This window comes from Leucopleurus acutus (genome assembly GCF_964270905.1).
Source record: "Leucopleurus acutus genome assembly, chromosome: 18".
NCBI classification, from domain to species: Eukaryota; Metazoa; Chordata; class Mammalia; order Artiodactyla; family Delphinidae; genus Leucopleurus; species Leucopleurus acutus.
The window spans coordinates 15,520,205-15,591,767 of record NC_139160.1 but is presented as its reverse complement, the minus strand read 5'-3'; the positions used below and the strand labels follow the sequence as shown (position 1 = coordinate 15,591,767).

Here is a 71,563-nt window from a genome sequence, read left to right as displayed (position 1 = left end):
GGGGGCTCAGACCAGCAGCATCACCACCGGCTGGGAACTTGTTAAAAATGCAAATTCACAGGCTCACCAGGAACTACACAACCAGAAACTCAGGGGTTAAGGCTCAGCAATCTGGTTTAACAAGCTCTCCAGGTGATTCTGATGCCCACTAAACAAGGTCAAGATTGCAGTGGGAAAAAAAATACTCTGAGAATTTTATTAAAATGTATTTTTTTTTTTAGTTGATCAAAACATTATTAGGCAGCCTCCATGGTATGGCTTCTTTCACCTGACAACTATGTTACATCGTGACAAATACAGTTTGACCTTGAACAAGGTTAGAGGCATTGACTGCACGGGGTTGAAATTCCAAGTACAACTCATAGCTGGCCCTCCATGTATGGAGGAAGCCCTCCATTTCCTCGGTTCTGCACCCACAGATTCAACCAACTTCAGATCGCACGGCACTGTAGTATTTACTATTGAAAAAATCTACGTGGACCCACAGCAGTCAAACCTGTGTTGTTCAAGGGTCAACTGTACAGATAAATTCAGCACTTTCCTCATCTTACAGGGAAATAAAACCTATACGCTAATCCACAGAATAGGTTCCCTGATACCAAAGGTTAGCATTTTAGGTCTCAGCTCTTCGTATGTTGATGTTCCTTTTTTCATTAATATGGCACCCGAGTTGCATTTGGGCAGCTTCCCTACACCCTTAAGTATGCAAAATTGGAAATTATTACAAATTATTCACATTGAGATAAACAGCAATCACCACCCAAACCTTGATTATTTTTGTTAATTACAATATCCTAAGAACCACCTAAGATATATCAAGACCTTGTAAAGCTAATGAATAAACCCATTAAATCTTTTGCACAAAGGAGCAATTCCATGTTAAATTTCAAGAACTTGTTTTCCTATACAAATTACATGTACACTTTCAACATGAGCTAATTGCTTTAGCAGTGACCTTGGGAAGCCTTATTTCTTTCATGGCAAACGTCTGATTACTGCTCTCCTGCTGAACCAAAAGGGCTCTGCCAAAGGAGCCCTCCCCAATCACTCTCAGAACTGTGTAACTGTCCATGCTGGGCACCGCACAGGGGCTCCACTCCCGCAGTCACCACCGGCTCTCCCAACCTAGATTCAAAAACAGAAACAACTGAGAATTACTGCAACGCAGAAACAGAGACACAGACGTAGAGAACAAACATATGGACACCAAGGGGGGAAGGGGGAGGTGGGATGAATTAGGAGATGGGGATTGACATATACTACACTACTATGTATAAAATAACTAACTAATGAGAACATGCTGTATAGCACAGGGAACTCTACTTAGTGCTCTGTGTGACTTAAATGGGAAGAAAATCCAAAAAAAGAGGGGATATATGTATACATATAGCTGATTCACTTTGCTGTACAGCAGAAACGAACACAACACTGCAAAGCAACTATACCCCAATTAAAAAAAAAAAAGATTCGCCCACAAAAAAAAAAATCTGAGAATTAAATTTACTTTCAAAAGGCAGAATTAATTCAAAGTAGCTCTGATCACCATGATAGGATGACTTATTCCTTTATTCATTCAACAGGTGGACACAGAGCATGCGTGCCAGGTTTTATAATCCTGAACAAATCTCTCAACATTCAGCCCCAGCCATCATGCACACTCCAAAGCAGATGGGACCGCAGGCCTCAACAAATGCAGGGTGGCGAGTCTTACAGGGAGAGTCATGCTGCCCTCGGCAGAGGTATCCTGGGGAGTTAGGAAGAGTTAGGAAGATGATATTTAGGCTGAAGCCTGAAGGATAAATGGAAGATATCTAGGCAAAGAGGAGGGACATGATGGAGGCAGAGGGAATCGCATAGTTAAGAGCAAAAGAGATTGTTTCAGGTCAAGGACTTGAAAGAGGACTGTAAGGCTAGTAAGGCAGACTGGGCCTTGTCTCAAGGTCACTGTAAGCAAAGTTCAGGTTGCTGGATTTTATCCTGGGGTAATTCACAGGCTGCCTCTGAAGGGTTTTAACCAAGAGAGCAAATTTACAGCTTAGAAAAATTGCTCATGCTGGCTGCAGAGCAATGGACCAGACAGGGGAAAGGGGAGAAGGGCCGGAGCAGGACTCCTACCACAGAAAAGGCAGGAAAATGATGACACGATGGAATAGGGGGGTGGCAAGGGGGATGAAGACAACGGGAAGGAACATGTAGAAAGAACCGGCAAGATTTTTGGTTACAGATTTATGGGGGACAAGTAGGGAGAAGGGAACAAGGTAGACTCAGGTTTCTGGTGTATATTGGGCAAATACTGATACCTTTCCCTGAGAAAAAGGAAAGGCATGGTGGTTGTGTGCCTGGTGTTTTTGGTTTGATTTTTCTGGCGGTGACAGTGGGGTGGGTGGGGAAAGGCGTGGGGAAGGGAGACATGTGCTCCTTTGGGGACATGCTGAGTTGGAGGTGCCTGGGAGGAAGAAGACATGTTAAGCAGAGTCCTTGAACTTCAGTCTCCCTTTTATATTTCCTGGATGAAGCAGCTCGCTGGATCTCTTAATACATCAGAAAGAATGAATATAAAGTTCCTAACACTTTACCTGGTACATAGGGGGCCCTGAATAAATGGCAGCTATTATTATTATTAAACCTTAGAAAGGTGATGCTTTTTTTTTCATTACAGAAAAAACACTGGAATGAGTTTATTTGATTTTCACAAAACTTACTTGTAGTGTTTTATTTTATCACTACAACTTACTTGTAGTGATTTATGAGGTCCAGAGAGCATGGCGGGTAAAGCCAAAATTACAAACCAAAACCTACAGTTCTAGCGACCATTTGTACTCCTGTTTACCTAGACTCACCAGGAAACTCTAGAATTTCTCCATGTAACCAAATCAGATGCATGGTCTTCAGAAACAATTCTTTTCAAGGACAGTAAGGTCTTCCTGGATATGACGTGAAAGAAAAAAGTTCTTTGACGCTATTCTAACTGACCCCTGGCATTACACGATTTGACAAGAAGACCTAGTTTTCCCATATTTTTATTCTTTTTTACTTCGGGTATTTATTCTGTGAGCGGACAGTAACTGATAAGCAAGAACAACCACTGACTTTTCTTAGCTGAAAATCACATTTGGTCCTTTCCGTCCACGTTTTCCCCTGTTACTCATTACACACCTAAGCTCGTTAAAAGACCTGTATATGCTCTGACTATGACCAAAGCGTCGCTTCGCAGGCCTATACCGATCAAAGGCTAATAAAGAGATGTGCAAATGTAAATGTAGTATGCAGCTTAGAAGGTGAGGGCGGTGACCGCACCTCGGACGAGACCAGATCCTCACTCCCAGAAAAGCCGCTCCGCCTCGCATCCCTGTCCGCGTTACCCACGCGACCCCCAGGCCCCGGTCCGCGAGCGCCGGAGCGCTGGTCCCGCTCCCCCCCAACCCGCGTGGGCGCCGCCGGCCCAGTGCCCAGCGCCCACCCGTCCCCGCCCTCGTTCCCGCGGAAGGTGCCTGCCCGGCCGGCCGCCTCACCTGCTTCCCAGAGGTCCCGAGCCGGGCGCGTTTCCGGGGGGCGGGTCGGCGGGTCGTCTCTCGGATTGCCGGCGAAGGAAGCTTCCGGGTCGAGCGGGAGGCGCTAGGGGTAGCCGGGCCTACGAAGGGCGCGTTTTCAAAGTGTTGTTGCACGTCGCTCCAGAACAATGCCAATAATATTGAGGGAAAGTATCCTTCGCGGAACGTAAGTTCTGTCACCAGTTTAAGCCAACAGCCCATGTAGATAAGTTTCATGGGCACAGCACTCAGCTTACCAATTGTGTGAACTTTGACAAGCGTGGAGGGCAGATTAATGGTCCCCCAAAGATGGCCACACCTATCCATTATTATAGATAACATATACAAGTTACGAGGGCCTAAGCACTCTTTTAAGTGAGCTTAGCATATAAAGTGCATAGAATAGGACTAAAGTGTTAGCTATTAACTCATTTAATCTTCAAAACAACCCTAAAGGTAGGTACAATTATTATCCCTGAGGCACAGAGAGGTTAAGTTCTTTGCCTTAGGTCCCACAGCTAATAAGTGGTAGAAGTAGAATTAGAACCCAGGCAGTTTGGCCCCAGAGTCTGACCCTTAACCACTACGCTGCAATAATGTCAGAGACACTGCAGTGGTAAACAGTCTGAAAAGCTGACCCAACTACAAGGTCTGAAGAGAGCCTATCGGATTTAGCAACAGAAGGTCATGGGTAACCTTGAAGAAAGTATATCAGTGACGTGATGTGGGAGAAACCAGATTGCAGTAGCTGAGGTGAGATGGTCAGAAGAATCAAGGAGTTCAGGATATTTTCAAGACACTTAGCCTTGAAGAGAAGGAGAAAGGGTGATAACCATGGGTAGAGGGAAGCACAAGATTATTTATGAGAGTATTTTATTAATGGGGAAATTGTAGCTATATGTTGAGGGATAATAAACCAGTGGAAGGAAAGAGAGGCTGAAAGTGCTAGCGGGAGGGGGGCCAGGAAGGTCTAGTTGATCCAAGTAATGTGTTTTTATTTTTTATTTTATTTTATTTTTTGGCTGTAGCTTGCAGGATCTTAGTTTCCCGGACCAGGATTTGAACCTGGGCCCTCTGCAGTGAAAGTGCAGAGTCCTAACCACTGGACCGCCAGGGAATTCTCCAGGAAGGTCTAGCTGAGATGAAAGGATGGTGGCTTTTAGAGCCCAGGAAGGGAATTAGCCTTGAACTAGATGAGGAACAGACAGATTTGCTTCTGAGACCAGAAGAGGAAATAAAGATGTGGATGGATGTAGGTAATATTAGAGAAGGAGAAGGAATCTTGAAAGCCTCAATTTTCTCTATGAAATAGAAAATTAAGTCATGTATAGCATATGGAAATCTTGAAGAGAAAGTTTTTTTTTTAAATCGAGATTTTTATATTATTTATTAGTTCTATACAGTGAAATTCTGAGTAGTGAAGTTTTGATTGTTGTTTTCAGAATACCAGAAGCATCTTATGTGGGCAAAGGTGATCAAGCAGCTCAGAGGTGATTCTAATGCATAATTGTGTAGTCATCTCTGGGAGTAAGAAATTTGGATTAATCCAAAATTGGGATTATGTAGATAACAGAAGTACACTAGGACAAGGGAGTTAAGGGTGCTGATATAAGGATGATTGACGTGACACACCTCGGTGTCTAGACCGAATATCCCTGTGAAGGAAGTGAAGTCTAGAAGGGCACCATCCATAATGTAGGTACTAGACACGTGTGGCTACTGAGCACATGAAAACTGGCTGCTGGTGCAAACAGAAATGTGCTGTAAATGTAAAATACACACAGAATTTAAAATAAAATCAGGTGGTGATGGCTGGCCGAAGAGACCTCCCCACTTGCTGGGAACAGGGCAAGGATTCTTGCCAGCCCATTTTACTCAGCATTCTACTGGCGATTTTAACAGCTCAATAAGACAACAGAAAGAAATAAAAGGCATAAATATTAGAATGAAAGAAATAATATTGTCATTGTTCACAAATAAGATTATATCTGTGAAAAATCTACAAACTTTAGAGTTAATGAATGAATTTGGCAAGATTACTAGATGAAAGATTAATGCTCAAAATTTAATTGCATTCATTTATCTATTTGAAAAAAGTAAAATACCAAAAAAAAGAGTAAAATATCCCATTAATCATTTTGTATATTGATTACCACTGACTTGATTTTTTATTTTTTTGGCCACGCTGCTCAGCTTGCAGGGTCTTAGTTCCCCAACCAAGGATCAAACCCGCACCCTTGGTAGTGAAAAGTGCGGAGTCCTAACCACTGGATCGCCAGGGAATTCTGAACTCATGTTTTTGAATAAAACATTATGAACTTGAATTGTACCACTTTCTTTTAACTTTTTAAAAATACTAGAATATTTTAAGTTACGTATGTAACTTGCAATATATTTCTATTTCTAGTGCTGGCCTAGAGGGTCTCGATGATGAGCTGGAGGTCTGAATGAAGTCAAAGAACCACCATGGAGGGAGCAAGGGAGACAGCTGGTGGGAGAGGAGTTGTGAAGAAAACAGGACCGTAGTCTCAAGATTTCAGAGGTGGCCGCAGTTCTTTGCAAGCCAAAGTCCGTGTTGCCGCCTAGGAATCAGTTGCTGAAGTGCGGGGCACAGTTCATTGGAATGAGAGGTGAGGTCATCAGATGGCATTAACAGGGAGACAGGAGCAGGTAATCTAGTTCAGGGTTTCTCCCCTCAGCCCTATTGACCGTTTGGGCTGGATAATTCTTTGTTATGGGGGTGAGGGTGTGGCTGCTTGCCTTGTGCTTTGTAGGTTGTTTAGCAGTTATCTCTGGCCTCTGCCCACCAGATGCCAGCAGTACCCCCTGACCTCGGTTGTAACAAACTGTCTCCAGATATTGAAAATGTCCCAGGATGGGAGGTGAGAGTGGAGTGGCGAGAAATGGCACAGAATAGCCCCTGATTGAGAAACACCAATCTAGTTGGATGCTCTGAACCTCAAAAGAAGGTGGAAAAGTAATGGTCTTTTTTTTTTTCTTCCAGTTTTATTGAGATATAATTGACATACAGCACAGTTTAAGGTGTACAGCATCATGATTTGACTTACATACCTTATGAAGTAATGACCACAATAAGTTTAGTGAATGTCCATCATCTCATACAGATGCAAAATAAAAGAAAAAAATGTTTTTTCCTTGTGATGAGCTTTCATATAAACATACAGCACTGTTTATACATTCTATTTATCATGTTGTATATTACATCCCTAGTACTTATTTATCTTATAACTGGAAGTTTGTACTTTTTGACCACCTCCATCCAATTCCCCCTCCCGCCCCGCCCCTCTGGTAACCGCAAATCCGATCTTTTTCTATAGGTTGGTTGGTTTGTTCGTTGAAGTACAATTGACCTACAACACTATGTTAATTCCTGATGCACAACATACTAATTTGATATTTCTATACATTTCAAAATGGTCACCACCGTAAGTCTAGGAAAAGTAATGGGCTTTAGTAATAACATAGTAGGCTTTTCAGACAGCACCTCTAGCTTTGCAGAGTATGGTGTACAATGAACAAGTAAGAGCTGATTAGAGTCTAGTTTCCGTCCTGATAAGCCATGTAGATACAACAGATATTTTCAAAATATTAAACAGATATGATGCCCAATGACCTTTGAATCTCAAAGTTAATTTTCCTGAGTTCCTAATGAGATAATAGCTTCAAACTCCAGGCCCTACTGATACAGAAAAAAAGATTGTCTTAATTTTATAAATAAGAGACAGAGTCTCTTCATCCTTTTTTTTTTTAATATATTTATTTATTTTATTTTTGGCTGCGTTGGGTCTTCATTGCTGCACATGGGCTTTCTCTAGTTGCGGCGAGTGGGGGCTACTCTGCTGCAGTGCGCGGGCTTCTCATTGTGGTGGCTTCTCTTGTTGTGGAGCACAGGCTCTAGGTGCATGGGCTTTAGTAGTTGTGGCATGCAGGCTCAGTAGTTGTGGCGCACGGGCTTAGTTGCTCCGCAGCATGTGGGATTTTCCCAGGCCAGGGCTTGAACCCTTGTCCCCTGCTTTAGCAAGTGGATTCTTAACCACTGCACCACCAGGGAAGCCCTACTTAGTGTTTTTGAGGTTCATCTATGTTGCTATGTTTATCAGTAGTTTGTTCCATTTTCTTAACGCCTGTTTTCTTTTGCTTAATTTCCATTGAGTGGATATAGCATACGACGTTTTCTCATTCACCAGTTGATGGGCTTTTGTGTTGTTTCCAGTTTTGGGCTCATATAAGACTATTACGAACATCTTTGTGTACAATCTTTGCCTGGGCATGTTTTCATTTCTCCTTGATACTTAGGGATGGAATTGCTGGGTCTCACCCTTACATTTTATATTTTTAACAATTAAATGCCTACTAGATGGTGAGAGTAAACATGAATTTCTGTATCCTGCACCCAAACATGACGAGTTTGTTAGCAAGGTAATTAGCTTCAGTTCTATTTTTTTTTTTCTCCTTGACACCTCTCCTGTAGATTGGAGTATTTTCATTTTATATAATGTTTTGTAACCTACAATTATGTGTATTTCACTGTTTTTATTGACTTGGTGTGCTTAATGATTCTTTAAATCTTAAATTTACTTTTTATTTCACTGGAATAAAACCCCTAGGGATACTTTCAGACAAGATCATGAGCGGTAAACTGAATCTTTGCATGTTTGAAAATGCCCTCAAACTTGAATTATAGCTTGGGCATAGAATTCTAGCTTCAGAGTACATTTTCTCAGAATTTTGAAGATCTCAGGTGTGGTAACGGGTCTGGCTTCTGAACGTCTCACACTTATTCCCACGGAGGTGGGACTCGTCCTGCTGCTAAATTCTATGAGCTCTGCCAACCCTTCGGTGTTAAAAGATTTCTTTATAAAAGAAGCCCTCCCTGTCCTAAGGAGAAAATGTATTTCACATTTCCTTCTAATATACTTACTTAAATTTAACCATTTATTCTCGGAATTAATTTTTGCAAGTGGTATAGAGATTGAAATTTCTTGCTCTCAAAATGGATAGGTAACTGACTCACAGCTTCTTTTCTCTATTTTGAAATGTAAATTTTACTATTTACTAACCTCCCATGTAGTCTTAATTAATGTATTGATCCATGTCAATGAAGAGTTCCTATGACTTAAAAATGACTTGCAGAACCATACATAAAGTATGGTATTTATATCCAACAAAGCAAAAACAAAATCCACACATACACGTGTTTATATGTATTTATATCTGTGTATAAGATATCTGCAAGAAAATAGAAAGGAGCACAGAGAAGAAGGGGCAGAAGCATCTCCAAGAGTCACTTCTGTTTTCTTTGGGGCCCAACAGTCAGTTTTCTCATTTGTGTTATCAAGGGTGGTTGTATTTAAAAACAATTTTATCCCCAAACCACCTTTTTTGTTATTGTTTATCTTAATCTGTGTTGCAAAAGTACATGGGGTGATGAAAATACTCTAAAGTTAGACTGTGGTGATGGTTAAACAACTCTGAATATACTAAAACCCACTGAATTGTACACTATAAAGGGTGAATTTTACGGTATGTGAATTAGCTCAGTAACACTTTTTTTAAAAAGGAGAAAACGTATATTTAAACAATCTTTAAAATTCAAGTCCTGGGTGGAGTCAGAACCTGGAAGAGCCTGGCCTGGAGTGCCTTGCCCTGCTCTGGAGACTCTCCCTGCCCGGCCGCTCCGAACGCCTCTCCCGCCTTGGCTGCCCCACCTTGTCTGGGGGCCAAAAGCTCCAGCTTGACCTGTTTCACTGCTTGTCTAAAATGCACATACTGGTGGGGACCGGAAAACCACATTCTGGTGAAGATGCTGCCTGCCTGTGGGACGCTAAATAATTTCAGTTCCTGCCGAATTCAAAACTCACTGAGGCCACAACTTCGGATAGTTTGTGGGGGCGGCTGGGACGAGTCCTGTGTGAGGGATGTAGAGGCTGCCTGGGGTTGCTGGAGCAGTTAAGAGAGTCTTAAAATAAAACCAACATTTTAAAATTTTAAAAAAAGAAAAGAAAAGAAAAGAGAAAACCCCAGGCAGGAGCCCCTGCTTTTCTCTGCGTAGTTACTTCACTGTTCTCTCTGGTGATCTTTGCTCCCCAACCTTTGAACGGTCACCCAGTGCCTATTTACATTTTCCAGGTCCAACTACATAGGAAAGACTGACTCTCAGTCCTGATTCCAAACACCTGTGGAAAGGATTCTGACAGTCCAGCTTCAGTCAGGTGCCCATTCTGGCCATTCAACAGGGGGGACAGGCAGATAAAAATGATACAAAATGACCAAAACGGATTATCTCCACTTCACCCTTCAGAAACAGGAGATTCAACTAAGTAGCTTCTCCACAGTCATGTAACTTTTAAGAGAAGGTAGGAGCAGAACTTTTGAATGTAGGTCTGTTGGACTTCAAGGCTCATGCACCATCCATCACATTCTTGGAGATATTTAGCTTGGAACAAACCTAGGTCAGACATGTGCTAACTGTTCTCAAGCATCTGGAAAGGAGTTACAACTAGTCAATAAGTGTTAGAACTATGATGATTTAGATAGATTTTCCCTCAGTTGAAGAGGAAAAAAAAACAACAACACTGTATGAAACCTGTCCAAACAGAACAGTTTATCTCAAGCCCTCTTTCACTGAGATATTTCAAGCTATGTTATATGGCCTAATGAAACATATGGTATGGATATTACAAAGCTGAGAGTATATGCCAGCTTGAAGTTTATTTCAGAATGGCATATTTTGCATCATTCATACAAAGGATGAAAAAAAACTAAAGAATCAGTTTTTTAATTTTTAGATAAGTAGATTGATAATTTTTCAAAAGGAAATACACCATTAAGCACACACTTATTTTAAGTGTTGAAAAACCTAAAGTCCAATCCCACTATAATGTATTTCAAAGGCAAGGTTCAAATTTATTCCCCCTGGTTAAATTGCATTTTATATTTGTTGAAAGAAATGTCATTGCAATATCGTTATATAGCTGTTTTCATTTATTGTATACATACTAGGTACACAGCTTAAAAGGAATAAAAATCCTACTCTCTAGAACATAAGACAATAAATAGAACAAAGACTGGCACTATTATACAAATGGAATTAATGAACATAAATAAGAATAAGTATGTGATTTTCAACCACATTCATATTACACAGTTTTAAAACTATCTAACCTTTTACAATGACTAAATCCTTACTTGAAACTGTAGAGTTGGTGAAGGATGTATGCTATTTAAGTATTAGTTCAGAGACTTACAAAACAATTTTACTGGTGGTATTTATGTGTGGGGAGCAGAGACCTACTTACTGTGTATGACTATAATGTTTTAGGAGACATGATGTTTTTATATTACAAGGAAGAAATCAATTTTAAGTATTAGTTATTTTAGAAATACTACCTAAACTAGGATGACATTTATGAAATATTATATATTCCTTCTCTAACTGCCTTCTATTAGTCTATAAACTATATCAAAAGAAGTGATGGAAGTTAAAATTTTTAACATTTTGGATAGTCAAGTTAAGGAAAGGAACTCAGATTTAAAGTTCTGAATGCCCACTAGGTTTGGCACATTTTCTTTCTTCCAACAAAGTATCTTCTCTTAGAAATGGAGTATTTAGTTAACTATCCCTCTCGGGGACCTTGGCTACAAGAAAAAAGAGGCCAAGAGACCACAGATGCAGACTCACTGGCATTGCTGGAGAGTGACAGTGAAGAACCAGGGGCAGAGTCCCAGGGACACAGGAGACCACAGCAGTCTGGGCTACTAGAATTGGGTGAGAAAGCAAGCTAAATCTTGTCTTCACAAAATTTACCTGTCTTAGAGGAAAAGTCAGTCTATTGAGATCGACAAGGTAGGATTAGCTTTCCGACGCACAGGAGGCAACACCTGCTATAGAGTGGACATTAGTAGGAGCACTGACTGCCGTGAATACTTAGGTACTTGGCGACTCTTGACCTAAGGGACATGAAAAGCCACAACAAACCAACCAACCAAACACCCTCGAAATAATACAACCTCCGATCAGAGCTTCACTTCTCTTCTGTCGTGTCAGTCTCCGAGTACAAGCGGCATAGGGCTGCATTGGGGCGGCACACAAAAGCGTCAGTTTCACTTCCCAACTCTGTTAACTGCTCCAGTGAAGACACACAGGGAAAATGGTCTTTTAACATATCTGGCAATTTTGAAGTCTTCTCTTGAAGACGTCGAGATCGTCTAACTGGTGTGAGAAACTTGAGCTCTTTAAATGCAGAATTTGTTTCATCAAACTGCATCTTCTTTTTCACACTAAAAAAACCACAAAATTATTCCAGAGTTAAAAAACACGTTAAATTTTCACTTCACACTTTTATGCTATTTATCATACTATAACTTGTATGTTACAACCATGTCACTGCTTGTCCTACAGAAAGAGGTCCTGAAATAAGTAAGGAACTTACTCATTTCCCTGTTGTTACAACTTGTACAGAGTAGATACATGAATATCTATAGAATTGGCTAATCGCTCAATTCCAAAACCCACTGCTATTAATAACACAGAGATAAAAGTAAAAATGTAAAAGTTTTTCTTTTTTAAAATGGCAATATTTAGGGAAAAGCAAAGCAAATACAGTATTTAAAAGGTGAAATGTTCCAATCACATTTTGTTTCAAACCTTTCTATTAACAAATAGTTCTAATCGGAAGCTCTCTTAAACATTTTAAAATACCACATGCATGATCCTAAGCATAAAAACAAATCAGAGAACATTACATTTTAAAAGTTTACCTTTGCAAGTATGGAGTAGTAGACACATTATATTTAATTAAGCAACCCGCCCTAGTTTCTGTATTGGGGGTTTTAACATCACTGGTTGGGTCTTTTGTTTTGTCATCTTGCTCTTTTTCACAACCTTGAAATACCACATTTCTAGGATGCTTATTTTCTATTTCCGGTTTTTCTGACCCCAGATTAACACTTGTATCGTCAATGGTGGCTTCTTGGATTTGTTCCTTGGTCGCACAAGCCTCCTCAGTATTTTCTCCTATAGAAACAGATTTATAGATTAAGCTTCTGGTCAAATTTAAAGAACAAAATCAGAAGACAAAGTTATTTACAGTTGGCCAGATTTTCAAAATAAAAGAACCAAACAGCCATCTCCTAACCATTAGTTTTTCTAAGCAAATACTGCTAACAATTATTTAACAAATATTTACTATCTCCTATGTGTCAGGGATTATAGATACAAATATAAGAAGGAAATCATCCCCATCCTTTAAAAAGTTCACATTCTGTGGAACAGACATGCTTTAAAATAATTATAAAATGAGGAAAATGCTTGAATTGAGGTAAAAACAAAAGGTTATGGGAACCCATAAAAAGAAATAACTGAGTTTGCTTGAGGGACAGGGAGATGGCAAGGGAAGGCTTCACAAATGACATTTGTGAAATGTCATTTGATTGGTTTGATTGGCAGGGTCTTGAAAAATGAGTACAAGACAAAGGAAGACAATTTCGATATGAAGCTTAAAAGAAAATGATCCATTAAGACAATATTAAAGGGCCAGTGTGCTTAGAACATAGGGTGAGGAGCAAGGTGCAGATGTGGGAAGGAGGTGATGAGTTCAGACAGGTAGGAAGTTTTAGTTAAAAAAATTCACTGGAGGGCTTCCGTGGTGGCGCAGTGGTTGAGAGTCCGCCTGCCGATGCGGGGGACACGGGTTCGTGCCCTGGTCCGGGAAGATCCCACATGCCGCGGAGCGGCTGGGCCTGTAAGCCATGGCCGCTGAGCCTGCGTGTCCGGAGCCTGTGCTCTGCAACGGGAGAGGCCACAGCAGTGAATGGCCCGCGTACCACAAACAAACAAAAAAATTCACTGGAGAGACAGATATAATTAGATTTGGTCACTATACAGAACGGTTTAGAATGGCAGGTAATGATATGTGGGACTTCCCTGGTGGTCCAGCAGTTAAGACTCCGTGCTTCCACTGCAGGGGCACGGGTTTGATCCCTAGTCGGGGAACTAAGATCCCATATGCTGTGTAGCACAACCAAAAAAAAAAAAAAAAAAGGTAATGATCTGTGATGGTAAGAAAACAAAGCTGTTACCACAGCCTGAGCAAGGTGGTAGAGGTGGACAGTGGGAAGGAAGGGCCCAAGTTTAGTGTTATTCCTGAGTCAGGACTTAACAAATTAACGCATATGAAGGTCTGAATGAGTGTGGATGTGTGCATTCCTTCTAAAATTTCTTGCTTCAGAGTCTTTAATGACAAAGGAGGATTTTTCCTTTTTTTTTTCTTTTTTGGGAGGAAGAGATGGTGGTATGAGGAAGCAGCGAGGGAAGACAAGGCATTCCAAATAAAACATGTTAGATGTGAAATACTTGTGAGACATCCTGGTAAATCCACTGAGCTGAAAAGACCTTTAGATTTGATTATTAGGAAATTATTAGGTTTTTTCCTTTTTTTAAATTGATAGAGATTTTTACTAAGTGATGATTTCAGTTACATGATAAAGTGAATGTGGTTTAGTGAGGATAAGTTGAAGGAAGGAGAGAGGGAATATCGATTCATTAATTCAACAAATATTTTTGCAGTAGTACTGGGGCTGCAGTGGCGAGGAAGATCAGACCCAGTCCTTGACAACAGAGTTTAGAGCTTGAAAGACAAGACAAACAAGCAATCAAGTGCATAAAATACTGCACAGAGAAAACCAGCGAGCACAAAACAGGGCATTTCATCTAGTTGGGTTGAGAGGAAAGGTGGACATCAGGGAAGGCTACCTCAAGGAAGTGACAGGTGAACTGTGGTACGAATTAGGTTAAAAGTAGAAGACTGGCTTGGAGAGACCCAGAGGCAAGAGAGATAGTACAGCCCCTTCTAGGAAATAAAAAAAAAGTAAAGAAAGCAATCAGGGATGTGTAGGAGAGGGTGTGACAAGAGAGGCTGGGATCAGGAATCTAAGCAGATACATGATGGGGCATTTTGGTTGCAGTCTTGAGAACAGATTGGAGGCAGAGTAGAGAAGCAGGAACCTAAGTAAGGAAACCATTGTTGTAGTCCACGTAAGAGCTGTCAGTGATTGTGACTATAGTAATGAGAGTAAGGATGGAGAGAAGTGGATGGATTTTAAGAGATGCCTAGGAAGTTAAACTGAATTTGATTGGCTAGGAAACAGGGGTGGGAAAGTGGGAAAAGAGGGAAGGAGTGAAATATAACCCCAAGATTTCTGGCTTGGAGAACTCGACAGTGTCGGTCACTGAGATAGGGAACCAAACTAAGGAAAAGGTTTAGGGAAAAGTGATGTAGTCAAGTTTGGATTTCTGAGATTAAGGAATCTGAGAGATACCCAAGTGGTGCTTCTCTCTCTTATTATTTGTCTTATACTTCCCAAAGATGTTTTCTTGCTGTTTACAAATAATTTTAATTTGTAAAATGGATTTTATACCTAGAATTTATAATTATATATTTCGAAAGCCAAGAGTTTATGGACAGCATTTCTTTTTCCATCTAAAGATAAATATTCTACCAGCTGGAAAGATTCCACTAACTAGTATAATTCTATTAAGGAAAAAAAAGGTAGAATAACTGAACCAGGTTTAAATACTGGTTTTCTCTTTCTAAATATCTTTAGAGCCAGTGAGAATTATGAGGAAGAAGGTTCTATAAAATTCTTATTTCTACTTTGCTGTCTTTAGCACAAAGACACAGGATTAGGTTATACTTAAAAAAATTTTTTTTAATTGAGGTATAAATGACATACAACATTGTATTAGTTTCAAGTGTACAACATGATTTGATATTTGTATGTATCATGAAATGATGACCAGAACATATTGTGAAATGAAACCATCTCTCCCCATACATAGTTACACACATTTTTTTTCTTGTGATGAGGACTTTTAAGATCTACTCTCTCAGCAACTTTCAAATATGCAATACAGTGTTACTATCTACAGTCACCATGCTGTACTTTGTATGCCCAGGACTTATTTATTTTATAACTGGTAATTTGTATCTTTTGACGCCCTTCACCCATTTCAGTAGGTTAGGCTATTCTTAAACCTTTCTGCTCCTTTGGTTTGTGGTATACTAGTCTTTCCTGGTTTTTCCTCCTGTCTCCCTGACCATTCCCTCTTAAGCTCCTTTATTAAATATAGCCAGTAAGATCAGAGCATATACATCTGTATGTTCCACTGGGGCATAATAACAGCAAACATAAACAGAAATATTCTCTGTTGAACCAAAACGTCTTATAGATCATCTAGTCAAACTGCCTCATTTTTAAGACAGGAAATTAAAGCCTAGAAAGGTAAGGTAACTTTCACAGACACATGATAACAAATTTGGGTTTCAAACCAGACCTCCTAATTAAAAATTATTTATACTACGTAAAGCCAAAGAATTTCAGAGGTATGTCAACAGAAGTATGAGGAAAGAAACAACTTAAATATTTAAAAAGTTTAAAAAGATAAAAGAAAAATAATTCAGCAAAGAAATTTAATTAAATCACAATTCACTTGAAGAAAACAAAAGAAACTAACTTACCAAATTTAACTTTTTCTTGACTCTTCATTGTAAGAATGTCAACAATTGCATGTCGCATCTCTTCAATAGGCTTAATTTTTTTTAATGAAGAAAGCAGACCCATATAAGTTTTATATTCTCAGACATTAACTAAGGTTGTCCAAGTTGAAAATATTAAAACCAGTGATTAAATTTCATATTTTATAACAAAGCAATGATTCTTGGACCATTTTTCTCAGAACACTTATTTTGCCACTCCAATTAAAAATATGACTGTCTTTTCCAATAAAAATGAACTTAAGGGACAGAATTTCATCAGTTTAAAAAATTTCCCCATAATTTTTCTTCAGCCTATGGTAAATATTACTGCTTACCTGATAGGGACAAAATGAATGAACAAATAGCAAATTAAGACTATTAATATCTATCAAAGAGCTGATTATATTAAGTTTCTCTAAATTTATATTAGTTTATTCCTTTTCCCCTACATCCAAGTCCATGGTTATATTTTTGTTTCACATGCTATTAAATGCATTTCTGAAGAGTTCAAGGTTGATCAGCCTAACATTTCATTTATTCAAAAATTCAACAGTTTGGGGCTTCCCTGGTGGTGCAGTGGTTGAGAGTCCGCCTGCTCATGCAGGGGACACAGGTTCGTGCCCCAATCCGGGAAGATCCCACATGCCGCGGAGCGGCTGGGCCCGTGAGCCATGACCGCTGAGCCTGCGCGTCCGGAGCCTGTGCTCCGCAACGGGAGAGGCCACAGCAGTGAGAGGCCCGCGTACCGCAAAAAAAAAAAAAAAAAAAATTCAACAGTTTAGTAAAGCATCCATTATATGTCACATATTATAAGTACTTACTATGTTCCTTTGAACCACGATGCCTGCTAATGCAATATATTCAAAATATTATACGAAAGAGAAGCTCAAGCTCATATTCTTAATTCTAGAACTTAGTCCTGAACTACTCACCCATCTGGCTTTTAATTTTCTTGGCTAATTTTGATCCCTGTTTTCCAATTTATGCTCTGGTCTCACATCTTTCTCTTTACTGCTTTCTCTGTGAACACCTGGCTCTAGTTTTGCATCCTAGCTATACTGTCACAAGCTGCTGTAAGTAACGTCCCTTCTGGTTCAATGTAGTAGGGACCTAACATTCTCTTCCAGGTGAGATTCGGTGAAATACAATTACCCTTCAGCAAAGTGTTTTACACATAATAGCCATAGAGAGAATATCTGCTGAATATTTGATTTTTGATTCAGGTGAAACATCAAATAGCATTTGCTGGTTTTGCTGATACTAAAGGATAGAGACCTTTCTTAAGAAAAGGCTAAAAAAGTTTTTTAAAAAACTCTCTTTGTAAACAATTTCCAAGAATGCGTTTCCGAGAAACTTGGTCAGAAGGAAATACATTTTAGGAATATCTGACCATAAAGACAACAAAACCAATCAAATGTCAATCAAATGTCATTGATTCACAAATCAAACCAATCAAAATGTCAAACCAATCAAATCAAAAAAACCTCAAGATACCATTTTTTTCTATACCCAGGGTTTTTCTGGTAGCAGCACACAAGGAAGAGGTGACAGGTATAATATCAAACCACTATGGTGGTAATAATGTCAGAGATATTAGTTTATTGCCATTTTCTGGACCAAACATATGGCATATAAATGTGAGTCCGTAAAGATATACTCCTAAAGTGAAAGAATTCTCTCACAAAGCCATCAGAACTTACTAACATTTTAAAAGTTAATTTAATTCCATTTGCTTTCTAGTCAATAAATACATTTTAATATTGAAAATTCAGTTTCCCAGTAGATTTCTCAACTAGAGAATGTGCAAAACGACATGCTGTGCTAAAATATTTCTCACAGCACGTTTCATGAAATACACATTTCAGCTTATATCCATTTTCTAAGGTCTGATTATCCCTAGTACATGAGCAAGTTTTAGAAGGTTGAGAAACAGCCTTTATAATATGCAATCCTTGTGGCCTTTAAACGTTCATCACTGCCACATATATAACCACAATTTTATCAAGTTATGCGGTGATGTGTTCCAAGATAATTCTGAATTATTTACACTGTAATAATAAAGACCAGTAAGTTTTAATCTCACCTGAGCTCCTGCCAGAATGGCCTTCTCATAGATTGCGATAATATTTTCAATAGGACTCGTAAGTGGTTCAACACGTGCAAGGCATATCCAATATTTAACAAGTTTTTTGGCATCTGGAATATTTTTAATCAGGTCATTTAGTGTAACCAATACTTCTTCTTTTGGACATCCCTAAAATAGCAAGAAATAAAGTGAGTGATGTCATTTAGCCTACAAACTATGAACAATTAAGTAAACTTACTGTAATCAAGGTCAGTGATAAAGAGAGAAAAGGTTGGTAGAAAATTATTCATAAAATATTCACCATTATACTCCTTACTCCAGACTTGTTCTGAATGGCTAGCAAGAAGCGTATCAGTCAAAAGTCAGAGAGAGAAGAAAAAAGAAATACTAGTTGAGAAAAATATTAGTAAAAAAATGACTAAAACTCTACTTGATCTTGATGTTTATCCTCTTTATGAGATTCTATTTGTTAATACTTTATTTAGAATTTTTGCATTTACCAAATGCTTATGAGAATAGCTTGCAAGTTTCTTCTTCAATTATCTTTGTCAAAAAGTTTTGATAGTAAGATTAAAATGAATCTGTAATGGTTTACATAATTAAGAGCTATATATAGTTAAGTAGCAGGGCAGAAAAATTCCATAGTATCAATAAAAAACCCCAGCAGAGCAGAAATAAGAAGAGAATCAGTTTCCCTGACTATAATTTCCACTGGTTGTCAGAACCACAAAAAGTTGAAAGATGCTCATGAAGACTAGAGAAAGGTTTGAAATCACACTCTATATGTTCAGTCTTGCTATGGATCTTAGATACTAGTGAGTGACGGGGAGATCAGCTCGATGCTTTGTGACCACCTAGAGGGGTGGGATAGAGAGGGTGGGAGGGAGGCTCAAGAAGGAGGGGATATGGGGATATGTGTGTGCGTACAGCTGATTCACTTTGTTGTACGGCAGAAACTAACACAACATTGTGAAGCAATTATACTCCAATAAAGATGTATAAAAAGAAATTCACAACTATAAGTGACAGTTAAACAATATATTAAGATGATTCTTATACATATTAAAATATACATGTATATATATATATTTTTTTTTCTTTTTTTTTTTTTTTTTTTGCGGTATGCGGGCCTCTCACTGTTGTGGCCTCTCCCGTTGCGGAGCACAGGCTCCGGACGCACAGGCTCAGCGGCCATGGCTTACGGGCCCAGCCGCTTCGTGGCATGTGGGATCTTCCCGGACCGGGGCACCAACCCGTGTCCCCTGCATCGGCAGGCGGACTCTCAACCACTGCGCCACCAGGGAAGCCCTACACGTATATATTTTTTTAAAAATTAGGAGAAGTCAGGAAATAAAAAAAAAACACTCTGAAGTTGATTACCATACACATAGGAATTCTGGTCCAAATCGTAAAATGCTACAGTTCAAGGCCATGATGATATTGGTTTAGATTAATGGGATTTTGCTTGCAACTATTTTAGTTAAATTTAATCTGTGATAATAATTTGTGTTGCTAGTCTTTGATAAAGTATGGGAATAAGTTGAAAAAAAATTGTAAATATACTGAATGAATGTAAAAACAAAAGTATCAGAGTGAATATCCACCCCCAGCCCACTCTATGGTAACATCTTAGAGGAATACAATATTTACAACTCAACTGAAAAAAATCTAAGTATCCATTTGATATATTTATATGAACTCAGTGAGAATGTAGTCCATTTAAGGCTAAAGAGAAACAATCTCACAATTAACAGTAAGTCTCCATAACACTGCTGACACATTAATTGGTCAAAAAAGAGTGACAGTATAATTTAATGAGATAATGTTGATGAAGGTTAATTTGCAAACTATAAACTACTACACAAATAAAGAAAAAGACTCTACCTCATTAATCAGGTTTAGGCATTCAGAAAATGTCTTGTTCACTTTTTCAGTAAACACTCGCTGTTCGTCTTCTTCTGCCATGGTAGTCCAGAAGGATCCAACTGGCTTTTCATTTTGTGCTTCGGGCTCAGGCTGGGTAACCACTGAGCTCGGAGGCCTTTTCATTACTCTTCCTTTGCCAGCTTTCCACTCACTCAGACGAGCCCTACAGTTAGAAGCAGCATATAAACATTACTGTGATACTGATAACAGATTTCTGTCAAATACAGTGAAAGTTAAAAAAATATTTCAGGTCTTTAAGTAATTCTACACTGGTGGCATATACATAGTTCACCAGCTTGAAGAAAAAGAAATACAGAACCTATCAATGTTAATGATATGCTCACAAAGACCCCAGGAATGCATTTTTAAATGGAGAGGTTATAAAATATTTCTCAATTTTATTAAGTATTTTAACTTAGATTACATAAAACAACCTAATTAAACATACTCAAGCACAATAACTTAGGACATACTGTTCCACGACATAAATTTGCTTAAATTGATCTGCACATGACTGAAGAGAATCCATGTACAAAAAGCTCTAATATATTCAAGGAAATGATAAGCCAAATTCACAAATGGTACCCTACTAAAAATGAAGCTAACAAAACTACATCTACTTACTTTCTCTCCTCCGCAGTTTCTCTGGGCTGAGTCCATCTACTATCAATAGCTGCTTTCACCATGGTATGTCTGCGCTGGTCAATGCTTTTTGACTTTTCTATCAGTTTAGTATTAGAAGACGAAGCAGGCCTGGCTACCATTTCAGATGTCATGCTTCTTGATAGTGTCTTATTTCTTTTTATGTCCTGAGAAGAACTGGTTTTGATAATAGATGAAACCGTATTTAACTGTAATAATTCTTTCTCTCGAGGCCCTTTCCTAACTGTAACACTGGCAGACATCCTGCTGATGCCTTGTTTCATGGCGTTCTGGTTATTACTGTGGTGACTTCTAACAGAAGGTCGCACAAGTTGGCTGCTCTGAGATGTAGTGCTCACAAATTTAGCGGCAGTCGTCATATGTGAGGCTCTATCACTTTTCACTGTTACACTGCTGGCGTGTACAGGCTGAGACTTTGTGGCTTTCGAGACAGTAGCTGAAAGTTTCTTCGTTGCTGCAGAACTCTCATCTTTGACTTGTAGAGGTTTTCTAAAGGAATTAATCTTAGACTGAACAATTTGGCCACGATAAGATCCAAGCACAGGTTTCTTGGGCATGTTCGCATCTTGCTTTGGTTTTTCTGTAGTCATTTGTTTCTTTTTACTGTTGTTTTTAAGGTGAAATGCTTGGCTTAACGTCATATGTTGACTTTGGGGGTCATCTTTAATTGGTAACAATGGCAGAGTTTGATTATTATCCTCAAAATTAGGTGTATCAACTGCTGTAGTTGAATTGGTTAATTCATTACAAGGTTTTAAAGGAATACAGTTTTTTTCCATTGTTATACTATTCTTGATCCCAGTAGGTCTACCGACATTCTCTTTATCAGTCTAGAAGAGTTAAAGACAAATTAGTTAAAGACAAATCTTTCAGAAAGAGTTTAGGAAAAAACCTTCTTTAGGAATGAGGGGAAAGGGAACATTTAGGAGGGCTATTCCGTATCTTACCATTTTTGCCTTAAGTTCCAGAACTTTTGTCTCTTCTTGGATCTGGCCTTCAGATATCCTCGCTCTCTGGTCTCTATCACTTAAAAAAAAAAAAAAAAAGTCCATACCAAGGAAGTTTCCTTTTCTGGGGGAGGTATGGGAGGATATAACAATTATCTGACTTTGCTGTTTTAAACTGAGGCAAGAACTGAGCTGAGATTTGTCCTAAGCAAAACTCTTCTTTATTATAGGGTGATTTAATAGTGTAAACAAGACGGCTGAGGAATTTAAAGGTATTTTCTTACAAGCCTTAATACCCTCCCCCCACAATCTCATTCTAAACCATTCTCCAGTCATTCAAACAAGTCTTCAAAAATCTTTATTAAGCAACATTTTCTTTGGTTAGTTTTAAGTACTTAGTACCAGACTTACATTGAAAAAAAATTTTCATAAATAGTTCTCCCAAAAGAAATTCAAAAATTTCCACACACACTCACAACTTAATTTATTAATCATGTGGATTTTAGTTTCTAAATAGCATTGCATTTAGAATATATGTATATACAAAGCAAAAGCTTCTTCAAGAATTAAACTTAAACTCCCTTTTTATAGATATAGGCTAGTACAGGCTACAGTATAGGTTAGTACAGGCTGTGAGAATCTCTTAGCAAGTGATTTTGTATTCCAACGAAGGGAAAAAAAAGGGTCAGTTGGATATGCCTTGGATTCTAAGGCAGATTTCAAGTTCAGAGACGTAAAAATGTGAACAAAATGTACATTTTAGAGTCAGCAAAATTTGATTTCTGTATAGTTGAGTTCAGAATGTTCTTTTCTTCCCATTGTGTATAAGAGTACTCTAAACCCCACGACCCAGTTGGATTCCTTATTTAAATAAGTAGTTGAGAGTCACTGTCTTATGTGAATTAATGTTCTCTTTGCTTTCTCTCTAGTAATCTCATTCCACCCCAAGGTTTTAAAGAAATACCATCTACACACTGACAACTCCCAAGTTTATATCTGTAGTCCCATTCTCACCCCTGAACTTCAGACACATCGCTATTTGGCATCTCCACTTAGATGTCTTATTGCTGCCTCAGACTTAACATAGTCAGAACAGAACTCCCCATTCTCCCACTCCTCCCTCAGGCTTCCCATCTCAATATATGGTATCGCTATCCACTCAGTTATTCAAATCAAAAGTCTAGGATCATCTTTTGTCTTAAACAAAAAATTGGGATTTGTGAAAGAAAATGTTTATTCTAAAGAAAAGCAACTAATTAATGTAGAGTAAAAAAATTAAAAAATAATTTTTATTTGGAAACAATGCCAAACTTATATAAAGTTGCAAAATTATAAATAATTCAAACTCTTTATCCAGATTTGCCTATTGTTAACATTTTATCCCATTTGCATTATCATTTGCACTCTTTCTGAACATGTCTATGTGTGGAGTATACACAACTTTTTATCTGAACCTTTCAAGTTAAGTTACATACATGATGCCTCTTTACCCTTAAATACTTAAATGTTTATTTCCTAAAAATAGGAATTTTCTTACATAACCACAGAACAGTTATCAAATTCATAAATTTACCTTAACCATTTTAATCTATTGTTCATAGTTGAAAACGGACCTGATAATGTCCTTTATAGCATTTCCCTTTCCACTATTAAATACAGTATAAGGGTCAGGTATTGAATTTAGTTGTCATATCTCTTTAGCCTCCTTTACCCTGGAACATTAAGGATCATCTTCAACTCTATTTTTTCTTTTACATCCCATATCTAATCCATCACCAAGTCCTGCCAGCTCTATCTCCTAAACATAGCAGAATCTGAGTATTTTCCACCCTGGAGAAGGGTATGAAGCATTCATCAACACAAAATATATCAATAAGTAGAGTACCTAATATAAAGAAATACAAATTAAAATACTGGATTAAATAAAATGTATTAAAATTCATTTCATCTTTAAAAACAAAACTTTAAAAATGGGGCTACTAGAAAATTTTAAATTACATGTGTGGCTCACATTACATCTTTACTGGATAGCTCTGATATAATTTGACAGATGTGAAGTGAAAAAAATTTGACTCACCTGGATAATATCTGATTTTCCTGTTTGTATGCAAAAAAAGTTTTTCTTTTTAACAGATGCTCCTTGAGTTTTTGTCTTCTTTGCTCTAAATAACAAATGAGCTACAGGTCAACATCAGCTGCAATAACAACATCAAATAAAATACTGACTAAACGAAGATTTAACTTCGAAAAATGTTCTGCTTGAGATTACATCTTATGTATAACAGAAAATTTCCCAGTTCAGTACTGCCTTTGAGAAATAATCACATTTTGAAATGACTGTTACTATAACTGGTCCCCATAACAACTCTGTACAAGAATCACATTCTCTACTGTCTGAAAGTGAAAAGTCTGGAGAACATCATTTTCAACATACAGCTCCTGAAAGCCAAGTTTTAAGAAGCTAAATGGTAGAGACACCAGACTCCAAGTTCTAATTTACCAGAATTGGGTGCGAATTTCTTTCCTGTTTTCCCACGTGTAGGACAAGAAATATCTATTATTTCTGAAGACGCAGCTAACCCTAGATTTCTATAAAGTCGAAGGCGACATGTGTTAAATCTGAAGCATCAGTTGAACACTCCCGTCCCTCCAGAAATTAACTCCCGACTCAGGAGGCGGGAGCGCCCTGCGCAGGCGCAGTCAGCTTCCAGCACTGACGCGGCCTCGCCTCCGCGGGCCCGGGTCCCCAACGCGGGTCCCTGCCGGAGCCCCGCACACTCCCCCGACCCCACCCCACCCCACCCCCCGGCTAAACGGATCCTCTCATCGAAGCCCGTCGCCGCCGCCAGTGGGTCGCGACCGCACGCGACGCGTTCAACCCGCACACTAACACCACGGAGCGGGTACCACTCCGATTGTCCATTTCACAAACCCTGTCCAGACTTATCGCACAACCGAACTGGGCGGAAACTGGTCTGCGAACCCAAGGCCCTGATGGCCGTGCCCGAGCCATCCCCCCGCGGCCGCGGCGGCCGCTCCCGGCACCGCGGCCCTCACCTCTGAACGCGGACTGGGCCCTCTGACTCGGGGGCAGCTGCAGGTCCTGGGGCACGGCTGGGGTGCTCATCGCAGCTCCGGGCAGGGGGACGCGTCTCGAGCTCTACCGCCACAGTCTCCGTCAAGCCGGAGCGGCCGCACACTGCCCCACTACGCACTGGGCTCGGCCTTAGACTGCGCGACCGCCGCCTCCGCCCATTGGTGCCCGGCGTGAATTGAATGGGCCAATGGGCGAAGAGGGGCGGGGGGCCTGCTCTGTGTCTGCAGGGGCGGGGCTTGAGACCGCCTAGTTCAGTTAGGACCTCTCGGGACTGAACCCCTAGGTTTTCAAACATAAACAGCGCTCTTGTCTTGGACTTGGCAACTTGGGAGGAGTCGGAGCGAAGTCCCTGTAGCAGATAGCTCTCGTCTTTAGACGCTCACAGTGCATTGAGGAAGGCAGAGGAGAAAAGTGCTGTTTGGAGTGTTCAGTGAGGAGGAGGATTATAAGCACCCACTACTGTACCTAGAGCATGTGTATTTCCTTTTCACAAATATTACTTCATTGCGGCATCACAGCTCTGAAGTGGGACGTTATCATCTCCTGTTTCACAGATAAGGTGACAGGCTCAGAAGTTATTTGTCCACGTTTGCACAGATTGAAAAGAGGAACTGAAATTAGGGTCTACTTCCCTCTGTACTACCCAATTACCAGATGAGAAAAAGAGAGGAAGAGAAAGGGCTAAAATGGGGATAGACCTTTCTTTTATAATCCTGTGAAGGTAAATTCAGCATTTGTTGTATTCATTTTGTGTGTTTGTACGTTTAAGTGTGCTGCCATAATCTTTCAGTCCTCATCTAAAAATATTACCTTCATAAAACCTGCACAAACACCCAATGGATAAGACAGAATGAAATAACAGAGCTAGATGGTTTTGTGGGTGGTGCGGGGGAAGAGAGGGAGAGTTCTGGGCTGTGCCTTTCTGCTTTCAAGCACAGGGGTCATACCATTTCTCGGTCTTGCTTGATCACTGAAGCTAGGTTTAGCTGGACTGTTTCAGCCAGGTTTTAAACATGGAGGCAGAGATGATAAGCTGCAACTTCTATCTTCCCTGCCCATGTGTGAGGGCCTCCACAGATGGCTCTCAACTGTGGTCAGTGTTTCCCATCCTTCCCTGCTTTTTCCGTCAGCATTTTATGCTAGCATCTTGCTAAATTAGTTTGGGAAGTTAATTTGGGATATTCTGTAGTTTTCTTTTCTTGATAAAACGTCTCATTTTTAGTGTAACTTTGCCTACACTTAAGGCTAACTCTGGGAGGACCAACAGCCAAACAGCACCCATCACCATCCCTAAGACTTCACTGCTGTTTAGATACTACTGTGAATATTATTATTTACTAAAGTTTCATCAGACAGGTTGGGTAACCAGGGATTCCCATTAAGTAATGGAGAACAGTTTAACAAAATAGAACAGGTAAAAAGTGACTCAAGGGACTTCCCTGGTGGTGCAATAGTTAAGAATCCTCCTGCCAGTGCTGGGGACACAGGTTCAATCCCTGGTCCGGGAAGATCCCACATGCCGCGGAGCAACTAAGCCCATGTGCCACAACTACTGAGCCCTCGTGCCACAGCTACTGAAGGCCATGCACCTAGAGACCGTGGTCTGCAACAAGAGAAGCCACCACAATGAGAAGCCCGGGCACGGCAACTGAAGAATAGCCCCTGCTCGCTGCAACTAGAGAAAGCCCGTGAGCAGAAACAAAGACCCAAATGCAGCCCAAAATAAATAAATAAATAAATAAATTACAGAACAGATAAATCCATAGAGACATAACACAGTTTGTGGGCTGCCAGGGACTAGGGTTAGAGGGGAATGGGGAGAGACCACTTAACAGGTAGGGGGCTTTACTTTGGAATGATGGAAATGTTTTGGAACTAAGTGGAGGTGATGCTTGTACAGCACTGTGAATGTATTAATGCCACTGACTGAACTGTTCACTTAATTTTACGATATGTGAATTTCAGTATCTTTAAAAGTGGGAGTGGGGCTTCCCTGGTGGCGCAGTGGTTGAGAGTCCGCCTGCTCATGCAGGGGACGCGGGTTCGTGCCCCGGTCCGGGAAGATCCCACATGCCGCGGAGCGGCTGGGCCCGTGAGCCATGGCCGCTGAGCCTGCGTGTCCGGAGCCTGTGCTCCGCAACGGGAGAGGCCACAACAGTGAGAGGCCCGTGTACCTCAAAAAAAAAAAAAAAAAAAAGTGGGAGTGGTTAAAAAAAAGAAAGCGACTAAAATGAAACTGTGGAAGATCTCAGTAGGCTGAGATGGTGAGGTTTTCCAACTTGGTAATTCTGCTCTAATCTCCAGACTCACCCATTCCAAGACAGGTATCGTTTAAAGACACTTTAAAAATATCATTGTCCCACAATTGTTGGAGAGAAGGCAGATCGTTTTCTAAAAGATCCAAAGAGAAGACTTCCTTCCATTACAGGTCTCTGCCAACCACAGCCGACCACGGAACTGCAGCCACCTGGGGTATTGACGATCAGCATCAGTTGTTCGTCCTGTGGTCATGTGAAACAGGGAGAGCGCCTGTGAGAGGAAAGTGTGGGATCGTCCAAGGAATAGAAGGAAGATAAGGACAGAGTGATGACACAAAGTCCAGGGAGGAGGGAGCCTCAAGAAAGAGGGAATGGTCCAGGGTTGACCACTGAAGAGGTTTAGTAGGATTGGGACTGGAAGGAACTGTTGGGTTCAGAAGCTAGGAAGTTCTGGCAAAACATTCTGTGCAAAAGTACAAAACGTGGAAAGAAATAAATCCTAAATAAATGGAGAGATATAATATGCTTATGGATCAGAAGATCCTGTATTATAAGAGGTACATTCTCTCCAAGTTGATCTGTTCATTCCCTTCTCAGTCAGAATCCTAGAAGATATTTCTATAGAAATTGACAATTGGATTCTAAAATTCAGATGGAAATGCATAGGATCTGGAGAGGCAAACAATTTTGAAACAAAAAGTTGGAGGACTTACACTACCTGATTTCAAGATATATTATAAAGCCACAGTAGTCAAGACAGTGTAGTGCTGGTGTAAGGAAAGACAAAAAAAAAAAATCACTGGAATACAATAGAGAGTCCAGAAATATATTCAATCCTCTGTGGCCAATTGATTTTCTACAAAGTTTCTAAGACAATCTGATGGATGAGAGGAATGATCTTTCCAGCAAATTGTGCTGGGACGTCTGGATATCCACATACAAAATATTAACCGTGACCCTTACCTCACCTCTTGAACAAAAAAACCCTCACAAAACAAACCAAAGTAAACCTCAAAATAGAACTAGACCTAAACGAAAGAACCCAAACTATAAAACTTCTAGAAGAAAACACAGGAGAAAATCTTAGCGATTTCTTAAACAGGAGACAACATGAACTAAAAAAGAAACAATACACTGGATTTCATTAAAGAACTTTTTGCTCTTCAAAAGACTCTTTAGAAAACTACAAAGTAAGCTACAGAGTCAAAGAAAATATTTGCAAAACATTTGCGTAAAGGACTTTTATCTAGAATACTAAGAACTCTGACAAAATTATTTAAATGTGCCAGAAAATTGCACTTCACAAAGAAGATATAGGAACTGAAGACAAGCACATGGAAAGATGCCTAACATCACTGGTCATCAGGAAGATGCAGGGACTTCCCTGCCAGTCCAGTGGTTAAGACTCAACCCTTCTAACGCAGCGGGTGCTAAGATCCCACGTGCCAGGCTGCATGGCCAAAAAATTAAAAAAAAAAAAAAAAAAGGATGCAATTAAAATCACAATGAGGGAGTTCCCTGGTGGCCTAGTGGTTAGGATTCCGGGCTTTCAACTGCTGTGGTCTGGGTTCAATCTCTGCTCATAATGAAATACCACTCACTATGCAGCCACTAAAATGATGAATTACCAAGGTTTGGCGAGGAACCGGAACTCTCCTACACTACTGGTACTAATACAAAAAGGGTATAGCTACTGAAGAAGACAGTTGGGCAGTTTCTCATAAAGTTTGACATGCATTTACCATATGATACAGCAATTACTGTCCTTGGGTATTTGCCCAAGAGAAAGGAAAACAAATGTACACGAATGTTTATAGCAGTTTCGTTCATAATAGACCTAAGCAGAAAATAACTCAAATCTCTATCAATGGATGAATGGTTAAACCAGTTGTGACATAGCCATATAATCGACTGCTACTTGGCAATCAAAGGGAACGAAATACTGATAAACACAACAACATGGATAAAATGGAAAAACTCGATTTTTTTCCCTCCTAAGCGGGGAAAAACACAGTCCTTCTCTACTGTGTTTCTTTCCAGTGTGTATCCTTTACTTCTACATGAAACATTTCATTCCTGACATTTCTGCTCACCAAATATTTGGAGATTCCCCCCCACTGTCAATAAGCACTTCCCTGTGACACCAGCTGGGTGTCCTATAAGTTAACTCAATTCTTAACACTACAGAGTTAGTGTCAGCTCCTACAGGTTAAAGGCCCGGTCCCACAAGACCGCCCCCACCCCCTACACTTCAGATGCCAGTCACAAGCCCAGGTTATCACCTGTGCTTCTGATGAACCGACTAGAGATTGCAGGTTCCGGTGACCCCCCTCCTTGGGTTCAATTAATTTACTAGGGTGGCTCACAGAACTTAGAGAAACACTAACTTACATTTACCAGTTTATTAAAAGATGTGATAAAGGATACCGATGAACAGCCATAGGGTGATGAAGATGAAGTGAAGAAGTGATCCACAGGGTGGAGTATGCGAGGGAACCAAGCACAGGGGCTTCTGTCCTCGTGGAGTTGAGGTGCGTCACCCTCCTGGTGTGGATGTGCTCACCAGCCTGGAAGTTCTCCAAATCTCCTATTAGTGGGATTTTGTGGAGGCTTCTTCACGGAGACATGAGCAATTATTAATGCTTTTTCTAGCCCCTCTCCCTTGTCTAGAGAACTGGGGGTGTTATGGACCCAGGCCCTTGGACTCTTTAATCAATAGAAATTAACGAGGCCAGATGAGAAATTCAGGTGAACTTTCATTGGGACTGTGCTGCAGCATGAGGGAGAGAAAACAAGAAACAGATACACTTGTTCGCTCCCCCAAGGGGCGCGTGCTGGTTCCTTAAATAGAGTGAGGGTAGGGGTGGATCAGTGTGGTGGGCATGAGGCATAGCTTAGGTGGTCTGCCCACCCCCTTGGTTGTGCTGTGTGCAAGGATCACGCCCAGTACCCTGCTTTTGCTCTCGGCACCTCGGAAATGGTGGCTGGTTTGTGGCCTTTTGTATCTTATTGTTCACAATTACCCCAACTGGGGCATGCATGCCGTTATTTTAGTTTCTTTGTGTTCTGTTGCTGGAAGAGACGTTTGTCCAGGTGCAGGTGCAAGTTCAAGCCCTCTGGTAAAGGGTACCAGGTCCCAGCCTATCTTAGGGGTGGGGATGGGGGCTGAAAATTCCAAGCTTCTAATCATGACTTGGTTGTTCCGGTGACCAGCCCCCATCCAGGAGCCCTCCAGGAGCCCACCCAAAGTCGCCTCATTAGAGCATGAGATACTCCTAGTACTCTCATCACTAAGGAATTTACAAGCATTTCAGGAGTTCTGTGCCAGGAACTGGGGGCAGAGACCAATATATATTTTCTATCTCACAGTGGATGCATCTCAAAAACATGGCATTACATTTAAGAAGCCAGATACAAAGGACCACAGACCTTATGATTTCATTTACATGAAATTCTAGAAAAGGCAAAACAATAGTGATAGAAAGCAGATCAGTGGTTCTTAGAGGACACAAAGTGGGGGCGGGTGGGGGGGAAGGTTGAATACAAAGGGCCCAGGGAGGGCTTCCTGGTGGCGCAGTGGTTGAGAGTCCACCTGCCGATGCAGGGGACATGGGTTCGTGCCCTGGTCCGGGAAGATCCCACATGCCGCGGAGCGGCTGGGCCCATGAGCCATGGCCGCTGAGCCTGCGTGTCCGGAGCCTGTGCTCCGCAACGGGAGAGGCCACAACAGTGAGAGGCCCGCGTACCACAAAAAAACCCCCAAAAAACTGGTAAATTATTTTATTTTATTTATCTTTTATAGAGCAGGTTCTTATTAGTTACCTGTTTTATACATATTAGTGTATATATGTCAATCCCAATCTCCCAATTCATCCCACCACCACCACACCACACCCGGTTCTTCCCTTGGTGTTCATATGTTTGTTCTCTACATCTGTGTCTCTATTTCTTCTTTGCAAACCGGTTCATCTGTACCATTTTTCTAGATTCCATATATGCATTAATATACAATATTTGTTTTTCTCTTTCTGACTTACTTCACTCTGTATAACAGTCTGTAGATCCATCCACGTCTCTACAAATGACCCAATTTCATTCCTTTTTATGGCTGAGTAATATTCCATTGTATATATGTACCACATCTTCTTTATCCATTTGTCTGTCAATGGGCATTTATGCTGCTTCCATGACCTGGCTATTGTAAACAGTGCTGCGATAAACATTGGGGTGCACGTGTCTTTTTGAATTATGGTTTTCTCTGGGTATATGCCCAGTAGTGGAATTGCTGGGTCATATGGTAATTCTATGTTTAGCTTTTTAAGGAACCTCCATACTGTTTTCCATAGTGGTTGTATCAATTTACTTTCCCACCAACAGTGCAAGAGGGTTCCCTTTTCTCCACACCCTCTCCAGCATTTGTTGTTTGTAGATTTTCTGATGGTGCCCATTCTAACTGGTGTGAGGTGATACCTCATTGTAGTTTTGATTTGCATTTCTCTAATGATTAGTGATGTTGACCAGCTTTTCATGTACTTATTGGCCATCTGTATGTCTTCTTTGGAGAAATGTCTATTGAGGTCTTCTGCCCATTTTTGGATTGGGTTGTTTGTTTTTTTAATATTGAGCTGCATGAGCTGTTTATATATTTTGGAGATTAATCCTTTGTTGATTCATTTGCAAATATTTTCTCCCATTCTGAGGGTTGTCTTTTCGTCTTGTTTATAGTTTCCTTTGCTGTGCAAAAGCTTTGAAGTTTCATCAGGTCCCATTTGTTTATTTTTGTTTTTATATCCATCACTCTAGGAGATGGATCAAAAAAGATCTTGCTGTGATTTATGTCAGAGTGTTCTTTCTATGTTTTCCTCTAAGAGTTTTATGGTGTCTGGTCTTACATTTAGGTCTTTAATCCATTTTGATTTTATTTTTGTGTATGGTATTAGGGAGTGTTCTAATTTCATTCTTTTACATGTAGCTGTCCAGTTTTCCCAGCACCACTTATTGAAGAGACTACCTTTTCTCCATTGTATATCCTTGCCTTTGTCATAGATTAGATGACCATAGGTGAGTGGGTTTATCTCTGGGCTTTCTATCCTGTTCCATTGATCTATATTTCTGTTTTTGTGCCAGTACCATATTGTGTTGATTACTGTAGCTTTGTAGTATAGTCTGAAGTCAGGGAGTTTGATTCCTCCAGCTCCATTTTTTGCCCTCAGGACTGCTTTGGGTATTCGGGGTCTTTTGTGTCTCCATACAAAATTTAAGATTTTTTGTTCTAGCTTTGTAAAAAATGCCACTGGTAATTTGATAGGGATTGCATTGAATTTGTAGATTGCTTTGGGTAGTACAGTCATTTTTACAGTATTGATTCTTCCAATCCAAGAACATGGTATATCTCTCCATCGGTTTGTGTCATCTTTGATTTCTTTCATCAGTGTCTTATAGTTTTCTGAGTACAGGTCTTTTACCTCCTTAGTAAAAACTGGTAAGTTTTATTGCACATAAATTATACCTAAATAAATAAAAGAACCCCAAAGAGAGAAAGGGAAGAAGGAAGGAAATTGTGCTCAACTGTGTTTTTGGACAAGATTCTCAATGTGTCAAGTATTTGCCTATTCCTAAGTTGTTGTTTTTTTGTTTTGTTTTTTAATTAGGGATAGATGTTGAATTGCATCAAATGTCTTTTACTATTTCTTTGATGATCATTTAATTTTCTTCTGTGATCTATCAGTGGGTTAAATTTTGGTAATAGACTTCCTAATATTGAATTGTATTTGTCCTCCTTGGATAAACTGCACTTAGATTGTGTTTTTCTGGCTTCACAAAAGGAATTTGGAAACTTTGCTTTTTATGTGCTCTGGAAAACTTAAGTGCTAAAATAATTATTTGTTCTGTCAAGATGTAAAAGAATTCACCTGTGAAACTGTTTGATCCAGAAGTGTTTTCTGCTTTTGTTTTTTTGAAACTCTTTGATAACTTTCTCAATTTGGGGTTTTAACAATCCTTTTATGGGGTTAATTTGAATGTTCATAGTCTCCAAACACCCTCTGCAATCAAGTTTTCATATTCATTTGCACAGGGCTTTGCAAAACATCTTTTATGAGAGTCACAGACATTCAATCTGAGTTTGTATCAATTCCAGGGTCCCCAGTAAGTGACCATGCAGCCAGTGATTGCACACAGCCTGGGAAGGAATCCATGAATCTCAGAGGCAGCCCTTTCCCATCTTGGAATTTCCAAGTAGGATAAAGCATTTTACTGTATTGAGTCAAAATGTTATCTTCCTGAAACTCAGATCATAGAATTTATCACTGGGAAGGGCATCAAGAAATGATCTGGGCTAGATAAGGTTTATATACTAAGATGCTCTACATCACTTTTTTTTTTTTAATGACAGAAGTTTATTTTTATAAATAAAAAACCAAAGGAGCTCCAGGTTGCTAAGCTTGATTGAAAGGTCTTAGTTTTTGCCAATTGGAGAAGCAGGCACGAACCTGAGAAAAAAATCTTAGCATTTGTCTAACTCTAGGGTTATGTTGCCTTAACTGTATTCAGAGTGAAGGAAATTACAAGAAAATCATTGTTATTGTTCTTAATCCCCAAACTCCCCAAATAAAACTTTTATCAGAGGGTATTTTGTTTAATTAGTCTCACTTCATAGTTACCAAGATGAGCAATTTCTAATGTTCACTTTTTCTTCTTTCAGAAAACCAGAAGGTTACAGGGAAAAAGTCTATTGCCATTTCAGTATAGAGGATCTTTTCGATTCGGTTTATCACAGATGGTTTTCTCTGAAAGAGCTACAGAAGATAAAGGAATTTTAAAGTAAGATGCAGGGATTGTGGCACATCAGGGCCTTGATATCCCCAGGCTGCAGTCATTGATGCAGGATGCTCTGTGGCCAGTGTCTGAGCAACTGTTTGAAGATGTTCATTATCCTGCAAGCTTTGAAAGTATCTTTTCAACATTGAGTCTGGGATGTGCTACTCGTTTTTGACCCACTCAGATACAACAACCATACTATTATTACTTATTTTTTCGCCTTTTAAGAAACGCACATTACTCCTGTTCTATTAAGGCCCAATGAAAAGCATTTTCTTCAACTAGTAGCTCCGATGTCAACAAAAACAAAGAGCAGGCAAGGCACTGCATCCTTCTTTCTTTCTTTCTTTCTTTTTTTATTTGGCCGTGGGATCTTCGTTCCCTTACCAGGGATTGAACCCATGCGCCCTGCAGTGGAAGTGTGAAGTCCTAACCACTGGACCACCAGGGAATTCCCTGTTTTGATTTTTATTTAACATTTAAAACAATTGAAGTACAATTGACATATAACATTATATTAGTTTCAGATGTACAATATAATGATTTGATATTTGTGTATATTGCAAAATGATCACCACAAGAAGTCTAGTTAATATCAGTCACCATACACAGTTACAAATTTTTTTCATGGGATGAGAACTTTTAAGATTTACTCTCTTAGCAGCTTTCAAATATGAAATATAATATTATTAATTATAGTCACCATGCTGTCCCCATGACATTTATTTTATAATTGGAAGTTTGTATTTTTTGACCCCCTTCACCCATTTTGCACACCCTCAACCCCCCACCTCTGGCAACCACCAGTCTGTCGTCTCTATGTTTTGGGGGAGTTCCATATGTAAATGAGATCATACAGTGTTTGTCTTTCTCTGACTTATTTCGCTTATGTAATCCCTTCAAGGTCCATCCACACTGTTGCAAATGGCAAGATTTCATTCTTTTTACAGCTGTATAATATTCCACTGTATGTGTGTATTATATGCCACATTTTCTTTACCTATTCATCTATTGATGGACACGTAGGTTGTTTCCATCTTGGCTGTTGTAAACAATGCTGCAACAAACATGGGGGTGCAGGTATCTTTTTGAATTAGTGTCTTCACTTTTTCCAGATAAATACCTGGAACAAAATTGTTGGATCATATAATAGTTCTACCTTTAATTTTTTGAAGACTCTCCATACTGTTTTCCATAGTGGTGGCAGCAATTTACATTCCTGCCAATAGTGCACAAGAGTCCCCTTTCTCCACGTCCTTGCCAACACTTGTTATTTGTTGTCTTTTTGATAGTAGCCATTCTGACAAGTGTGAGATGGCATCTCACCATGGTTTTGATTTGCATTGCTCTGATGATTAGTGATGGTGAGGCTCTTTTTGTTGTTGTTGTTTTTAATTGAAGTATAGTTGATTTACAATGTTGTATTAGTTTCTGGTGTACAGCAAAGTGGTTCAGTTATACATATACATGGATATATATATATATTTTTCACATTCTTTTCCATTATAGGTTATTATAAGATATTAAATAAAGTTTCCTGTGCTATACAGTAGGACCTTATTGGTTTTTTTTAAAAAAATAAATTTATTTATTTATTTTTGGCTGCACTGGGTCTTCGTTGCTGTGTGGGCTTTCTCTAGTTGCTGCGAGCAGGGGCTACTCTTTGTTGCAGTGCGCAGGCTTCTCATTGCAGTGGCTTCTCTTGTTGCGGAGCACAGCCTCTAGGAATGCGGGCTTCAGTAATTGCAGCACACAGGCTCAGTAGTTGTGGCTCACGGGTTCTAGAGCGCAGGCTCAGTAGCTGTGGTGCATGGGCTTAGTTGCTCTGTGGCATGTGGGATCTTCCCAGACCAGGGCTCGAACCCATGTCCCTGCATTGGCAGGCAGATTCTTAACGACTGTGCAACCAGGGAAGCCCTGTTATATATATATATATATATATATATATATATATATATATATATATATATATATATATATATATATATATAAAATGGTTTGAATCTGTTAATCCCAAACTCCTGATTTATCCCCCCACACCCGGCCCCCGCTTTCCCCTTTGGTAACCTTAAGTTTGTTTTCTATGCCTTAAGTTTGTTTCTGTGTTGTAAATAAGTTCCTTTGTATCATATTTTAGATTCCACATATAAGTGATATCATATGGTATTTGTCTTTCTCTTTCTGACTTACTTCACTTACTATGATAATCTCTAGGTCCATCCATGTTGCTGCAAATGGCATTATTTCATTCTTTTTTATGGCTGAGTAATATTCCATTGTATATATGTACCACGTCTTCTTTATCCATTTCTCCGTCGATGGACATTTAGGTTGCTTCCATGTCCTGGCTATTGTAAACAGTGCTGCAATGAACATTGGGGTGCATGTATCTTTTCGAATTAGAGTTTTCTAGGGATATATGCCCAGGAGTGGGATTGCTAGATTATGTGGTAGCTCTATTTTCAGTTTTTTAAGGAACCTCCATACTGTTTTCCATAGTGGCTGCACCAATTTACATTCCCACCAACTGTGTAGGAGGGTTCCCTTTTCTCCACACTCTCTCCAACACTTATTATTTGTAGACTTTTTAATGATGGCCATTCTGACTGGTGTGAAATGATACCTCATTGTAGTTTTTTATTTTATTAATTTTTAAAAATAAATTTATTTATTTTTGGCTGCACTGGGTCTTCGTTGCTGCACGCGGGCTTTCTCTATTTGTGGCGAGCAGGGGCTACTCTTCGCTGCGGTGCGCAGGCTTCTCATTGCAATGGCTTCTCTTGTTGTGGAGCACAGACTCTAGGCATGCAGGCTTCAGTAGTTGTGGCTTGTGGGTTCAGTAGTTGTGGCTTGCGGGCTCTACAGCGCAGGCTCAGTAGTTGTGGAGCACAGGCTTAGTTGCTCCGCTGCATGTGGGATCTTCTTGGACCAGGGCTCGAACCCGTGTCCCCTGCATTGGCAGGCGGCTTCTTAACCACTGTGCCACCAGGGAAGTCCCTTAAATGAAAATGATTTTAATGTGAAAAACAGAAGGATACAAAATAGTACTTACATACTGATTGAAGCTGTGTGAAAACAATTCGGGTCATGAATATTCATCTGGAAAAAAAAAGTTATCATTTACAGCCTTTAATGAACATGGCAGCATGCTGGGCACTGACAAGAAAACGGCACAAATATGCAGGAATAAAGCACAATAAGAAAGTCCAAGCTGCGGTTTGGGCTCCCTCGAAGTCCGTTGTAAACTCTGTGTTTGTTTCTGAGCTGGACAAAGGATGGGGTGGACGTCCCCACCGGGCCCTTGGCGGAAGGAACGCCAGGGGGCGCGCCAAGCACGTCGCCACGTCCCCCGGCGCCCCCGGGGCAGCGCGCGTTCCCCAGAGCGCCGGGGCAGGACCGCTACCTCCCTGCCGGCCTCCACCCCGCCCACCGCCAGGGGGCGCAGCAGGCTGCCCGGCACTCGGCTCGCCGCCGGGAGCGCCAGCGCGGGCGAGCGGCGGAGGCCGGCCTGGGGGCGGCCATGGACCGCTTCGTGTGGACCAGCGGCCTCCTGGAGATCAACGAGACCCTGGTGATCCAGCAGCGAGGAGTGCGCATCTACGACGGCGAGGAGAAGGTAGGGCGGCGGCCGGCCTGGCCTCGCTCCCGGACCCGGACTCGCGGGCCCGGCCTCGCCGCTCGGCGCCGCCCCCGCAGTCCACGCCGGCCCAGCGCCCGGCTCCGGCCCGACTTGGGAACGGCTCCGGGCGGGCGCGCCGGGCGGAGGCCCCTTTCCCACCCGGGGTGAGACCCCTTCGGGAGGCACGGCGGGCGCGGACCGGGAACCCTGATTCCTCGCCCCGATCGCGGCGGGCGGGCGACGGGCAGGCCGGTTCCGCCTTTGTCCGGAGGCCGCCGGGTCCTGCGCTCCGAACCGGGCGTGACTTCGGGCGCTGGGACCTGGGGGAGCCCGAGGGACTAGGCGGTCCCGGCCGGAGCGGGAGGGGGGTGGCTTTAAAAGGATTTCCGAAAAGAGGAGTTAGCCTCTCCTGGGACTCCTTGGCTGTAGGCTCTGTGTTTTGTTTGTTTTTTCTTTAGGAGTGACAGTAGAAAGGCGGTTTGATTGTTTTGTCGAGTGGTGGAGTAGGCCATGCCTGGTAATCCAAGCGTAAACCTTAGGAGGTGTGTTTGCAAATTGAAAGGAGAAATATTGCCAGTATTTCACAGAAATATTAACGTTCACTGGAGACTTCCGTCAGACTACAAACTATCATCCTGTTCTGGATGAAATGTATAAACTGGAATTAAAAAAAATTTAAAAACCCATTTACTCACTAGCATTTGTGGTTTCCAGAAGTTTTCACTTGCTACTTCTCCTTCCTTGGAGTTTCCTTAGAGAAACTTCCTCCTGTACTTTCGCAAACGTTGCTGGACCCAGAGCTCTTTCTGTCTGTGCTTTACAGAAGCTTGAGGCTTCCTTCCTTCTAGGGAGTGGAGGGCAGGGGTTAGTTACACAGCCATCGGAGGTACCGGGGGCCCAGGGGCTCTCCCTACTGGAGGGCATTTGTCCATATTTCCATTATTGAGTCAAGATCTTTTTTTCTTAAATAATTTGCTTGGCCTTAACTCTGTTTACTGCTTCAGTACTTTTATTAACTTGATCTCAAATTGGGTTTGCATGTTTTGGCTGGAGTGACAAGCTCAATGTTTTAGTTTTTGTAAACCGAGGTTACACCTTTGGAACTGGGGAGAATGGGAAGCTTAATCAACCTGCCCCCCCTCGGGGGCTTGGAGCTTGGCAGCACCCTCAGGTCCGAATATGGATATTGACAGATGGGTCTTCAAAGTCGCCTCCAAAGCCACTCCCTGCTGGCCGTCTAGCTTTTGCCCATCCCCACACTCTGTTGTTCTATGGAATTGCAATATGCAAATTAGGGACACGTTGGCTGCACAAAACATAACTGTGGTATGTTTTTTTTTAAAAAATAAATTTATTTATTTATTTTTGGCTGCATTGGGTCCTCGTTGCTGTGCACGGGCTTTCTCTAGTTGTGGTGAGCGGGGGCTACTCTTCTTTGTGGTGCGCAGGCTTCTCATTGCAGTGGCTTCTCTTGTTGTGGAGTACGACTCTAGGCATGTCAGGATCAGTAGTTGTGGCACGTGGGCCCAGTAGTTGTGGCTGGTGGGCTCTAGAATGCAGGCTCAGTAGTTGTGGCGCACCGGCTTAGCTGCTCCGTGGCATGTGGGATCTTCCCAGACCAGGGCTCGAACCCGTGTCCCCTGCATTGGCAGGTGGATTCACAACCACTGCGCCACCAGGGAAGTCCTTATGGTATCTTTAAAACAATAAAAAGATCAAACGATTAGCACCCATATATGAAAAACCATTGCTGAACCAGCAAATTCTAGTTTTTCTTTTATTTATTTTTGCTTCTTGTTTTAGCAGACATATAGGTATCAGAGGATTGAGAAAAAAGTCATGGGAAATACTTAGTCGAGACCCTTTGATCTCATCAAGAATTCTTTTTTTTATAACTTTATTTATTGAAGTATAGTTGATTTACAGTGTTGTGTTAGTATCAGGTGTACAGAAAAGTGGTTCAGTTGTACAGATGTATCTATTCTTTTTCAGATTCTTTTCCATTATAGGTTATTACAAGATACTGAATATAGTTCCCTGTGCTATACAGTAGGTCCTTGTTGTTAGTCAAGAATTCTTAACTGTTCTGCAAGCTGGGGGTGGTGCGGGAGGGCTATGGGTGTCTTGAAACCTAAGCGAAGCTCTAAGGGCTGCTCACCACTGTGGTCCCTGGACTGGATCTACTCAGTCACTTGCTGAGCTGTCCGTAGTGTGGCTGAGGGCCAGACTGATTCCTGGGGGAAGTCTTGCATCCTGGCTTTCTCCCTCTGCTGGAAGGCGTCCAGACCTCGCGTGGTCTGAGGACTCCAGGAAACTGCACTCATCAACCTCCGGATCTGAGCAGGTGCCCTTTCAGAATCTCTCACTAGCTCCCGTGGTCTCAGTGCTGCAGTGCAGACTGCACAGCCTTCTCAGCTTTGCACCCAACATGTTCCCCAGTAGGTGCAGGGCTAAGACCAGTGGACTCTCCCTACTCTTCCTTTGTATCTTCTGGCTCACTGTGGGTGTGAAATACATTAAAACAAAGAAACACACAAAACCTTGAATAAGCAGCGTACCTGCTACGTGCCAGGAGCTTTACATGATTTAATCCTCTCAATGGGCATGTGAGGTGAGTATTTTACTGAATGAGAAAAGAACTCTCAGAGGCAACAGTGACTTGCCCTAAGATCCACTGAGTTAGTTCAGAAGAGCTGGGAGTTAAATCTCTATTGATCAGACTCCCAAAGACTGTGCTTTGTTCACACTGCTGGAGCGCTTCAAAAATACAGCAGTCGGGGCTTCCCTGGTGGCGCAGTGGTTGAGAGTCCACCTGCTGATGCAGGGGACACGGGTTCGTGCCCCGGTCCGGGAAGATCCCACATGCCGTGGAGTGGCTGGGCCCGTGAGCCATGGCCGCTGAGCCTGCGTGTCCGGAGCCTGTGCTCCAAAATGGGAGAGGGCACAGCAGTGAGAGGCCCACGTACTGCAAACAAACAAACAAACAAAAAAACACAGCAGTCACCAGTGCCAGACCCTTTCCGTAGTGTAATGTGTATGTTCTACGTATGTTTATGGAACATCCTCTGAAGATGAGTACACTGAGACCCTCAGTAGGTGGTTGAGAAAACTGTGACCTGTCCAAGGTCACACAGTTAGTAATGGGTGGAGCCAGACCATTGCCCTTTCCCCTGCTCAGGCGCCTCTTGCTTGTTTATACAGGCAAAGTTTTCATGGGCCCCTTATGACCGGATAATATGTTGTTTTCCTAAGCAGTGTGGACAGGTCATTTGTTTCAATTCACAGAAGCGTCTGTAGCCTCAGCTAATTTAAAAAGTAATGTAAGAAGGTTAGTGGTGTGTAAAGTGGCAAGTTGCCGGCTTATACTAGAAGATTTAGAAAATGTGTATTTTCTTTCAGCTTTTAGGAAGTTACCCTTGGGAAATAATCAGAGATGCATAAAAATATAATGAACGAGGATGTGCATCTCAGCAGTATTATATATATATTATTTATTATTATGTAGTATAGGGAAAAATTGGAAGCAATCTGAATGTCCACCATAGGAATTGGTTAATTAAATATGCCACGCCCTGATCAGCATGAGGCGTGGCTAACCATAGGCTGCTGAGTGAAAAAGAGCAAGTTATAAAACTATAAATATCTTGGTCTCATTTTATTTTAAGATTATATCCACACACCCTGGCTGGTCTGATTACAAATGATTTCATTTTCTGTTTTAGACTTTAAAAAAATGTTTTCCAGATTTTCAACAGCATATTACTTTTATAACAGAGAAATGTGAACTCAAAACAAAACAGTAAGAGCTTATTCAGCGAATGCCTAAGTTATTTTAACTATTGACTCTTAAGTAGTTGAAATTATTCTAGCTCTGAGTGGTAGAAGCAAAGCAGCCTAAACTTGTCTGTCCCGTTGAGCTCATAATCCCTTGGAATCCCTGAAGGGAACAATTACACAGTGTCTTCACTGGGAGCAGCAATGCTTTACGTGTGCACATTGTTCATCAACATGGTGATGGAACGTCCTCTGGCTTCAGCTTTAAACTCACATCCTTATGCTTGGATTTCGGTCAGATAACGTGCAGTTTCCTAATCAGAACTATTATGTAGTTATGCTGTGTAACGTATCAGGTACTCTCAAGTTGATAAAAGTATTTGCTTCTGGAAAAGTGAAATCTTACTCATTGAAGAAAAAGAGTTTTTGTTTTTTTTTTTGCAGTACGCGGGCCCCTCACCGTTGTGGCCTCTCCCGCCGCAGAGCACAGGCTCCGGACGCGCAGGCTCAGCGGCCACGGCTCACGGGCCCAGCCGCTTCGCGGCATGTGGGATCTTCCCAGACCAGGGCACGAACCCGAGTCCCCTGCATCGGCACCTGCGCCACCAGGGAAGCCCCAAAAAGAGATTTTTAAAATGCTTAAATTTTTAAAATGCTTAAACTCAATTATTTGGTTTTGCGTATGCAACATTAACCAAAACATTTGTAGCCAGGCCGCATTAAATGCCAGGAATGTGAATGTGTTACTTCAGATGCAGAGGAAAGTGTGGAACTCCGAAGTCTTTTCTCTGAGGTGCTGAAGTGCTTGGTGGAAATCTCTTACAGAGTGTCTTCGACCAGATGGTTCAGCAGTTTTCTTCCCATTAAAGCTTATTAACCATATTATTTAAACTTACTAATATTAAGATATTAGTAATACAGTCAGATGTTTCTCTTAGAAAATAATTTTTTAAAACTCATGTTAAAAAGTATTGGTTATGTTATTATAAAGGACTTTTTTGACAGAGTATTTCTGCTTATGTTCAATTTAACAAAAAATAATTTATATACATTTCAGAGTTGCATGGAGTTATATATGCCTGTAACAGATTTCTTTATCTTTTTTTATTAGACAAATAATAAAGTTGTTAAATATGGGTAAACCAAAAGAAGAAACTTGAAATAATCAGTAATCCTTTACCCGTAAACAATTACTTTTGGCACATCCTGTGTGTGTGATTGTGCAGGTACGTGTGTGTGTGTGTGTGTGTAACCGTGCTGTGTACAATGCTTTTTTCTATATTAATATTATGAGTATCTTGTAATATATTGTCAAGTGCATACATAATTGCATTTATGAATATTTTTACTTAAGAATGATATATAATAATGTTCTAATTGGTTATTCACTTGATACCCATTTTTAACCACATTATTTTATTTTTTAAAATGTAAAATTTTTTAAAAAATTTATTTATTTAAGTTATTTATTTTGGACTGTGTTGGGTCTTTGTTGCTGCACACAGGCTTTCTCTAGTTGCAGAGATCAGGGGCTACTCTTCGTTGCAGTGCGTGGGCTTCTCATTGTGGTGGCTTCTCTTGTGGAGCACGGGCTCTAGGCACACCGGCTCAGTAGTTGTGGCCCACGGGCTCTAGAGAGCAGGCTCAGTAGTTGTGGCATATGGGCTCAGTAGTTGTGGCGCACGGGCTTGGTTGCTCCGCAGCATGTGGGATCTTCCCGGACCAGGGCTCGAACCCATGTCCCCTGCATTGGCAGGCGGATTCTTAACCACTGCGCCACCAGGGAAACCCTAACCACATTATTTTAAACTCAAAAGGATTATTATTTGTAATAACCTGGACCCTCACTAAGATGCTTTCCTTTGAGTTTCTGTTTTATATTATAACTTTTGAAATAACTAGTTACTCCTCAAAAGGATAGAAGCATGTCCTGCCTTATGGCAAATTCGACTTTCTAGTAACTAAAGTGAATAGAAACTTCCAATATATTTCTTGATTTTGACAAATGAAGGGGTTTGACTTGTCAGTCTTTTGGGTTCCAACTCTAAAATTTGCTTATCTATATAACTTCCAGTGCATAATAACAAATTATGAGGATTAAAGGTTTGGTCCTAAAGACCTAGCTGGCATTTTTGCGATAGTATTATAGTTAAAAAACATTTTTACATTTATAATTTGCCTAAGTGACACAATCCCCTGATAAAAATTCAAAAACCACGAAAAGTTAAGTCTTCCTCCCATCCTAGTCTCTCTGTCACCCACTTCCCCCTCAGAAGTCACCAGTGCTTCATTCTGGAGTCATACGCATGTGTCATACACAGGTGTTTGCGTAAAATATATTGTTTTTTCCTTTTTAAAGTATATACTTGTAATATACTATGCATACAGAGTTCTGAAACTTGCTTTTTTCTCTTAATCTATGTGGGGAATTTACCATATTTCATTAAGTCTAAGTGCACATTTTCTACCCCCCCACCCCCCTGGAAGCAGGATGAATCTTCAATTCATGGCATCTTAGATGTTATCAAATACATAAAGAGTCTCCTGATTCTTTTTAATGACTGAGTTGTCATTCCTTGTGTGGATGTACATTTCCCTGTTGATGGACATTTAAATTGTTTGCTATCTTTTGCTTTTAAAAAACAACAATGAATAACCTAGTAGCATATCGTTGTCCACATGCGTGAATTTGTCTTTGGGATAAACTCCTAGAAGGGCATTGATTGGATCAAAGGATTTGTGTGTTTATATTTTTGATAGATGATAATACATTGCCCTCCATAGCACTTGTCCCTCCAGTGATGTGTGCAAATGCTTATTTGTCCAACACGTCACCAGCACAATGTTATCAAACTTTTGGGCCCTTGCCAATCTCATGGATAAAAGGGGTATCTTGATGTTGTCTTAATTTGCCTCTTTCTTATCATCAGTGACGTTGGGCATCAATTAATGTGTTTAAGAGTCATTTGTAGTTCCTTTCCTGTGAACTTTCTGTTAACAGTCTTTGCCCATTTATCTAATGGATTATAGGCTATTTCCTTATTGATTTGTAAGAGTACTTTATATATTAAGGAGACATATACATTTGTCTCTGATGTGAGTTACAATTATTTTTCCCAGTCTGCCATCTTTGCCCTTGGTGGTTTTTGCCATGAAGAATTTGTGTACATGCGTGTGTGTGTGTGGAGGGGAATCGATCAATCTTTTCCTCTAATGCTAATGGGTTTAATGTTTTTCTTAGAAAGACTTTCTCCACTCTGAAGTGATTTAAAATTTTTTCTTGTAATTTTTTTCTAGTTCTTTCATACATTTTTAACTCAAATATTTGATCTATCCAGAATTTATTTTGGTACAATGTGTTAAGTATAATCTTACTTTGTTCCCGCCTGCCCCCAATGGACAACCCAGGTGTCCCAGTGCCATTGATTGAGTCTCCATCCACACCTATTTTGCATCTGTTTGTGTTTTTTTCTGGATGTTCTTATTATTTAAAAATCATTTAAAAATTTGTATGAGGGCTTCCCTGGTGGCGCAGTGGTTGAGATTCTGCCTGCCGATGCAGGGGACACGGGTTCGTGCCCCGGTCCAGGAAGATCCCACATGCTGCGGAGCGGCTGGGCCCGTGAGCCATGGCCGCTGAGCCTGCTCGTCCGGATCCTGTGCTCTGCAGCAGGAGGGGCCACAATAGTGAGGCCCATGTACCGCAAAAAAAAAAAAAAAAAATTTATGAGTGTTATACAGAAATTCAATCTGATGGTAAAAATTCACTCAATAGTGAGGTGTATAGTTTTGAAAAAGGGCCCTTTGCTTCTTTTTCACTCATTCCCTCACACTTTTTCTGAGATAACCATCGTTAACAGATCATTGAGTATCCCATTTAGACCTTTTTCTACTACTTATATGTGTATATGTGTATATATACACACATCTCTTTATCTATTTATAGATCTATTCACATGTAGTTTGAGGGATATGGAGTTTATATCTATCTGATTACATTATATGCAATATGCTGTCAATTGCTTTCTTCCCTACTAACCCTATGTCTTCGAGTTCCGTGATAGTTCATGTAGCTCTACCCCACTATTCTTTTTAACCCTTGCATGGATTTCATAGTGTGAATGTATCACACTTGATTTAACCACTTCCCTATTGTTACATAGCTAGGTTGTTTGCAATTTTTTCCTAATTTTTATTTATTTATTTATGGCTGTGTTGGGTCTTCATTTCTGTGCGAGGGCTTTCTCTAGTTGCAGCAAGCGGGGGCCACTCTTCATTGCGGTGCTCGGGCCTCTCACTATCGCGGCCTCTCTTGCTGCAGAGCACAGGCTCCAGACGCACAGGCTCAGTAGTTGTGGCTCACAGGCTTCGTTGTTCCGCGGCATGTGGGATCTTCCCAGACCAGGGCTCAAACCCGTGTCCCCCTGCATTGGCAGACAGATTCTCAACCACTGCACCACCAGGGAGGCCCAATTTTTTCCTAATTTTAGCAAGGCTTATGAAGTGTGTAGCATTGCTTCTCTTTAACTTGTGATAAATCTAATTCTAAAATGTTTATTTATGTGATTGACTTACTATCGTGCAATTCATGGGGAAGAAAATCTGGACCACATTGAGTGACAGGTTATTAATATTTTCTGATGATCTTGTTTTTCTAGATAAAATTTGATGCTGGGACCCTCCTTCTTAGTACGCACCGTCTAATTTGGAGAGATCAGAAAAATCATGTAAGATCGAGTTTTTTGCTTCTATTCTAGGTTTTATGTCACTGATTTTTTTTCTTTCTTTCTGGCAAAACTATAAATACATGTGATAAATTTTTGTTTGCAGATGTCAGAAGAGTGTGTTCCATATGGTCTCTCTGAATGGGGCACATATAGAGGAATTAGGGTCTGGTCCCTCATTCAACCCTAGCACAGTCTGCAGCTACTGTACAGAGAATCCTGGCGGCTCCTGGTTTTTAAGCACTAATCAGATTCTCCCTCACACTCAAGTGTCCCCATCAGTCAGGGGTCCTGAAAACAACCCGTTTGGAGGTCTGCTGAGAAGTGCAGGCTTCTACCTAGATACTGAGATGAACTGCCTCTCAGTCACTCAGCAAAAGGAGAAACCCCACCCCGTTTTTGCATTTCTAGGAAGAGAGGACTCAGTGATATGTATAGACCTGATATCTTTATTCCAAAGAGCTTTACTTTGAATGTGTGTGTGTGTGTTTGTGTGTATTTGTGTGTAAATCTCTGTGTTGCCAGTAAAAGAAGCAGTCTTTTCTATGTTATTTTTTAAATTGCTGGCTGCCTCCCCCATGAAATTTTAATTCCACAGGTAAACTCTATACTGTACTGTGGCTCTTTGCATGTCACTAACCGCTGCAAACTCTGACTCTTTTTGCCCCCGAAGAACCAATTTTTCCCCCTCAGTGGTGATATTGGCCTGGTTGGTGACGAATGCCTTAGAACTGGTAATGTTGCCTAATTCTTTTTAAAGAAATAGAGATTCAAGAAAGAAATCTTTTCTGGAGGGGTAGGCGTCCTTAAACCATATGTTTATAAATTAAGTTAATCTTAGTATAAGTTTTTTGATTATCATGTAAAGGAGCTAATATCAAAGCCCTTAGACCTATTATTAATAATAATTAATAATAAAGGGAAGCCACATTAGTATTTTCTGTTAAAAATTAATTGTGGGTGGGTGAGTGAAATATAGAAAATTATAAAGAGGAAAAATCAGCTCTATAACACACTCTTTAAAGTCGTTTTGATTTACCTGCTTTATTTTCTGTTTTCCATATAAGAATATATTATATGTAAACAATTTTCATATAAATACTACTGTTTAAAAGATATAGCTCCTGTAAAAACAAAGGTAGTGACAGCTGCTTTTAAACCTCTTATGTTCTTCCATGCCGCAAAATGCTACCACAGTATTGTCTTCATTCAGTTTTTCCTTAAGTTTATTTAAGGAATAAAATAACATTATTATTTTCTATTGTTACAATTACTAAGGACCTTAAAGGTATGTGGCACCCCATTAAATCTATAAAACAAGGATTTCTGACTAGTCTTACAGATCGTGTTTTCTTTTGATTCCCTCCCAGGAATGCTGCATGGCCATTCCTCTTTCCCAAATCGTGTTCATTGAAGAACAGGCAGCTGGAATTGGGAAAAGGTAAGGTCTGTATATTACAGTCTTTATGCACAAAATCGCTTCCAGTCAAGCTGTCCTTGTTAACTTGGTTGAGTCATTGCTCAGTCAGTCATGGCCGTGACTGTGTGTGTGCAAGTGAATCAGATGATTGTGTTTGTTGGTCAGAGCTCCCCTAAGAAGGTATCGTCCTGGGGGAGGAAGGAAGTAGGTGAGGGAGATTAAGAAGCACAAACTTCCAGTTACAAAGTAAATGCGTCATGGGTATGAAAGGCACAGTGTGGGGAATATGGTCAGTAACTAAGTAATAGCTTTGTATGGTGACATAGCGTACCTAGACTTATCATGGGATCATTTTGAAATGTATAGAAATATAGAATTACTGTGTTGTGTAACAGAAACTAACAGTATTGGAGGTCAGTTATACTTCAAAAAGAAACAACCAAAGTCATGGAAAAAGAGATGGGGTTTGTGGTTGCCAGAGGTAGGGTGTGGGGGGGCAGGGAAAATTGGAGGAAGGTGGTCAAAAGGCACAAACTTTCAGTAATAAGTTAAATAAGCAATAGGGATATGATGTATTGAAGACAACATGATAAATATAATTAACACCGCTGTATGTTATCTATGATAGTTATCAAGAAAGTAAATCCTAAGAGTTCCCATCACAAGGAAGAAAAATTTTTTTTTCTATTTCTTTAATTTTGTATTGGATGTTCACTAAATTTACTCTGGTAATCATTTCATGATGTGTGTAAGTCAAATCATTATGCTCTACACTTTAAACTCATACAGTGCCATATGTCAATTATATCTCAAAACTGGGGAAAAATATGTTTTAAAAAAAAGAAGGTAGGGCTTTCCTGGTGGCGCAGTGGTGGAGAGTCCGCCTGCCGATGCAGGGGACACGGGTTCGTGACCCGGTCCAGGAAGATCCCACATGCTGCGGAGCGGCTGGGCCCGTGAGCCATGGCCGCTGAGCCTGCGCGTCCAGAGCCTGTGCTCCGCAATGGGAGAAAAAAAAATGAAGGTATTATTCTACTTTAAACTCACTGATAAATGGAAGTCATTCTTTTTTTTTTTTAACATCTTTATTGGGGTATAATTGCTTTACAATGGTGTGTTAGTTTCTGCTTTATAACAAAGTGAATCAGTTATACATATACATGTGTTCCCATATCTCTTCCCTCTTGCGTCTCCCTCCCTCCCACCCTCCCTATCCCACCCCTCCAGGCGGTCACAAAGCACCGAGCTGATATCCCTGTGCCATGCAGCTGCTTCCCACTAGCTATCTACCTTACGTTTGTTAGTGTATATAGGAAGTCATTCTTAAAGCAACAATCAAGTACTAAAGTTGCTGTAATATCCTCAGGTCATAATAAATAAGTGTGGGCGGGCTGTCACTATATATATTTCCACAGACATTTGCTTTTTTTTGCGGGGGGGCATGCCGTGCGGCTTGTGGGAACTTAGTCCCCCAACCAGGGATTGAACCCAGGCCCTCAGTAGTGGAAGCACAGAGTCCTAACCACTGGACCACCAGGGAAGTCCCCAGTTATTTGCTTTTCTGTGTCTGTGTATGTATCATTCAGTACTTGAAATCATAAATGACCCATCTGAGAAAAATACTTGACTTGCCTCCTATTTCTAGTTGACCATAAAGTTTCTCAACTTCGACTTCTTCAGATATCAGTGTTGAACAGAGTATCACAAGAGTTATTGTCCAAACAGGGACATTCCTTAGAGTAATAAGGGACACTGCTTATAATTAGATCAGGCAAGCATAAAACTGGACTGTCCCAGGCAGACCAGGAGATGTGCTCACCTTGGTTTAAAGCCACAGGTTAAAACGTTTCTGTTTATTCAAGTATATAAAACATTTTCGCTTTACACTTTACATGCATGTGATTGAGGCCAACTTATGAACAAATATTGCTGATAAGGAGTTTTTTTCCATGCGGGCTTATCTTCAGCTTTAATGTAGTTAGATCCTTCAATAGAAGTGAAACAAATGTTAAACTTCCCTGGAAATGCAGTGCATCCTTAATTATAATGTTGTAGCTAGCATAAAAGATTGCTTATTTGACATAAAAGAAACTAACCAATATTTTGAAGAGATTAACAAGGCATAGATTTTTAGAGTAGGCTATTTCTCCGATTTATATTTTCCACCTTGTCACTTTTCTCCATCTTATTGAGTTTTTTCTCTTTTTTTGGTATGATCGACAATACAACATTATATTAGTTTCAGGTGTACAACATAGTGATACCTAGTATTCGTATATACTGCTTTATATATTGCTTTCATTATTAAGTTCTACAAACTTGGGCTTCCCTGGTGGCACAGTGGTTAAGAATCTGCCTGCCAATGCAGGGGACATGGGTTTGAGCCCTGGTCTGGGAAGATCCCACATACCATGGAGCAACTAAGCCCGTGTGCCACAACTACTGAAGTCCGCGCGCCTAGACCCTGTGCTCTGCAACAAGAGAAGCCACCGCAATGAGAAGCCCAGGCACTGCAACGAAGAGTAGCCCCCGCTCGCCGCAACTAGAGAAAGCCCGTGCGCAGCAATGAAGACCCAATGCAACCAAAAATAATAATAATAATTAATTTTTAAAAATCATATTAAAAAATGACCATTTAAATTTAAAAAAAAAAGTTCTACAAACTTTAAGGTGTTCCAGATCATTTGACTTTTTCTCTGCTGTGTTCCAAGGAAATCTAAACTCTATAACAAAAATAGTTAAATATTTACCTTCACATTAGTGTCTATTTTTAAACATCTCCAGTGAGGAGGAATTCGATAATATGCCAGATTGACTTTTCTCAAATATTCTCTTTAGCTCCCAGCTCCTCCTCTCAAATAATTACCATATCTCATTGAGTCAAAGATGTATGTGCATTTTCACCTTTTGACATCTCTGTACCCAAGATGCTTCTTTGAATTGGTGGATTTTAAACTTGGTGAAATGTGGTAATTGAATCACCCAAGAAGTGAATATATGAAAAAATTAGCATGGATCTTTTTATTCTGACTTTGGGATGTTTACACTTAATTTTGTATCATCTTTTAGCTTTTCATTGGGTTTCCTTTGACAAATTCTGATAGTTAGGGCTTTTTTAGTTTTAAAGAGTGTATGATGCTTTTGCTTAGTCACCTGATCCTAATTGTCATAGGTTTATTGTTTACCTGACAGTTCATTTCACACAGTCCTGTGCTTCTGCTTACACAGTTTTATTTGCTCACCTCACTTAAAGATGTTCATCACAAAGGAACCAATGAAGAGTCCGTTAAAAAAAAAAAAAAAAAAGAGTCCGTACAAGCCTGGCTCCAGTTCACTAACCAAAGCATTTGTTACATCAAGGAGGCCCCACATGTGGTGTTTCAATTTTAGGGTGATATTTAGGCAACTATATGGGCCTAAACAAAGTAATATTGAGTAATAGGTGTATCTATAATGTGGTCATAAAGAAAAAGCTCTAAGCTAGGTATGCAAGATACTTCGAGTTTTTAGTTTTGCTAATATTTATAGAAGATTCTTTATTGAGCTGGTTGGGGAAAAAAGACTTATAAAACTCAACAAATATAATAGTATTTTGATGGCATAGAAGATAATAGTAGTCATAAAGATCATGGTAGTTTGTGATCCTGGAACAACAACATTTTGAGAATTGTTTTTGCTGTGGGATATCTCTCTAGATCATGCTGCTGACTGAGTGGCGTTTTCCAAAAATGACACTGTAGAATGTTGGTTTTGGATGGAGTTTTAGTAAAATGTCAGCTGGCCAGTTTTACACAGATAAGTTTTCACATTTTGTTTTCAAATGAGTAAGGTTGTATGCTTTGGCAGAAATTATAGGCCCCTGGTAGCCTTTGGGGATGACTCTGTAGATGGAAAACCTAATCATAAACCAATATCATAAACCACCCCAAATTCTGCAAATTTATTTTAAACTTACTTCCTAAAACCACATTTTTATTTAGTCTATGGCGCTAGTAATTTGAATTTTTTGGTTCACGGCTTACAGATTTTAAGTAGAGATATTTTTGAAAGGTTCATTAATACTGAATTGATACAGACCTTAAAAGGATTCCTTTCAGGATGTTGTTTGTTTCTACACGAATTTTAAGTGATCTGAAATATATTAAAAGTTATGAAAATAGAATTAGTGATTTTTAAAAAACAATTAAATACATTACATTTGCTCTTTCTTTAGTGCCAAAATAGTGGTTCATCTTCACCCAGCTCCTTCTAACAAAGAACCTGGCCCATTCCAGAGTAGTAAGAACTCCTACATCAAGCTGTCCTTCAAAGAACACGGCCAGATTGAGGTAAGTTTCTTTATGAATACAATCAGACTAGAAATGTGTACTCGTATGTATTTTTGTTGTTGTTTGTTAATAGGATGGCAGGCAATATTGTTCAGCATACCAGTTTTCACCATATTTTTACAATAAAATTTTTATGATATCTTAAGCCTTATCAGTGGAGAATACAAAGTTTAGGTTTCAGTGGGAACGGGAGGCAGGAGGATGTAGTCACAGGAAAGAGTGGAGGCTGGAAACAGGCTAAGTCACCACACTAGGTAGGCTACTAGTTAAGTGTTCAGTGTTATCATTTGGATAAAAGGACAGAGTATAATGCAGTGACATGTTTAACTGCCTCAGCGTCTGAAAGTTCACCAGCCTTACATCAGGCAGTCTATCTTTATTAACTCCATACAAATCTAATCGCTTAAGTTCTTATTCCATAGTATCATGGTTTATATGTTCTGATTAATAAGTTGCTATGTAAGTATTCTTTAGACATTTATAAGTGTGTGTTTATCTCCCCATCGAGATCATAAATTATGTTCTTTTTCTCTGTAGCACCTGACCCAGTGTTCCTTGCACAGCAGGCACTGAGCAAATTTAAGTGACTAACTGAAGTCATTCTCACTGTAGCTGAAAAATAGAGCTGATTTTTTATTTTATGAGCGTAGGCATGTTTTGGCCCTAATATCTGGCCTCACATTTTAACTAGACAAATTATTCTCAGCTTCCTTCATGGATAACGGTTGTGTATTTTTCTTGGCACTGTGTCTGTTTCGCTACAGATTGAAAACAATCCACACATGCAGGATTGTTTAAAGTAAGTCTACTTACTTCATTGTCACTCATCTCTTTGTTGAGAATAGTTCACTTTATGTAGAAGGTCAGTTCCTTCTTTTTTTTCCCCCTTTGTGCTTTCTGAAGTTGACCCAAGGAAAGAACTTCCTTTGATTTCCTTTGATGTCTCTGAGAATTCTAGGCTTGTTGCAAATGACCAAACAGACTTCCAACTAAAGAAATGTTAAGTAATGATTTGTACTAGAATGTCACAGCCTGACTGACTCACTTAAAGTGTATGCGTGTGCATAACAGTTTTACAGGCGTTTATCAGAGGAAATGACACAGAGAAGATGGGAGAATATGCCAGTTTCCCAGTCGTTGCAAGCAAATAGAGGATCCCAGGTATTTTTTCAGCTGTTTCCTAACCCAGTATTTTCAGCTCTGTACTTGCATCTTCGTTAAGGGAAAAGAGTTCTATGATTATAGAACTTGCCAGAAACAAAATAATGATATTCTGATTAAAAACTGATTTTCACAGAACTTAATTTAGTGCTCTATAGATGGTAGACACTTAGTAATAATACATGTCTACTTACCAGGGTAATTTCAGGGTGGCAGAAGTTAGATTCCCCTTCTGCATTCTGTTCTTTATAATTAGTGTGGCATCTGAGAGAACAGACAGTACCACTGGGTGACATTTTCCAAGGCAGTCTAATTAACCACCAACGTGGACAGACACTCAAATGTATAAAAGTAGCTTGTATAATAACTGTCAAGTACCAGAATTTTACCTATAATTTTTTGCACATTTGAGACCATATTGAATATCTGATACCTATATAATAGCTTGCCAAAGAACAAAAATGAAATTTAATTTATATCTAAAATACAGAGTAAAATATACCATCTCTTGTTATGTTCAGTTTTTCTGTATAATGATTTGAAGGTCATTATGTATGGCAATAAACCGACAAATATTTTGAAGGGAAACTGAATGTAACTGTGTGCTGTTTTCTTGGGTTCTTTGTGGGTCCTCTCCCACCACTGAAAACACAATATAGTGGGTTACAAAAGATTGTGTCCTTCCTATTTTGGACGTTTTATTTTCTACTTTTGTTTTTCAGCCAGGAAGAATAAGGGCTGTAGGAATTGTAGGTATTGAAAGGAAACTGGAAGAAAAAAGAAAAGAAACTGACAAAAACATTTCTGAGGTAATTCTTACACAAGTTCCGGTCAGCTGTCTTTTCCAGCCATCTTTCTTATTCTTTTGGATACAGCTGTGAGTAACTCCGTTCTGTGTATTGGAATATATTTAGTTTGCCTGCAGCCACACAGTCTCTTATTCCATTTAAGGAGTCTACTTCAGGTTGGCATAATTTAGCCCAAATGTGTTTTAAAAATCTTTTCCAGAAAGGAATTAAAAAGAAATGCAAATTTGTTTTCTGTGAGGTTAGAAAACGTCATGAATTATTGTGTATAAATTTTAAAGTCTAGATGGGATTGACTGGAGGGTCCTCCTAATGAATTCAAGGTCCTATGTATAATTATTTTGGATGTTTGGTTAACTTAGTTGAGGGGAAAAGGCTGTTCTGTGGCCCTTGACTCTGGCTGGACACTACACAGTTTTATGCTGATGACCACTTGGGGACCAGGCACAGGGGTAGTAAGAATGGCTCAAACCAGCTTATCACTTCTCCTAGGAGAGCACCCCTGAGCTTGTACTTTACAGTGTTTCTGAAACCTCATCCTATATGAGGAAATTCAAATGAAGGGGAAAGAACTCTAGTTAAGGGGCTTCCCTGGTGGTGCAGTGGTTGAGAGTCCATCTGCCAATGCAGGGGACATGGGTTCGAGTCCTGGTCTGGGAAGATCCCACATGCCATGGAGCAACTGAGCCCGTGAGCCACAACTACTGAGCCTGCGCATCTGGAGCCTGTGCTCCGCAACGGGAGAGGCCGCAACAGTGAGAGGCCCGCGCACCGTGATGAAGAGTGGCCCCCGCTCGCTGCAACTAGAGAAAGCCCGCGCACGGCAGTGAAGACCCAACACAGCCAAATAAATAAATAAATAAATAAAATTAATAAAAAAAGAACTCTAGTTAAGAAAATGAGTTATACATTAGATTTTGGCAGTTAGTTAATACATATAAACATATCAGTTTTCCCATGTTTATATGGAAATGGTCTTGGATTTTTATGAAATGAGTTTATGAACTAAAGTAATTTTTTAGTTCTTATAATAGTTTGTAAGTAAAATTCCATTGATTAGTGCTGCTTATAGAATTTCCAAGATTTATCTCAATCAAATAAGTCTAAACTGCAAATAGGTACTGAATACCTGTATTAGTCAAGGTTCTCCAGAGAAACAGAACACATAGGGGATGTATTCTTCTGGATACAGCTGTGGGTATCTTTTGGATATCTATATGTGGATATCGATACATAGGTATAAATATGTTGATATCTTCACCTCTCTATATATAGATACAGGTATCTGTGTATCTATATTGTCCTATATACACACAATGAGATTTATTATAAAGAAGTGCCTCGTGTGATTGTGGGAAGCTGCCAGCTGGTGACCCAGGAAAGCTGGTGGTAGAATTGCTAACCGGAGTGTGAAGGCCTAAGAACCAGGAGCCCTGGTGGTGTTAAGTCCCGGTCCAAGGGCAGGGTAAGACTGATGTCTTAGCTCATCAGTCAGGCAGAGAACTTTCTGTTCCATTAGGCTCTCCAGAGGGCAATTCAGGAGGGCGATCTGAATGTAACCGTTCAGCTCATCCTGCAGATTCGGATGCTAACCTCATGTGGAAACAGCCTCACACACCCACTCAGAATAACGCTTGAGCAGACACCTGGGCACCCCCCGATCTAGTCAGGTTGACACATAAAATTAACCATCATAATAGCCATATCTGGGCCCACTAACTGAATATGGATTCTTGTTGAGGGGCCAAGGGCATTTGACCTATTAAGTGCTGTGGTCTAGGTTTTGCTGAGGGCATGTTTATGGTAAAGTTGTGTGTGTTCCTTGGTCATCTGTATTTCCTGCACATTAGCAGCTGGATCCAGAGGCTTGTTCAGACTTGTGTTTGAGCCCTTTGTTGAGACTAGAGGTGACACTGTGTTCCTTCATCACGTCTCTTTTTATCGTGTTAGCGGCTGTCAATGTTCAATGCATAGATCTTTGGGTCACTGGTGGTTGCAAATGGTGGTACTCTGTGATTTATTTTTCACTTATTTGTTGGGACACTTTTTAATGAGATGGTTCCGTTCATTACTGTTTGGCTACTCAGTGATACGGCTCCTATAAGGAATGCAGAACATGTGCTGTTTCCTTTATTATCAGGATGATAAATTGGTTCCTTATCATCCTCCCGAGGTGACTAATTAGGTTTTTTCACGTATTATTATGAATTCATACATTTTAACATATTTGATGATTTCAGTCAGTTGCAATTATTATCCTAGTTAAAGCTCAAATTGTCCCATCTTTGGCCAGTGGGAGCCTCTTCAGGTTGGCTCCTGAGTGGTTTTGATGTGACCTGGTGGACTCTGAGAGCTTCCTTACTGCCTGGTGTTATCAGAAGTTCCAGGACCATCTTGTATATTTCCTGCTCCGGATCTGGAATCACCATTATCTGAGAAGCTCTGGTTTCTTTTAGTGGGAAATGGTATTCCATGACCACAATCTGCCTGCTAGGAATTTTCATCCCTCTTGGGTTGATCTTTATTTCTAGGATTTTTCAGTGGAAAGAGCTAGGATTTTTTTTTTTTTCTAATAAAGGTGCCTCATGAGGTCACACTGATGCTTCCTATTCAAATTCGGGACTACACTAGTGAATAATGACTAAAACAGTTAAAAAGGATTTTTTTGTATATGTTCTCCCCTTTCTTCCCACGTGTAAAACATAGGTGTGCTGTATCTACACTATCTGAGCCTTCAGCCACCATGTACCCTCTTCCCCTCTAGCTGTCATTTAGTCTCATTTGTACAAGTAACTGTGTGTGATACCACCAGTCTTTATGTTCACCTCCCTCTATTCATTTTGGCTGTCTGGAGCTCATCCTCTAGTAGATGTTTCAGAAAGTGCTCATGGGAACAATATTCCCTGAGCTCTGGCATCTTGGTATTCCTTACACAGGAAGGTCAGTTTGGCTGGATTTGTAATCCCTGGCTCACATTTTCTTTCCTGAGTGCCTTCCATATGTGACTTTCAGTTTTTTGTCTGGCATGAAGTGTTGCTGCCAGAGTGATGACAACCTAATTTTCTCCCTTCTCTAAAGTCACTTGCTGTTTTTCCTAGACGCCCAAAGGATTTTGTTTTTTTTTTAAATAAAGCTTTGTATAATAATTTTTCTAGACTGTCTATGTGTTAGTCATTCTGGATTGTTATTCTCAGGTACGCAGTATGCTTTCAGTATTTGGTTTCAGACATGTTTTCTTTTAATTTCAGGGAAGTTTTTCTCTAAATTTCAGTAATTGCTTAGATTTTTTTTTTCTTCTGAGACTCCTATTAGCTGTATGTTGCAGCTTTACGGCCTGTCTTCACTCTTTGTGACTTTCTTTCAAACCCTTTTTATCTTTTCCTTCGTTTCTTTTTTATTTTAGAAAAATTTCCTTCTTCATCTGTTGTTTCTCTTAAGATATTATCTGTTGTGTTTATTCCTCTTGTGTTTGTCTAGTATAGTCTTTCTTTCAGAAATGATTAAAAAAATTCTTTCCTGAGTCCTGTCACCTCATTTCTGATTTATATTGCCCTTTCACAGATTCTCTCATTGACACCTATTAGCTCATTTTGAAATAAAAGGTAAACTTTTGATGTGATCTATGAACATGTCCTTCTGGCGTGCTTTCATTACCTATAATGTTATTCTGCTCTTGATTTTCTTTTTTCTTGTAATAACTTTGTGTGGAATTTGACCTGATCCTTGCTCTTGCTAATTTTCGTGTGAAATTGGTTCTCTTGAAGTTCCAGAGGAAGGCCTAGCTCAGGGCGGCTCTTCTCATTCCACAAGCTCACTCTTCTGCTGTGCGCATGCAGCGTGAAAAAGGGAGGTGGCTTGCTGTCTGTGATTTCCTGACCCCGTCCCCATCCCCTGTTTTCAGCTGGACCTTGTCCCCTTCCTCTGTTATCTCTACCTTGCTCAGTTGCTGATTCCTGTCTCAGTAGTTTCTCCCCAGCGTTGGCTCCTGTCCTGGAAGGGAAGCCAGGAGGTTCACTTTCAAGGGCTGTTTACAGGCCCTTCCTGAGGACCCCTTGTACCCACTTCCTATTGAAGTGGGCAAAGCCCTACCCATTTTAGTTACTGTCCTCAAGTTGGCCCGTCTGCCTTCGAGGGACTCCTGTGGGCTCTTTCAGGGGCTCTTCTTCTCAGACCTATCAGTTGCCCTGTTGCCTCCCTTTTCTTTTTCCTGCCTCAGTGCTGATATCATGCAGGTCTTGTGGCTCTTGCTGGTTTGTCCCCACTTGCTTGTACCTTGGGGTTTTTGTGGATATCTTATCACTTAGTATTTTAGTATATGCTGCCTGTGGGGTTTTGGTCTTGAGATCTCGTTGCCCCATTTTTATGTCGGGGTTTGGAGAGATTCAAAACCTATGCTGCCATAGCCACCACCTTCCCAGAATCCTCTATTCCCATAGAATTCCAGCATCTTAGCATTAGAGGGGTTCTAACTGTCCAGAAGAGGAATCATCTCAGGGCTTGTGACTAGATATGGAACCAGGGTTATGAGAACTCAGGTTTTCTGATTTGCAGATGAGTGTGGTCTGCTACATCATGGCCACTCACTGCCACCCAGAAGGTGCTCTCACTGCCCTCTTTCAGTGACTTGTGTAGTCATCCTTCTGTGTGACACTTTTGGAGATGGCATGGAGCAGTGAGCTAATTTTGCATTATTAGTGTTTCTTTTTCTGAGAATGTTGCCATACTAACTTGGTGTTCAAAATAACGTTTTTCATAATTTATGAAATGTTATTCTGTTTCAGTGTAATTTTCATGGAGTTGCATAGGTCAAAGGAGCGTACACAAGCATTGGGCTCTCGTGCAGGTCACTGATTTATTCAGCAGATGGTCCTTGCTCTCTGTGTGAGCCCTGCATCAGATGTTTGGGATTTGTTTTAGTGCGCCAGACAGACAGGCAAGTAGGCGCTCTCTACACGGTGAGAAATGCCATGTTAGGAGAAAATAGTGCTGCAACAGGAACACAAAGCATGGCCCCTGACTTCTAATGGGGTCAGGGAGGGCTTGTGAGCAGAAGTAACGGAAGTCAGGGCCTGAAAGTTGAGCAGGCACTAGCAGATGACCAGTAGGGATAAGAGGATCCAGGTAGAGGGAACGGAATATGCAAAGTACAGAATGAAGAATATTGAAACAGAAAATTCAAGAATGTATTAACAGTTACCGAAGCTAATCACCAAAGTAATGACTGAAAGTCCGTAAGAAAGAAATGCTATAAATTGGCTTAGGAGAGTATCCCATGGTTTTAAAGCAGATGCCGTTTTCTTTCAAACGTGGAGTGGAAATTTGACTATGAATGAGGTAGAGGGATAGAAGGTTCTATAAACTGGCAGATAAAATAATAGGATGGGCACATGCGTCTGTTTTGCATTTGTACATATATTGCTTTAATTTTTTTTGTGGGTAGTTTTTTGTTTGTTTGTTTTTTGTTTGTTTGTTTTTGCGGTACGCGGGCCTCTCACTGTTGTGGCCTCTCCCGTTGCGGAGCACAGGCTCCGGACGCGCAGGCTCAGCGGCCATGGCTCACGGGCCCAGCCGCTCCGCGGCATGTGGGATCTTCCCGGACAGGGCGCGAACCCGTGTCCCCTGCATCAGCAGGCGGACTCTCAACCACCGCGCCACCAGGGAAGCCCTGTGAGTAGTTTCTCCACCCATTTTTTGGATAGTTGGCTAATACCAAATTTTAGAATAATAATAGAAATAGAAGTGAGGAAGCTTTTGTTTTTGTTTTATAATTACTTAAAATGTTTTATAGGTACTTCTCCCAAGGTACTAAAATACTTGTATTTATTGTCTGTGAACTATAAGCAGTAAGGGCTAATTTATGTATTCTACGTAGACTATTATTTTTAGCAAACTTCTTCTGTGAAAATATAATATAGTAAATAAAGTGATTTGCCATATAAAAATTTAAAAGTGTTGCCTTACTAGTTTTCTTTACACGTAGGTAGAAGAAATCTAGTAACAGTTTGTACATGCAAAGTAAAAATCTAAGCAAGTAAAGTGTCTGCGTTTTAGTTTTGAAAACGAGGTTGGTGTGTGATTTGCCCTCCATTTTAATGTTAGAATTGCCTTAGTTTCAGAGCTGGTGCCCAGAGTTTCCCACAAAAGGTTTCCTGCATCTGCTGGCTGTTGCTGATAAGAATCCAGTGTTTAAGCCTTTTGTTTATCTAAGGAAATTCCTGTTAGGTGTGTTCCCCTTTGTTTTCGGTAGTAGCCCAGTGAGTCGGCCATAAGAATTGTACACAACACTCTATTCTTTTAGCAAAATCCTTTTGCAGATGGGGGATACTTTCCTGTATGGAATTAAGATGGGCACCAGCCCGTCAGAACCTGTTAACCGCTGTTCTGTATGGATTGAAAGAGTTTTCAATTAATGATAAGCTGCTTAATTGATTTTTAAAAATAACATCTGTGGATATCAGGTGATATTCTGCACTGGAAGTATATTTTTGGTAATTTGAAATACATGAATTATAAATATGTCTAAGTTTGAAGAGGCCTTTTAAGTGGATATTCATTGTAGTAAATTGAACAACTGATGGGTTTTATTTAGATATGTTTTGGTGGTATGTTTTTCTTTCGTGATAGCCACTCTAGTCAAGGCTACGAGTTTAATCTGTGTAATATTCAGAGGCTGAGGTTTATGGTTTCAGTTAAATCACACCTGCTATTAAAGCCAAAAGGGTTGGGCCCAAAGAAGTATTCCTGCAGCTGCATGTTACCATTTTCAGCCAGGAAAGCTTTACAACACCTTTGATTCTTGAGCTCCTGTCTAGAAATGGTTTGGGGAAAAACCAGTGACAAATTTTCTTACTTGTGTCAAAGAACAGTAAATAATATCTTCTGAACTATTACTTATGTCATCTTTTGTTTGTTTAATCAATAACTGTTTCCTCTTTGAAAATTTGAAAAATTGTTTTTTGCAGTTTGTTTTGGAAATTTGATGGTTTATTCCTAGAATAAGGTAGATTTAGCACTTGTATAAATATTCGTATAAATAAATTGATATTTGTAAGAAAATTTCATAAATTTCATTTTTATCATAGGGGAGAAGATAGAGTGCTTCATTGCTTTAAAACATCTAAATTCTTTAGACAGATTCCAATAAAAGCTCATTTCTCATTTTAGGCCTTCGAAGACCTCAGCAAGCTGATGGTCAAGGTATATGTTATTTACATCTATTAAATTCATACCAATTATGAGACACTTTTGAAAATACATTTTGTTAGCAGACACTTTGGGGACATTATTTCTTTTCAATCTTTTACTGTTCTCTTGACAGGCTAAGGAAATGGTGGAGTTATCAAAATCCATTGCTAATAAGATTAAAGACAAGCAAGGTGACATCACAGAAGATGAGGTAAATAGATTGCTTTCTTAAGGCATTAGAAACTAGATTACACAAATAATGCATGGACGTTTTGGTGGTTTACCAGCTTGCTTTCTTAATGTAGTGTTTGATTTCTTTTAGGACTTGAAGATATATGAAAGTACTAAAGAAAAAATCAACCATAAAAACTTTGTTAGTTCTAGCAGGATTAAAGGATATTTCAGTACCTTTTCCTGGAGTGTAGAAAACAGAGGTATTGAAATGTGTAAGAAGTGATTGTTTTAGACATATCCATAATTTTGATATGTTTTATTTAAATTTGTTTACAGTCTGGTCACAGCCATTTTCCTTTCGAAGTTTTTGGTTGTATCACTTGGTTGGCATTAAACGGAGCATAGTTGTCATCTAAGTCTCCTCTGCCACCAAAATTGGGGGGAAAATGGAGTATAAGATACTAAGACAGGAGAAGGAAGAATAATAATTAGATTTATGCAGGGAAGTACTAGAAATCCACTCTTACCTAGTTCACAGCATAGAAACACAGTAGAAGAGATGGGTAGATATAGAAATAATGGAGTAGAACTGAATGTCTGATGGAAGGATTTTATACGTTGGGTGGAGAGACTTATTCTGCAGTCTTTTTGTGCATTTTCTCCTCTCATTATAGACCATCAGGTTTAAATCCTATTTGCTGAGCATGGGAATAGCTAACCCGGTTACCAGGGAGACCTACGGCTCGGGCACACAGTACCACATGCAGCTGGCCAAACAGCTGGCTGGAATATTGCAGGCACCTTTGGAGGTAAAAACAAAACCTAAACGGTCTCTTTAAATTGTGTTCAATTATTTCTGTGCCATCAGAAATCTTAAGAGCATAACTCCGTTCACGATATGGTTACTATTCAACCAACATGTTATTTTTCCTTTTGGTAATATTAAACTAGTTCATTGATTCTTTGTCAGTAATTTTCTAAATTGTTTTTAATTTCCATTTCAGATATCTAAATCTACTTGATGTAATTATTTCTTATCTCTTGTTTTCAAAAGGAAATATATAATCTGTATATATTTTCATATATTGTGTACTATTAATAATTTCATAATACAGTTTCATCTTCTAGTCATTATTCAGGCAATCAAAGCTTTATTAAAACGTTTGTATTAAGAAATATTTCAAACATATGACAAAATAGAATAGTGTAATGAATCCCTATGTGCCCATCATCCAGCTTCTTCTGTAAGCCAGCCTCCACTTAAAATTGTTTTAAAGGAAATCCCAGACATCACATCACTTTATCTGTAAACATTTCAGTATGTAATTATAGTGATAAAGACACCTTTAAATGTAATTATAATCCCCTTTCACATGTAAAAGTTAAAAAATTATTTTTTAATATTATCAGATACCTAGCTAGTGTTCACATTTTCTCTTATAGTTGATTTGTTCAAACCAGGATACATTGCAAATGTTTGATTTCTCTCTCAAGTGTTTTTGTTTTTTTAAATTCTATGGGTTTTCCCTTCTCCCATATAATAAATCTCCCATACAGTAAATTTTTACTTACTGAAGAAACTAGTAGTTTGTCTTATACAGTGTCTCAGAGTATGGATTTTGCTAATTTGTAAGTCACCATGCCTCCCTGTCCTGTGTAGTCCCTGTAAACTGGTAGTTATATCTAGAAGTTCGTTCTTTTTTTTTTTTCTGACAAGAATATCTTATAGAGGGTGTCGAGCCTTTCCATCAGGAGGTACATAATATCTGATTGTCTTTTTTTTGTGATGTTAACAGCCACTGACAATCATTATCTAGATCTGTTACTTCATTAGGGGTTGATAATAATGGTGATATTATTATTTAATTCTATAATTTCTTCAGTTATTAGCTGGAATAGCTTAAAGCATTTAAATACACTTTTTGAAGGGACTTCCCTGGTGGCGCAGTGGTTAAGAATCCATCTTCTAATGCAGGGGACACAGGTTGGAGCCCTGGTCTGGGAAGATCCCACATGCCATGGAGCAGCTAAGCCCGTGAGCCACAACTACTGAGCCCACGTGCCACAACTACTGAAGCCTGTGCTCCTAGAGCCCGTGCTCCACAACAAGAGAAGCCACCGCAATGAGAAGCCCGAACACCTTCTCACTAGAGAAGACACTTTCTACACTAGACACTTTCACTAGATACTTCTCACTAGACACTTTCTCACTAGAGAAAGCCTGTGTGCAGCAACGAAGACCCAATGCAGCCAAAAAGAAAGAAAAAAAAAAAGATAAATAGGGCTTCCTTGGTGGCGCAGTGGTTGAGAGTCCGCCTGCTGATTCAGGGGACACGGGTTCGTGCCCCAGTCTGGGAAGATCCCACATGCCGCAGAGTGGCTGGGCCCGTTGAGCCATGGCTGCTGAGCCTGCGCGTCCGGAGTCTGTGCTCCGCAACGGGAGGGGCCCCAACAGTGAGAGGCCTGCGTTCCGCAAAAAAAAAAAGATAAATAAATAACTTTATAAAAATAAATAAATACACTGAAACATGGTGTACAACCCCTTTTCATTTAAGTAAATGTTAAAATGTTAAAAGTAATAATGACAGTAAAGTCCAAATATGGAATTTGAAGTGCCTCGTGGTATCTGAATTGGTTCCCTGTGTGTAAATATAGTTTTCAAAAGCTTCTTAAGAGATTTTATGATTTCTGATTTCACTCTGATTATGATTTCTGTTAAGAAATGCTAACTGGTCCTAATTATAATGCTTTTTATTTTATATTTTAACAGGAACGAGGGGGAATAATGTCACTCACAGAGGTGTACTGTTTAGTAAACCGAGCTCGAGGAATGGAAGTAAGAATAGAATATTTAGATATTCTTTTAGCTAAATATAGACTTGATACAATACAAATTCCCCTACAGTGAATACAATTTGAGGAAGGGTTGTGAATATCAAAACTATTTTGAGAAGCAGTGTGGCGCAGTGAAAAGAATACTGCCCTGGGATCTCGGAGATAAATTCTGTTCCTGGTTTTGCTGAATGCCCTTGAGTAGCTTCCTTAACCTCTCTGGAGCTCAGGGGTTTTTTTACCTTTAAAATAGGGTTTGCAGCTTCCCTGGTGGCGCAGTGGTTGGGGGTCCGCCTGCCGATGTGGGGGGCGTGGGTTCGTGCCCCGGTCCGGGAGGATCCCGCGTGCCGCGGAGCGGCTGGGCCCGTGGGCCGTGGCCGCTGGGATTGCGCGTCCGGAGCCTGTGCTCCGCGGCGCGAGGGGCTGCAGTGGTCAGGGACCCGCGTACTGCAAAAAAAAATAAAAATAAAAAAATAAAATAAAATAGGGTTTGGACCGAATGATACCTTGAAGCTCTGAGAGTCTGTGTTTGTATTGTGATGAACAAGATTGTGCCTGATGCCCTTCCTCTGTGATAGTTAACTGTTTTGAGTGAACCTGGTTGGACTCAGGTTGCCTGTAGGTAATACAGAAAGAAAGCCGCCCTGCCTCGTTGGCTCAGAATCAGCAGTGGCTATACTTCAGCTCTCACTGCCTGTTCAACACCCAGCTAGCTGTCTTTGGCCTCCAAGGGTCTGTCTGTGCACTCTCTGTGCCCTTGAAGTAGAACACAGTTTTGTGGTGTCAGCAGTCACCTCCACGCAGACAACTCACACACATCTCTCCAGCGCTTACCCCGGTCTCACGAGTTAAGCCTCTGTTCTGCATTTTTATTTTAACAGTCATCATAACCGCCACCAGTGGATACTTACCATCACTCTGCACGTGTTATCCATTTATCCTCCCAGTAACTCAGTGAGGTAGCTACTTTTACTGTCCCCATTTAGGGGATGATTAGGGGATGAGGACGTTAAGGCTTAGAAAGATTAAGTAACTTGACCACAGCTGCACTTGGAGACAATGTTTTAAACAGGGACTGGGACCCAGGCTGGGCTGGCTCCAGAACCATTGTGTGTGACTGACACCTGTGCTGGTCACCACCACGCAGGACCGATTCTTCAAGCCCACGTGGTCTGGAAGGGTAGCCTCTACCTAGCTACATGTGATGACTGTGAACTTGAAATGTAGTTAGTCCAAATTGAGATGTGCTGTAAGCATAAATTACACACGGGATTTAGAAGACTTAGTACAGAATAAAGAAGTGTTAATTAGCTCATTAATGATTTTTTATATCAATTATATGGTGAACTTTTGCATCTATTAGGTTGAATAAAATATATGTATTAAAATGAATTTCACCTGTTTATTTTCTTTTAATGTGGCTACTAGAAGATTTTAAATTACGTACATGACTTGTATTATATTTCTATGGATAGTACTGCTTTAATGAAAAGAAGTCTTTTGCTTCTTTGTTAATCCTGTTTGCCTTGTAGTGACTAAGCCACCTAAAATCCTTGATACATGATAATTTTGCAATATCCTCTTCTGTTTTAGTGGTCGTTATAATTATATAGCATCACTCTATTAATTTGCAGTGTAAACTGGTAAACTGAATTTTTTTCCCCACCAGTTGCTCTCACCAGAAGATTTAGTGAATGCATGCAAGATGCTGGAAGAGCTGAAATTACCTCTCAGGTAAAAGAACCTCTGCAGGAAGTTTGCCAACTATAGGCACGATTCCACCCTGAGTAGACAGGACAGCCCTGCAGGTCTGCCATCCTGCATGGTGAACCAGCATATATATTGCCCCTCTTGAAGTTTATATCACACATGGGCAGAATTCACCTGGCACCACGGACACCTCTGTCAACCCGGCTTCCATCCTTACCAGGGCTGTGCGGGGCCTCAGGGGCTGGTAGTCGGCCTCTTGCCGCTGGGGCAGGAGGTGAGAACGTGGGCTCCTCCCATGCGGTCACAGTGACCAGTCCCTCTGCCCTTAACAAAAAGTAGACAGGCATAGTTTATTTAGCATGTAGATTATAGTTCAGAACTTCATTAACTGTTTATTCCTGAGCTTTTTAATTAGGCCTTAGTTACCCGTGGTCATTGTATTTCAAATGTTCTTTTGTGTTAATATTGCCCTCAGTCCTGGCATAAATGAAAGTAAAAAATATTTGCACTTCCTCAGGGGCCCGAGATCCCAGATATTCACGGCTTTGTCCTCCCGTCTGTGATTTTTAGGCTACGTGTGTTTGACAGCGGCGTCATGGTAATTGAACTTCAGTCCCACAAGGAGGAGGAAACAGTGGCCTCAGCCTTGGAGACGGTATGGGGACCCGGTTTCCTCCCTCCGTTGTTAGACCTTGCCACAGAAGACCCCAATGCTTAGCAACTTGAGAAACAGGATTTCCTTTTAAATTCAACTTTACTGACAAGTAATATTCACAGACCCAATTGAAAATGGTTTCTCGTTAACTACGAATAACTATTCATCACATTTATGCTTTGAAAGCGCCTTGAAACTTGCCAACACTCATGGCATCTTGTGAGTAAGGGGAGTTAGAATGGGTGAGGTGCTTGCTCTTTCTGTTTGAAACTCAGTCTTGACAATATGTTTTGAACTTTGTAAGTCAGTGTTACCCATGAATGAAGTTTTTCTTTCAGTATTACCCACATAAGCTGCATTACCCTACAAATTGTTTTGTGAAAGAATTGCTTCAAAATATACGGAAAGCAAGTGTAGTTTAGATGGGTTTTACTGGGCAAACTGCTATTACTCGTTAGGATCCTTGAAATATTATCGCCTCATAGCTTCTGTGGTGAGCCTGTATAATTTGAATAACTCGCAGTTATTATACTTCTTATTTTAAACTCGATGAAAGTCCCAAGGCTATAGATACTTGTATCACATATTTAAAACTAATCCTATGTATAACGGTCCTTCAGTGGCGCATGTACTATGCACTCAGTTAGAATTTGTTATATGTTCCTTTTCAGACTGTGGAATAGTTCTTTTTAGGCATTAGTATAGTGCCTTTATTATATTATATAGGGTTGCATGATGTTTTAGCCTTCACCATGTTTGTTCTGGGTTCTTCAACTTTTGTAGACTTAAGCATTAGTGAAGAAGATTTAGTTCTAGAGTGAACGGTCTTTGGAGTTGAGTAGAAAATTCAGTAAATTATTTCCCAAGTATACTGGTAGATAGTACCCCCAGGTTAGTACCTAGGTGGCCTAAATGATCACATTTTTTCCTGCTGTGTGTTTCTGTTAGGTTTCAGAAAAGGGATCTCTAACATCAGAAGAGTTTGCTAAGCTTGTGGGAATGTCTGTCCTCCTGGCTAAAGAAAGGTAAGCAAGGGCTTTGCTCGTCACTTACAACTATCATTTGTGTTTCTGAATGGGTGGATGATGGTGTTTTTATCCCTTGACTCCTAGGTTGCTTCTTGCCGAGAAGATGGGCCATCTTTGCCGAGATGACTCAGTGGAAGGCTTGCGGTTTTACCCAAATTTATTTATGACACAGAGCTAAGAGTTTTGTATTGAAATAGCTTGTTACCGGGATACTTGCATCATGTAGAGGTTGTATGACATTGAGCTAAGGGTAAACCCTGATAAACCGAGAATTTACTGGAACTTCACAGTATAATATAAAACCCTTTTAATTTCTCCCTAAATATTATGATCCAGGAAGTTTCTTTAGGATAAATATAGGAAAATATAGAAAGATGAATGCCAATATGAATTTGAAATCATGCTACAGTTGTATAGAAACCCTCTGAGTTTAACTTGGTGGATTTTAACTTGATCTTCAAATCTGACCATTTTTGAAAGAAGAGAATTTAGTTCATGGGGGAAGAAAGAGAGAAGTTGCATGTTTGGACAGGTTAGATCATTATTTTGGTGTGACTAAAATTCACCTGAATTATAAATGAAGTTTTTCTCTGCATTTAGTGTGCACATTTTGGGGGTTTTTCATGAAACAGTTTATACCTACAGTGTAGTTTAAGAACCTGATGACATTGGAGCAGAATATCCAACTGCAGGATATCATCTGAGGCTCTTCCTAAGGGCTTTTAGAAGCAGCCATAGGCATGTCTTCAGCAGACCAAATAAAGCACCTTAAAAAAAAGAGAGAATTTTATTTGATTTACGTATCCATAATCTGACGAGTTTCTTTTCTTTTTTTTAAGTGATGATTTCATGGCTGGCATTTAAAGAATGCAACTATGTCATTTTGTTTCAAAAATGCTGTAGATTTTGAAAGTGAATGAACGAGCTGTATAGACATGCCTAGAGATATGGTTACAGATTTGGAAAGTAGACGGTTCAGGATTTCCCTAGGATTGTTGTGTGGGTAGAGGGACTGGCAGGACCTTTAACTCACTTTACAGGAACCTTGGTGCTCTTGTACCTCAAAGCCAAGGATGGAAAATACAGAGTGGGAACATAATATGTCTCCTTTTCCTTCCCTAAAGAAGGAGTTTCAGTGCTGAACTTTTAAAATCTTTCTATCATATTCTAGCAATATTTTTTTCCTTTACCCCACACATTCTAAGTTGTGTGGAGAAACTGTCTCACTAAAAAGTATTACTGAGATAACAAAAACCGGCTAATATATTGAATCTAGATTGCTTGAGTTTTCCAGTGGACTGCCTGACTTTGTTACTGCTACGTAGCATACGGTATGTTGGCATTACCTCAAACTCAGGGACCCCAAAGGGACAGAAGGAGAACCCCTTTCTAAGACTGAATTGGCAGTGGAAGGTAGTGATGGGTTTTGGCCAAGCATCTAGAAGGGATAGTATCTGTACTGAGAGAACCTTTAAGACCGGGAGGTGGGGATACCCAAGCTCAGACCCGGGGACCCCTGAGATGTCCTCGCTGAGAGAGGTGGAAGGCCAGTGCTGGGGCCTCTGCAAATGCCCTTTGGGGAAGGTCCAGGGATCCTCAGCTGCGAACCCAGGGAATCCCTGCCAGTGCAGCCAGAGTCAGTCCCTGATCCCTGTCACTGCTCTGCATCCTCCAGTGTCACGGGAATGTTGTGGCCGAGGCATCCCGCCTTAGTCTTTGTTTTCTGAACCTGTCACTGATTCCACGTTGTGATGACAGATCCCTTAATTCCCCCATCGCTCAGCCTCAGGTTTCTTTGGGGGGAAATTCAGTGTCTGGCTACCTAAGCCTTTCGGGCCATTGTTACGGTTGTTTGTATATCACTCCTCTCTCTGGGATGCACTCACTCTCACACTGCCCTGGCAAACTTGTATGCATACACACACACACACACACACACACACGATATCTCATCTGCCTAAGGCTTTTTAAAACTACACAGATGAATAATCTGTTTCACTAGTTGGAATGAGTTGCAACTAAGATTGTTTGAGCTACTGGGTCTGGCTCTAATGGTCTGAATTCATTACAGCAAACTCCTATAATTCAGAATATTTATTTACACTAGTGTGACAACACATGAACAAAAATGGAGCAGTCTGAATTGTATAAAGTGAACTAAAGAGGAAGAAAAGTGACATGGATATATTTTGCAAATGTCACATTAGTTAAAAAACAGGTATGAACGATTTTATTGTTTTAAAGTGGGCATTCTTCAGTTTCCAGACCTCTATATGTATATTTTTATCCTTTTTTTTTTTCTGTGTTTTTGCCAAATAAGGTGTCATTTTGGTCCTTTGTTGGTAGGGGTTATGTTTAAATACAACCAATCAGGCCCTAAGTGCAAAAAAGTTCTGTCTTGGTGCTTATCACTATTATAATATTATTTTTGCTTTTCTAACTTTGCTCTTAGGAGCATAACTCTGTTTGTAGCTTTATGGTAATAGAATATTTCTAGCCACATACTGTCAAAAATTTTTTTACATTGTACAAGTGAAGAATGTTTTCAGGGTTAAATGATTGGTATTAATATATACCAGTCATTTTGCAATTATCGCAAAATTTAAAAATGAGTTTTTCTAAACTTGGTGTTCTTTTTAAATACTCTTTGGAAAATATATGAAAATGATAACCCTTTAGTCAGAATAAGCCCATGTGTTAAGATTTTTTCTTTTAGATTTTATAATCAAGAGTTCATTATAAACATTTATGACCTCAAGCTCCTACTAGTTTAGTTGTTTTAAAAGAATGGGAAATGGCTCACAAACATTTTATTTTTAATTCTTGATGTGAATTCCACTGTCGACTGACTGTGTGTATTTGTGTGAGTGTACTGTCTCTTCTTCCCTGTTACCAGACTAAGCCAACCAGCATTTATCATGTCGTCATTCTCATGCTCAAATACTTAAAATGGTTCTCCTTTGCCCGAGAGTCTCAGAGTTTCCACTGTGGTACGACAGAGTCACAGCTCAGAAGGTGGGTGGGTTTTAAGGGCTGTGCTATGGATGGAATCGAGCATGCTCAAAATGATCCTTGAAAATCTATATAATCTTACAATTCGAATGCCTGTAGGGTGATACATGGGTATGAATATTTATGAATATAGTAAGTAAAATATATAATAAAAACTACATATCAACAGTAGACTTTTGTAGTACCAATAATTAAAACTATTTAAATGTTTCTTTTTTTCACTTTGCTGATAGGTGTGGTTGCATTTATGTAAATGTATTGCTAATCCCATCCCTTATGATAGATCGTAAGTGTAAGCTCCACAGGGGCAGAGATTTTTATCTGTTTTGTTCATGGATGTGTCCTCAGAGCCTAGAGCGAGGCCTGGCACACAGTAAGCATTCAATAAATGTCTACCGAATGAGTGACCTCCAACGTGTATGCCTATTTATCATTTGGCTTCACTTTACCCTACTTTATCTCCCATTCAATTCAATACAAAGAAACGTTTTTGAATACCTGTTGACTTTGTGTGAGGAACAGGGCCACTGGGGGATACAGAAGTGAATAAGATGCGGCCCCTGCCTTTAAGAGGATGGCCTCGTTGGGAAATAGACACATAGCAACCTTAGTTGATGATGAGACGAAGTGTGTGCCGTGGAAGGGGCACAGGTACCGTGCTTGGAGGACAGAGGAAGAGGTCTTCAGTTCTGATGGAGGAGGGTCTGGGAAGGCCTCATGGGAGAGGAGAAGCTGGTGCACTAGTTTCACGAGAACCCAGAGATGGTCAGGGGCAGGCATTGGGTCAGAGAGCAACAGGAGGTCTGTCCCTTCCTGCACCTGGGGCACATTGTCCTTGTCCAGACTTCCCTTTGTTATTTCCTCCCATCCACCCACCCCCACCCCTAATAATCAAAACCAAACTTTGCTCAATCCCACCTGTTCTGGAAAAATCTGTTTCCAGTACACAACTCTGCTATTCCTAAACTCCATTAAGAGTTATTGTCTCTCCCATATACTTGACTGTCTTTTGCCATGTTCTCTAATTGTTATCTTAATGCCGTAAGAAAACAAGAGAAATTGGGTTTCTTTAAGTTCAAGGAATATCATATAACACTTCTTTGGAGTTCCCACTGGCCTAGGTCAGCGATTGTACATGGTAGATTCCTAGTTAAGCATTAACTAAATCGAGTGGTTTTTGAATTATAATGTGTCATGAGTTGAGTCTGAAACCTAAGTCTGTATCCTTTACCCTCTTCCCTAAAGGCTTTCT

The 71,563-nt window shown here is 40.2% G+C and overlaps 3 protein-coding genes across 7 annotated transcripts in view; 1 reads left to right on the top strand and 2 right to left on the bottom strand.

Annotated features, from left to right (window-relative positions):
* Positions 1-1,197, bottom strand: part of NEK3 (NIMA related kinase 3) — a 24,570-nt gene extending 23,373 nt beyond the window's left edge. For all 3 annotated transcript variants that reach the window (XR_014326923.1, XM_082859629.1, XM_082859628.1), the window contains exon 1: positions 956-1,197. Coding sequence is in view for 2 of the 3 variants with exons in the window: in XM_082859629.1 (XP_082715755.1) it covers positions 956-1,072 (117 nt within the window). In the remaining variant the exon portion in view is untranslated. The remainder of the gene's footprint in view (positions 1-955) is intronic.
* A 9,362-nt stretch (positions 1,198-10,559) lies between these two features.
* CKAP2 (cytoskeleton associated protein 2) lies at positions 10,560-24,886 on the bottom strand. Of its 2 annotated transcripts, XM_082859385.1 has the most exons (9): positions 24,767-24,886; positions 23,787-23,871; positions 21,710-21,788; positions 20,724-21,592; positions 20,058-20,262; positions 18,171-18,341; positions 16,070-16,139; positions 12,312-12,567; positions 10,560-11,831 (listed from the first exon to the last, which is right to left on the bottom strand). In XM_082859385.1, exons 1-9 carry the CDS (start codon positions 24,834-24,836, stop codon positions 11,576-11,578), a joined length of 2,061 nt encoding a protein of 686 aa, XP_082715511.1. In that variant the 5' UTR covers positions 24,837-24,886; the 3' UTR covers positions 10,560-11,575. The 2 variants fall into 2 exon arrangements, with proteins under 2 accessions (XP_082715511.1, XP_082715512.1); XM_082859386.1 differs by lacking the exons at positions 10,560-11,831; positions 12,312-12,567 and adding an exon at positions 13,165-13,336.
* Positions 24,887-37,350: 12,464 nt separating this feature from the next.
* Positions 37,351-70,663, top strand: VPS36 (vacuolar protein sorting 36 homolog). Of its 2 annotated transcripts, XM_082859504.1 has the most exons (14): positions 37,351-37,499; positions 45,935-46,003; positions 47,371-47,441; positions 51,634-51,748; positions 52,820-52,909; positions 53,632-53,718; positions 60,880-60,912; positions 61,034-61,111; positions 61,749-61,883; positions 63,845-63,910; positions 65,576-65,640; positions 66,187-66,271; positions 67,220-67,296; positions 67,384-70,663. In XM_082859504.1, exons 1-14 carry the CDS (start codon positions 37,404-37,406, stop codon positions 67,475-67,477), a joined length of 1,161 nt encoding a protein of 386 aa, XP_082715630.1. In that variant the 5' UTR covers positions 37,351-37,403; the 3' UTR covers positions 67,478-70,663. The 2 variants fall into 2 exon arrangements, with proteins under 2 accessions (XP_082715630.1, XP_082715631.1); XM_082859505.1 differs by lacking the exon at positions 60,880-60,912.
* Positions 70,664-71,563: the final 900 nt, after the last annotated feature.

What these genes read in the sequence shown, in the direction of transcription:
- VPS36 (XM_082859504.1), top strand. Translation starts at nt 37,404, where the DNA reads ATGGACCGCTTCGTGTGGACCAGCGGCCTCCTGGAGATCAACGAGACC. An exon ending in GCAGCTGGAATTGGGAAAAG is followed by an intron (nt 47,442 to 51,633) that starts GTAAGGTCTGTA and finishes CTCTTTCTTTAG; the next exon opens with TGCCAAAATAGTGGTTCATC. An exon ending in AAGCAAATAGAGGATCCCAG is followed by an intron (nt 52,910 to 53,631) that starts GTATTTTTTCAG and finishes TTTGTTTTTCAG; the next exon opens with CCAGGAAGAATAAGGGCTGT.
- CKAP2 (XM_082859385.1), bottom strand. Translation starts at nt 24,836, where the DNA reads ATGAGCACCCCAGCCGTGCCCCAGGACCTGCAGCTGCCCCCGAGTCAG. An exon ending in GGCCCAGTCCGCGTTCAGAG is followed by an intron (nt 23,872 to 24,766) that starts GTGAGGGCCGCG and finishes TTTGTTATTTAG; the next exon opens with AGCAAAGAAGACAAAAACTC. An exon ending in CCATTCTGGCAGGAGCTCAG is followed by an intron (nt 16,140 to 18,170) that starts GTGAGATTAAAA and finishes AAAAAAATTAAG; the next exon opens with CCTATTGAAGAGATGCGACA.